The sequence below is a fragment of the Rhodnius prolixus genome, unplaced genomic scaffold (genome assembly GCF_049639745.1).
Source record: "Rhodnius prolixus isolate KJV_2025 unplaced genomic scaffold, Rpr scaffold_1, whole genome shotgun sequence".
Classification (NCBI taxonomy): domain Eukaryota; kingdom Metazoa; phylum Arthropoda; class Insecta; order Hemiptera; family Reduviidae; genus Rhodnius; species Rhodnius prolixus.
In genome coordinates this window covers 43,552,966-43,625,054 of record NW_027411581.1, presented here as the reverse complement: position 1 = coordinate 43,625,054, position 72,089 = coordinate 43,552,966, and the positions used below count along the sequence as shown (strand labels likewise).

At 33.7% G+C, this 72,089-nt stretch overlaps 2 non-coding genes across 2 annotated transcripts; both read right to left on the bottom strand.

Moving 5' to 3' along the window:
* Positions 1-24,860: 24,860 nt before the first annotated feature.
* On the bottom strand, positions 24,861-24,942 carry TRNAS-AGA (transfer RNA serine (anticodon AGA)). The gene has a single exon. It is a non-coding gene; the product is annotated as a tRNA-Ser (tRNA).
* Positions 24,943-43,094: 18,152 nt separating this feature from the next.
* Positions 43,095-43,166, bottom strand: TRNAA-UGC (transfer RNA alanine (anticodon UGC)). The gene has a single exon. It is a non-coding gene; the product is annotated as a tRNA-Ala (tRNA).
* Between the last annotated feature and the right edge of the window lie 28,923 nt (positions 43,167-72,089).

The following is a 72,089-nucleotide window of genomic DNA, read 5'->3' as shown; positions in this document are numbered from 1 at the left end:
AACTGATCAAAACTTTCCAGTTACCCGTATCACCAAAAAAACGAGGTATTAAACTAGGTCTATGTTTCACGACGACAGTGAATCACAGAAAATCGTTTTCTTGAGTTCTACCTGCGCACGTAGTATCAGGTTTCAAATCGTGCGTGCACTCTGCGGTCCCCAATTATGTTCTGATGGGGTAAAGCGCACATATCTCCGGCAACCTTGCGGCAGCGTTTCACCATTTTGCGGAATTTTTTTGCCAGCTCTAGACGTTACAACTAAGGTAGATCTTTTCCTATACACTCATTGCGTTAAACGAAGGAAATATTAAAATTGTCCGGTAGGAGAGTTGTATAAGGGTTGATCGTCAAAAACTGCACGAAAAGGAGTAACGTTAAAAAACACCTAACTTTGACAATTTTTTTCTCTTTTTCTATAAAAGATAAAATTCCCAAATTTTCTTTAAAATATAGGGCAAATCCTCCTTTATGACATTAATTTTTTTGCAACGGCATAGATTAAATATATTTCGGGAAATACTTTGCTGAAAATGAGCAAAATCGGCATTTTCAGAAAATGTTCTTGTTCTTCTTCTTGTTACCTTTTACAACGTAGCGCCTAAACGCGTGATGTGCCTTTTGGGGGTCTCGACGCTGTACATTAAATGGGAGAGGAGTTAGCCCCATGTATGTAAGGCCCCCTCCAAAATTATTATTACTAATAACTCTGTAAATCTTTGCCCGATTTTGATAAATTTTGCCAGGGTGAAAGGATTAGGGCTCCCTTACGAATCATTAAAGAGACGTTCTTTCTTACAGGTGTTAAAGGGAAGTTTTGCAATCATTTAAAGTTATCGTTTCGTGACTCGTATTTTCTTCAATGAAGTGTTATTTGGTTCAAAAAGTGGTTTCCATTTTTGCGATATTATGTTCACTCATTTACTAATATTCTCCGCAAACCTTTTTCTAAAACCCGATTTTGTGAGCCGGATCTCAAAAACAAGAACTATCCTTAACTTGCAAGTGAAAGCAAATACAAAATAATTATAGTTTCTATTTAGCAGCAAGGCTTCTCTTTTAGGTAGGTGGTCAGTGCCCTGAGAACTCTCCTTTCTGGTAAAACATTACAGATGAGAAATAATATTTATTTATTTCATTTTATTTTATTTATTTATTTCTAAGTGTTGCATAGTTGGTTACCAGGAGTGAGTTGCCGGATGAGAGTGTGTAGCTTTTAAGGAGAAAGGTTTCCTGGGTTACCAACGTTGTGCAAGTGGAAACTCGAGGGGTTCAAGCACACTGGTCCATGTAGTTCACCTTGAACGTTGGCCACTTTACCAATTATCTCACTCACTTAGATTGGCACTACATAAAAACAAATCTACAGCAAAAATTTTTTATTCTAAAATTGAATGAACATTAATTTTTACAGAAATTTATAAAATTATTTCTCATTTTTCTTTTTCATTGTTCAATTGGTTGGCGGAAAGTTATTGTTTCGACGTTTCGAAGGTGTGCTTCAACAGGATAGTTATCACTTTATTTTAATTTAGAAATAAAGCAATAAATCTATCTTAGAAAAGAATAAAACAATCCCAGCGGCTTCATTTCAACTGCGTTTTTTCGAAGTCGCTTCCCGTACCTGCATGAAATGTTGCTGAAATGTAGCGAAATGATTATGGTTGCGAATTTTTTCGCGCCAAAAAATTTCATTAAATAAATTGCGGTAAGAGTAGGTCATGTGAGTGGTTCACATGAGACCTAAATTGTTATTTAGCTAGAAATTTTATGAATTTAGTAAAGGAAGTATTATTTCGCATTATTGTTCCTATTAAAAGAGAAATATTGAAAATATATCGCCTAGATTGTGGGTGTGTGACCGGTAGTTTCCTGTTTTGAAATTGGCAGCCCCAATTTTGTAGAGCCCCCAGGTACTTTACTGTAATTTACTTTTTTTTCGATTAAGAAACCTATTTAAGAATTGCTTGCTCGTTAAAATAGTAATTACTCTACAGAGATCTGTATCAACAGAGAGCGATGATTAATACATGTGTGACCTTAATATCTTATCAATGATTAAATGTTTAATTACTTTTTTATAATCTATTTATAGTGAACTGATTTACGTACTCCTTCTAACACGATTCGCAATTATTCATCAAATTTTTCTTATTATTGGTTGAAATAAGAGCCGTACTGTCTAACTACAAGTCTTATGACGTTTTTTTTTCCATCATTAACCACTGTTTTTATCTTAATTGATTCTTATTATCATTATATAGATTTCAAGACAGTAAATAACTCTAATGGCAATTTTGAGTAATGCCAGACCACCTCTTTCTTCTAGAAGTGCTCTTAATCAAATTTTTTTTATAGAAAATTTATTGTATAAACTGCACATAAAACTATTACTCGGAGTTTTTTCTTTTTTACTTTATTAATTTTCACAAGTGCAGTATAATTCTGCAACAAGTGAAACTGATACAACATGATAATGGAATAGATACATGAATATATGAGGGGAGAATTCACCCATCGGTGAAACTCCTAAAGTGTTACAGTTCGCTATTGTACATTGGCACCTACTTCATGTAGAAGATCGCGTGGCCACCTGCGCTTCAACCGCCTGGGAGGATTTCCTGGTAGAGTAATAAGTTGGGACACTAGTGGATTAGGATGTGAGGTAATTGAAGCATGGAATTCAACGTAACGGGATCTTACAGTTTCTGAAACATAGGGAACAAGGAAATCTCGGTGCAAGGTAGAGTTAGGATACAAAGTAAGGAGCATTAGCGATTCGACGGAGAGTTTTTGACTGGAAGGATTGCATTCTATAGATATTGGAAGCTTTGGCTGAGCCCCAAAGTTCCATTCCGTAAGTCCAGGCAGGTTTCAGTATCATTGTGTAGATAAGTCGTTTATTCTGTAGTGAGAGTTTAGATCGCTCGTCGAGAAGTCTAGAGAGAAGTTTGTATGTTCAGTTCTTTCCGTTTGTCTAGTATGTGGATTCCAGGTTAGGCGTTTGTCCATGAAGAGTCCTAGGTACTGAACACAATCTGTTGTAGGAAGAGGAGTGAGGTTTTGGTAAACGGGTGGAAGGATAGTTCGCCTTAGGGAGAATGTAATGTAATTACACTTGCTTTCATTGATTTTAATTCTCCATTTCTTTAGCCAAGGCTTAAGAGATTCTATATGGGATTAAAGGGAGCGATAGGCAAGGACCGTAGTTACTCGAAGTTAAAACAAAATTGTAGGGGCATTTTTGAGAAAATTTTAAAAACTAAATAGTAAAAGTCAGTAAATCAGGATTAAAAATAATCAAATTAAAATCTCCTCAATAGAATGAATAAAAAACTAAATTATCCCCGATATTAATTAGCACCTAAAACATCTATTTCACCATGGGTTTAATCAAAATGAATGATACGTTCTTATATTCGTTTTGATTAAACAACCACATTCGATATCAAATTAAGGCTGCAGTGCATCAAACCTTTAAGTTTAGGAATTCAAAAAGAAAAATCGATTTTTTTGTTGTTCCATTATTGTATATCGTTCAAATATATTTAAATTAAAAAAAAACATGTTTTCTATCGCATGTTTAGACAGGAAAGTTCCTTAGCTTGAGACTCAAAATGAAATAAAAATTAAACAAAATACCTCCGAGAACATTTGGTTTTGTTGGTTTGTAACGGTCGTTTGGAACATGATGTTCAAAATGTTCAAGGTGAACCTGCCAACAGGTTTTATTTTCAGCCAGAGTAAAAGTAATTATTAAACTGAACAAATAAGACAAGAGAAAGAATAGAATTGGCAGTTTGAAAGTTTCTCATCTGCATCAAGTAAATGTATAATTTTACATTGTACGTACGAGGGTCGTTTGAAAAGTCCGTGCAAAAATAAAAACTACTTAATTTTTTGGGGTAAACCTTTTTTATTTTTCAACATAGTCTCCTTTTAGGCTTATACACTTCGACCAACGCTGCTCTAGTTTGTTGATCCCTTCCGAATAATAGGATTTGTCCAAGTCTGAAAAATAGCCATTCGTTTCTGCAATCACCTCCTCGTTTGAATAAAATCTTTTTCCCGCCAGCCATTTCTTCATATTGAGGAACAAATAGTAGTCCGAGGGAGCCAAGTCTGGAGAATAGGGGGGATGTGAAACGAGTTGGAACCCTATTTCCATTAATTTTGCGACCACAACTGCTGAGGTGTGAGCAGGTGCGTTGTCGTGATGGAAAAGGACTTTTTTGTGGGCCAATCGTGGGCGTTTTTCTTGCAGCTCGGTTTTTAAACGGTCCAATAACGATGAATAATATGCACCTGTAATAGTTTTACCCTTTTCCAGATAGTCGATGAGGATTATTCCTTGCGAATCCCAAAAGACAGTCGCCATAATCTTTCCGGCCGAAGGAACGGTCTTCGCCTTTTTGGCGCAGATTCCCCCTTGGTAACCCATTGTTTAGATTGTTCTTTGGTCTCAGGAGTGTAGTGATGTATCCATGTTTCATCCACAGTGACGAAACGACGCTTAAAGTCCTGCGGATTCTTCTGGAACAGCTGCAAACCGTCCTTGCAACACTTCACACGATTTCGTTTTTGGTCAAGCGTGAACAATCGCGGCACCCATCTTGCGGATAGCTTTGTCATGTCCAAATGTTGATGCAAAATATGTACCCGTTCATTCGAGATGCCCACAGCACTAGCAATCTTACGCACCTTCACTCTTCTGTCATCCATCACCATATCATGGATTTTATCAATGATTTTTTGGAGGAGGGAGAGATTTTTTCTCAACAGGGCGTCCAGAACGTTCAGCGTCACTTGTGCCCATATGGCCACTCCGAAAATTTTGAAACCACTTATAAACTGTTCTAATCGAAGGTGCAGAGTCACCATAATGTTTATCAAGCTTCTCTTTAGTCTCCTGAGGCGTTTTGCCTTTCATAAAGTAGTGTTTAATCAACATACGAAATTCTTTTTCGCCCATTTTTTGAAAATCACTCGACTTCCTCGATTCAAACGAATGCCAAACACAAAGAAATAGACCGATCTGGCTGAAACTTGGTGTGTGTTCTTCCAAGAGATGCTACTAACTAAACATAACCTCGATACGCGCCAGCGGTGCTATCTCTCTGACTTTGCACGGACTTTTCAAACGACCCTCGTACTTTTACAATTGCTGGAACTTTGTCAAAATGTCTACCAGCATTGCGTGCGTAGATAAATCTCGTTTTCTAATCAATAAATTTTTGAATTAATACAATTTAATCTAATTGTATAATAATAATATTAAAGTTAGAAATTTATTTTGAATTTATTAATTTATTTAGGATCATACCAGCGAGGATTCGGTCCCTTTGAAACACTCGACTAGTTTTTATTTATTTTATTGTTTTTTTATTTTTTATTTTTTTAAATAGGACTTGTAAATGTATAAATACTTGAGTGCATTCGAGTGACCTTCGATAAGGTCGTAGTTTAACACTGGGAAGGAATTTAATTACCAGCATATGTTTCAAGCAATGCCATATTAATTTTATAATATCCCTGAATAAAATTTATTCTTTTGTGGGATAATATTAGAACTTAAACGTTTTGTTGATAAAATGAAAAGATAAAAAAAAAATATTCTATTATCTGTTTGAGAAACTAGGCTGATTTATATTACCCACATACACAATTTGTGCTTAGTTTAAATAATTGAAGGTTAACATAATATTGTGCAATCCGACAAAGTGGCATCAGTTAACAAAGTTTTTAAATTTGCTTACTAATAAAAATGTAAAATAAATATAATAATAAATGTAAAACCAAATATATAAAAAGCAAACTGTTATAAATGATAACTTGATAGAGTGAACGAACAGTGCTGCGGCATACAGTTTTCTTGTAGCAATTCAATGTATATACAAGGGTTTGCAAAGTTGATATTGAACACAATTTAAATAATAGTGAAATATATTGTAATTTCAGCACATTTTAGTGATTCGGTCTAAATAAAGTCAAAGGGAAATCTTAAGAGATTAGGCCCAAAATACTCCGACGAAAGAAAATTGTTATTCTGGAACATTTGGAGTTATCGCGTTTAGAATCGTTCGGAATTCCAGAGAACTAACTTCCCGAAATGGTAAACTCTCTAATGAATTCTCTTGCTTTAATTCACCTAAGTTCTTATCAGTTCTAAACTTTAGTCTGCAATATTGACAACAAATTAAGGTGGTACTGGAAGAAACAAATATATTTGAGAGTAATAATGATTAAAGATAAGGTTAAAGCTCAACACGATTAATTTATCGCTAGCATCTGGTCCAATGGAGTGTTGTTATAATGTAGTTGAAAGTAAGAGAGAAGCTACAAGAGAAAACTAATGTTTTTTTGGGAAAGCTAGCAGTTCTTGCGAATACATTTGAAAAAAAACTGCGAGAAAGAAAAAAAAAAAAAACTGAGCCGGAAAATAGAAAGCACTTAGAAAGCCTACATCCTAATTTAAGTTTTAAAGAAAATGGGTTTGAGCAAAATTATTCTATTTTGGACTAAAAATGAACGTAACAATCTTAAAAAAGGGCATCAGTTTTAACCCTATAGTGCATCGTGTTGCATATCTGCAACATAATCTTTAGCTTTGTGCCGGAGAACTCTCTTGGATTTCATTTGAATTAAAATATGATGAATATATGCCACAACATGTCTAGTGTCAGTTTATATAAGGTTTATGTCGGTTCTAGAAGGTAATAAGCTGTTATAAAGCTTGAAAGTGAAAAAAAGTAAACACGACCGTAGACTGTGGTAAGAACGCGCGGAAATTACAGTTATTGTGCCTATTTTATTGAAAATTAACATTTTTAAAAATTTTTCTGTGCTTGGGAAGGTTAGTATTTATCTATTATTACTTTATAAATTTGACAACAATTTTTGCTTAGGCCAAAAATTGAAAATAATTTGTGTTGCACATGTGCAACATCATGTTATGTTCTAATATGTCCTCTAACTTTATACACAGATGTCAGACTATACCAATTCACTGGACGATACTTTGAGGAGAAAAAAATCTGCATCAGCGAGACCACCACCTGACGTCAGAAAAGATGGATTAGATCATTGGCCCTTATGAGGTGTAAATTAATTGGTTGCACGGGTTATTCTTATGTAAAGTGCAAGAAATGTAATTTAAATTTTTGTTTCAACAAAGACAATAACTGTTTTTATAATTATCATAACCAATAAAATTTTTGTTCCATAAATTTTTACATTTGATAATCCCATCCTCATTTTACAACAAAATCCATTTTTTAACATGATGTTGCATATATGATACATAACATAAATTTCACTTTTTTGAAAATTACAAGCGACTAATGTTTTTTTAAATATTTTTCCGTTGTTTTATATCAAAATAGAATATTGAAAAAATTAAATTTGAAAGAAATAAAAAAAATCATGCATTAGAGGGTTAATGAAAATCACAATAATGATAAACAATAATAATATTGAATTAATGGGAAACTCAGCAGTCAGGTGATTTTTGTTTGCTAAGAGGATGAAGTATCAGTTCAGTTTTTAAAAGATGATGCAATTTGTAATAGCTCGGCAGTCAGAGGAAACTGTGTGCCAGAAAATGTTCCAAACGCACAGACTACGAATGTTTTTTGTCTTTTTACTATCTAAGTTTCAATATTTAAATATACTTTTTTAAAAATTATTTATTTTCAACATTTTCTAATAAATTCTACATTTTTTTAAAATAAATATATCTAGTTTTTATTTATCCAAATGATGAACAATAATAATAGAGATATTTATTGGCATCAAAAATAGCATTTACATAAATAAATTTTAGTTCAGATAATCTCTACTCCTTAGTCCTTAGACTGTGAGAAGGAAGGGTCTCGCTATACAATACATTTTACTGTCCATAACATAGAACAATTTATTTTGATTATATTTTATGTCCTTAACAACTGGGTAAGATTTCAAGATTTGACAACAAAATTTGATGATAAAATGATTTGAATCAGTTAGGACGTTACATTTTTGACATTTTATTTATTTATTATTTTTCAATTATTTCCACAGAAAAAGTAATGATACGTAATAATAAATTATCGTTAATAATTTGAATATAATTTATTTATATAATTTTTTAATGTACTACGAATTTATTATCTTTAAATTTTCAAAATATATTTGGTTATACTCGTATTTATAACTTTAAAAGAAGTTGAAGTATTTGAAAACGTCTAAATGTTCCATTACCACAAAATTTCAATTAACCAGTCAACAACTTTGCTTTGCTTCTTTTACTGCTGTAAAGAACCAAAGATAAATTATTTTTGTCATTAGGGATAGTCACAACCTTTAGTTCATATCCCCGATACCCAAAAGTCATAATTTCCGGTGTAGCCAATCTCATTCTTTGAGTCCTCTAGCAGCTCAGCTGTACTCTCTATCCAGCGCTTCCTAGGGCTGCCTCGTTTTCTTCTTACCTTTGGGAGGTAGTTGTAACTCTTTTTGGTCAGCTATCTTCGTCCAGTCTCATTAGATGGCCGTACCATTTTAGGCGTATAGATTCTATAGTATTATAGCACTATAGGCCTACTTTATCTTTAATCACACAATTAGGAATACACTGCCTACTAGATATAAACCACAACTTCTCCTCCAGAAGTTCATCTTTAGGGCTAGCAATTTGTTTTCCAAACTTTTGGTCACTGTCCTAATTTCTGACGCACAAAAACATGGTAATCTTCTTCTTCTTAGTTTAGATTCTTATTTCTCTACTCTAGAGAGTGGAATTCAAGGTAATAATCATAAATAAAGAAAGATAAATAAAAAAAAGATTTCTCATTAAAATTTTTGAACTTGAATTGTTTCGCTGAAATTCTCCTATCAGTTTTCAAAGCATTTTTAATTACCACTTAATAAAGTAAAGAAATGACTCTTTCTTAATCTCTTTTGCTTCTTGTTTCGCTATCATCTAGGTGTTTTAAGGAGAGGTTGTTAGCTCTAATTCTATTAGTACATATTTCAATACAAATTTCTCTCATTAGTGCGGTAAATGTCCAACTATAGGAATCGAACCCAGGGCCTCAACAACTGAATAAAATAGAACCCACATACATAAGATGCACATACCTTAATTGATACACTTCAAGATAAAAAACAAATAATACTAATAAATAATAAAAAATAATCTAATTGACGGTATTAATTTATTGTGGTACTACACTGTCTGGTGAGAAGAACCCTCTTGAACATTAGATTGAATTTTCAAGGACCTTTACATTTCAGATCAAATTTTTGTGAAGCATGCTCTTAGATATAGCAATTAGATTTAGCAGTTACAGTTAGATATAGCAGTTACAAGTGTAACTAAGTAGATATAGCAATTCCCATAAAACTTTACTATCAATGCACCTTATAAAACAACAACTTTTATATTATTCATTTAATTTTTTGTTTTTCGCTGCAAACAAAATGTATGATATTTTACTAAATTGCCATCACTAATGATTGAATTTTTTTTCACAAGTTCTCTTAATTGGTAATTTTTATTTCCATCTCATATTGCATACTAAATAATTTAGTATTACATTAAATTTAATAGATAGTTAAATTCAGTAATATTAAATACAATTTTAAATTCAAAATTATAAATAATCTAACACCGCCATTTATGCCAGCAATTATTAGAGCAATCAATATTTATAAATATATGTAGCTCTACAAGATGTATTCATATAAAAATAAATTGAAAATAATTATTTTACTAAATACAGCTAATTCAATTTTTACATTTCTAAAGCTCAAGTAAATTTAATATTTTAAATATAATAACTCCACACTAGACTTGAAAGAACATAACTAAACAGACGCTATCGACTACTTAAAAGACTTTTAGACGAAAGATCAAAACTCTCTCTGGACAACAAAAGACTAATTTATGCTTCTATTTTGAAACCCATCTGGAATAGAGCTGTGTGGTTCAACCAAACGCTCCAATCTCCAAAGGATTCAATCTCTTCAGTCTAAAATACTTCGAACTATCGTAAACGCTCCATTTTATGTCTCCAACCTGACTTCATTCCTTTTGCCACCCAAGTTGCTAAAACACGAAACAGAAAACTTCACTTCAGCCTGCAATCTCATATAAATCCTCTAGCTAAAAATCTTTTTTCAAGAACTCTTCCTGATAACACGACAAGACGACCTAAAAGATAGTGGCCTCGTGATCTCCTCTCAAGTGAAGAGAGCTGCTAACAGCCTAATGCTTTGGAGTGTATTTCGAGCTTTCGACCTAGAGACTAGGTCATCTTCAGGGCTAATTGACAATGTAATATTTTACATCATTAAAGGGTTGGTTCTGTCTTGTTTGTTCATGGACTTCATAAGTTACTAATTAAGGTCCATGAGCAGCCGCGCCAGAAGATACATCAACTTCATAATAATGTAAAAATATTAAATTGTCAATAATCCCTGAAGATGGACCTAGTCCCTAAGTCGAAAGCTAGGCAAAAAAAAATCATGACTGAAACTGGCAATTTTTTCATCCTATTGAAACTATAAATCAGCCACCAAAAATAATGAACTTAATTCTAATGTCCGGTTGTTCGCTCGCTACGGTCATGTGGACCTGGACTCGTGAATATCAATTTTATTCACTTGTACGCAAGATAAATATTTTTTATTTCCTTTATTTCTGTTTTCTTGTATTAATTAAATAAATAAATAGAGAGTGATACTGTAGCACACGTGGCTGGAGAAACACCAGTTTGTTAGGCGGTGTTCAGTTACCAACCAGATGAACTAAAACCTACTGACTCAGCTGGTCTCGAGTTATGACTAATATAAAGCTAGATAAGAGAAAAAGTTTTAGAGAGAGATAGAAAACGCCAGTGTTACATTAGCGCAATAATGGCAGTTACAATGTAATAAGGCAATACTTAGCGGACTTTGCGGCCAGCCTAGAGGGAGGGATACAATGGCGGGACTGTTGTCTTGACGAGAGTAGAATATAGAATTGAGTTTGTAGTTTGTTGGTGTACAAGATGTACGGCTTGCAGTACATTCACACAATCGGCATTCAATGCCGTACCAAACCAACAGCAACGTTCTATGTTACGCATGGTAAATAGGAATATCAGCCAGTATATTATAGAATCAAAGACCTTCAGATCCCACGCTACCTTCTATTGACCGATTCCATTATCACGAACAGCGTATGAGCTCCGAATTAATTAAATTTGTTATATTTATTTATTTTCACTAAATTCCCATCTGATTCTAATTCATTTTAAACAATATCATAATAATAGAATAATTGTTGGACGTTTATAAAAAGGTATGAGTAGAGTTTTGTATTCTTACAAGCTGGCTGCTTAACTATTGTGGACATTGGCTTGACTCAAGGCATCTCTTCTAATAATCATAATTCTGCTTTACCAAGTCTTTTCTGTGTCAAATTATCCTTATCGAAGCAACTGATATGTGACCATCCATATAAATATAAATTAAAACTGTCCGGCAGGACAGTTGTATAAGGGTTGATCGTCAAAAAGTGCACGAAAAAGCGTTACATTGAAAAACACCCAACTTTGATTTTTTTTTTCCTCTTTTTCTAAAAAAGATAAAATTCCCAAATTTTCTTTAAAAAATAGAGCAAATCCTCCTTTATAACTGTAATTTTTTTTCAAGAACATAAATTAAATAGATTTCGAGAAATATGTTGCTGAAAATGAACAAAAAACGCCATTTTCAAAAATTGGTCTTGTTCTTGTTCTTGTTAAGATTTACGTCAATGAATTGACATTCAATTCAAAATCTTTGCCTCTTTGCCTTTTAGGGAGAAGTACTGTAATCGCAGTTTATTTTTCTTACTCCTCTTACAAGGAAGTACTGAAATCGCCGTTCAATTTTGCTATTTACGTAAAATACCTTCCAATTTTAATCGAAACGTTTACAGAAGAAAACTGTTTTTGTGGATTCTTTGGAGACTGCAATTCTAAGCATTCTTTTACAAGATCTCTCCAATGGTAATTACGGTTCCAACTTAACACCTTATCAGGTTAAAATGAAAATTCCAAATTTTAAGAAAATCTGTAAAGCTGATATGTAAATTTGCAGGATAGACAAAAGGAAAATATATCCAAAAGGTACAAAAATCTCTTTAACAAAAACTTACAGTTTAAAAAGTTAAGTATAAGGGTTGATTAAACGCCAAAAGGTACACAAATCAGCAAGTACCCAACATTTCATTAATACTTCATTGATATCATTTAAGTCATTTTCTGCATTTAATGTTCATTGATATTTTTTAGAATTTATTAGATTCACAGACCCTAATGCTGGCTATTTTCATCTACAAAACATTTGTTTAAGTTGGGTACTTGCTGATTTGTGTGCCTATTAGCGTTTAATCAACCCTTATACTTTACTTTTTAAACTGTAAGTTTTTGTTTAGAAGATATAATTGAACAGTTTCTCTGCCAACTCAGTCCTTCATGCCTCACTGTCAAATTTATCACTCTGACTCATATCTATCAGTAAAGGCTATACCAAATATTAACACCTACTATCTTGTTTTGGCACAGCATATAGAGTACAATGACCATCTGGACCGAATCGCTTACCTAGAAAAATGCTCTATGTCACTCCCGAAAATCTGCGTTATAAAGAGAAGCCGCTTTGTTGGAAGCTGATAGCGTGGAGGCGAACTTTCAGGATTATGGAATGACGCTCTTTGGCCAGCGATCAGGAAGCTGAATGTAGGAAACCCAGGTCTTTCCAGGACTTTAGAGAGAGAGAGAGAGAGAGAGAGAAAGTTTTATTTATCCTAGGATGTATCCTTTAAGGATGACAGGAAAAATACATTTAATAAAAGAAATTAAAAATATTAAGCTTTTTTAAAAAACTGATAAATTTTTAAAAATATGAATCCCAAAATTTATTATGTAAGTTACAAATAATTATTGAGTTAATAATTTAAATAATAATAAATATAACTAAATTTAATAATTGGCGTCATGTTGAGTAACTGCATTAAATAACTATACAATTCAGTTTTAATTGTTGCTATTGTATTGTAGTTTTATTGATTAAAGATGGAGGTAAATAGTTCTAGAATAAAGAGGATTGAATTAGGAACGAAGGAATTGTAAGTAATTGTTTTGTATGGAGTATTATGGAATTGAGTGTTGTCTTTTCTGGTGATTCAAAGATCAAACTGGTCCTTACTGCTGAACAAATCAAGAAAATATAGCGGGCGTTGATTCCTGAAGAGCAGTACAAGAAGTTTCTAAGGAAATACTTCCTACTGTACTTTACATTCAGCCAACCAAGGAATATGAAGTGAAGGAAGTGAGAATATGTTCATCCCTTCTTAAATTCAAAATAAAACGGCCAAAGGAATTTAGAGATCTTTGCCATTTTAAAATCAGTTCTGCCGCTCAGTTGATTTCTTCGAATTTGGACTATTACTTTCATATTGATTACGTATTCATTTTATTCATGATGAAGCCAAAAAATTACACATAAATGACCCTTTTTTTAGAAGAGTTTAAGCCAACTCTTCGCCCAGAACTGCCCTAAATAAGCTTTTTTTTGAGAAAATATTACAAAACAAAAAACAAAATTTGAACTCTTGTTATCTTGGGTATAACTAACTAACTAACTAACTAACTAACAGAGCTTTAAATCTCTTCACTTCAAGCACAAATCCATGGATTTCCTTTTGAATAATCTTAGTAAATCTAGGCTGCCATGTTTACAATGAGCCTGCCAAATTTAAAAGAAATCGTTTTCGAGATATGGCACTTTTGATAGCATGATATCATGAACAAGTTTTTGATCGGGTCACTTGGTGGCACCGGATAAAAATATTAAATTCCACTAACACACACACACACTTTCAAAAATTAATTAGGATTTTTTCCATTTCGAGTTTTGCTCACTGCGCAGGTGACACATTTACCACTTACTCAGGTCAGTCACAGACCAATTTCTAAAAGTCATCTTTTCGGACTGTTAGTGACCTCAAATGGTATATTTCCATTGTCAACTCAAAATGCTGTGTAAAAATAGGTCCTGTAAATAAAGGGGCAAAATTTTTGGAATTCCAATTGCTGAATGGTAAAATTAATTAATTTCTCTGGTGATATTTTGAGTCTAACAATGTCTGCATTATAATTATAATTTACACTCTGTCTACTACTTGTCCTTCAAATCAGGCGAATGTTATGCCGGCACCCCAGTCAGACTGAAGATAAAACTCTGGGCGCCGTCCCGTACTCGCTTTATCTAGACAGGATTTCGTTATAGTACTATTCTAGAATGCTCTATTTCCTCATATTCCTATTTAACTAATTGAGAAAAAATAATTTCAGAATATGATACAACATTCAATAAGAAACAAATTATACTTTTAATTTTAATTTTTGAACAATTTGGCGAACTGAAAAATATTTTATAAATTTATATTTTAAAATATACTTTATATATATTATTATTCTTATTTGAGGTCATTGGCGCCCGAAGCTTTTTTCAGCGTGCTGCCAGCATGTGGACAGTGTCCCTTCGTTACTGACATTACTGTCTATTATCGGACAATGAGAGTAAAAAGCTCCTAGGAAGTGAAAATCTATTAGCGGTGCAACTGGATTGGAACCCGGGATCTCGGTGTAGGAATCCAGAATACTAATCACTGGGTTAATCCCTTTCTTGACAAAAATCCATTTTTTTTTAAAATTTTTTTAATCGAAATAACAATAAAAAATATATCGCAAGTTGGTTATACAGTTTTATGTATTATTAATGCATGAGCGTTTTTCAATACCATCAATATGGCCCCCATGCATTAAGTAACTGCAATGCGTGTTGAAAAACCAAAGTTCCATTTCTACCAATAGTGTTGATTACTGCAAGAAATGGATATAATTAAAAGCATTTCTATTGGCGTCCAAGGTTTAGATTGTTGTTCGATTGTAATGTCTTGTGTATTGAAGAGAGTATGGATCTAATCCAGAGCGGCCTAAAGCGTTTATTAAGGCTTCTTAAGCGAAACGTGTTTGCTATAAATGTAAGCGGCTAGTGATGATTTGCTAGAGTTTGCCAGACTGTTCATGGACTGAGTGTGACTGAACAGACAAGACTGAAGACGCACCAACCCTGTAATGTAAAATATTACTTTGTAAACTAAGATGACCTAGTCCCTAGGTCGAAAGCTCGGCAGTATAAATGTATCACGTCTGAAAACTAGCATTTATTTTTTCATCCTATTGAAACTATGAATCAGTCACCAAAAATAATGAACAGCGATAGTTATTAAGTTGTCCAGTAAATGTAACTTGATGGGCGCTAATTGTCCTAAGGTCAATCTTCAAGGTTAATAATTTCTGGCACTAAAATTTTGCGACTCTCCTTATCTATTTTGCAAACTATAATAACTGTAATGTTTCACAGCATATGTTTGTCTTGATGTAATAAGCTAACTATTGAATAAAAAGATGGTGATGAATCTATATCTCTTTCTTTCTCTGAAAAAATAATTATCTCACTTCAAGGTCAAACGGCTCCAGTTTGCTGCAAACACTATACTATTACAACCTTCGTAGAATCCGTTTTTGGAGCTCAGTAAAAGTTTCAAAATAACTCCTTTTCGCTGTCTCATTTTTAATTTTTTTTTTTTTTGCGTTTATTTGTGCTACAATCAGCGCGTTAGCGCTATAAGTAACAAAGATAACAGTGAACATAGTTACCCAGCGGTAAGCTACAGAACATTATATGGTTAGTCATTCTCTTCACTTGAGAGGAGATCACGAGGCCACTGTCTTTTAAGACGTGTCTTGTCGGGTTGTCAGGAAGAGTTCTAGAAAAAAAGATTTTGAGCTAGAGGATTTATAGGAGATTGCAGGCTGAAGTGGAGTTTTCTATATCGTGTTTTAGCAACTTGTTTGACAAAAGGAATGTTAAGGTCAGTGTGTATAGTCCAGGTTGAAGACATAAAATGGAGCGTTTACGATAGTTCGAAGTATTTTAGATTGTAGCGATTGAATCCTTTGGAGTTTGAAGCGTTTGGTTGAACCCCACAGCTCTATTCCATACGCCCAGATAGGTTTCAAAATAGAAGTATAAATCAGTCTTTTGCTGTCCAGAGAGAGTTTTGATCTATCGTCTAAGAGTCTTTTAAGTAGTCGATAGCGTCTGTTTAGTTCTGTTCTTTTAAGTCTAGTGTGTGGGGGTCTCATTTTTAATTTTTTTTTTATTGAATTCGTAAAATAGAAAAGAAATTCACTTTCATAGTAATATCAGACTTTACAACTAGAGTTCAAAACACTTCTACAAGAACTACTCGTAATGTCACTTTAGAATCACATAAATATTTAAGTAGGAGATATTCAGCCCCTAAAGACATTTCGAAGTAGTTTATCTATAATACTAATTTTGAGACCGTTTAAATCCGATAAAGTTGTTTTGATTGTAGATTTGGATGTTTTGTAGTCAACTGAATTCAGTCATTTTCACTTTTAGATTAATTTAGAACTAATTACATACTTCTTAGGGTGGATACTTAAAGTAGTGTAGTTGCTTTGCCTATAACAACACTGTGGCAAAATATCTAATTGTGGTTCCCTTGAGGCGATTGTGTTTCTTGTGATTGAAACAAGTCATTGTCTATAAAATGTAATCATTTGCTTTGCATGAGTCAGCTTCTGCGTGCGCTAATCCCTATTAGTTGGAACTCCTGCTGAAAGTGTAGTTAAGATGAGATACCCACAGAATTCTCCAGGATTAAGAAAAAGAAAGATCTAGACCAATTCTGCCTACTTTTTTTCCTCTAATCCACGTTTGAGTACTTCCTGCATTATTTCAGTTTTGAGTTTCAAAGGAAATGCACATTTTGAACAGATTCCGGAAAGATATTTCTCTATTTGACTCTCCCACTGATTCTAAGGAATGTAGATTTCTGACTAGAACACACTACTTTTAAAATATAATTTTATTAGCCGTTCGTAATAAGCTCATAGCTGGGACAAAGATAATTCTATGTTAATAGGAGATTTAGAATAATAATGCATGATGCAATATGAGTCGGTCAGTGACGTGTGAGGAGGCAAATCTACCAACAGGCACCCGTGGTGGGGCAGGCGACGTACGAAGCCCAGTGAACCCGTACAGGTTTGGACAGGCTCGCCAGGAGACTAGATCCCTTCCGCGCCACTCTATCACCCCCACCCCAAGACAAGGCAGTATTGCAGGCTGTACAGACACACCCTCTAGCCCCTCTACCACTCTTGGCTGTAGTAGTGACTAACCGAACGGTACAAACAACAACAACACTCACTAGAGCAGAACTAGGTCAAACAAGTTAAAAAGTAGTCTCTTGACGATTAGTCAAGAGACTATTTAAGAGTTCCTCTCTGCAAGCCCAGCCAGGGAATCTTCACAACATTTCTGTCGGTGTGTGCAGAGTTTCATTAGCACAAACTCTTCGAACGACCAGTTACACTTAAATCTTTATCTTATCCAATTCTACGATTGATTGAAGTTTTTACCCTCTTGCTTGGATTATTCATCTCATTATTCTAATACAACTTCTCTAATAATAAAAGAAGTTTAGTAATCGTAATTGTCATTTTTTATTTTTAAATCAGAAAAGAAAATCAACGCCAAATTTGAAAAACTAGCTAACCGAATTCGCCATTTTAATTTTAATTAACTTTAACATTTATAGCGATTTTTTTCGAAAATGGTATCGTTGAAGTGAAACTCTATATATAGCATTGAAGTTAACAAATGTTTGGTAGAAATGACATTTTCAAAAAATTGATCCAATTAAACTGCGGTAAGAGCAAATAAATAGTTATTTATTTAACAAGTGTGGAAAGTAGTACTTTTCCTCACGCGAGGCAGGGTTTGCACGCACGAGCGAGCGAAGCGATGCGAGTGCAAGTGCAAATTGCCGAGTGTGAGGAAAATACTTTACACTAGAGTTAAATATATTTTTTCTGCAACCATTTATTAACTAAAAAAATTAAAAATTTCATTTTTACAGTCTACAAAAAGTAATTTATTTATTATAAACATTTATTGATATATTACAATTAGTTACATTACTTATTACATTTTCTGCTGTTTCTTTTATTAATGGAGGAGTGTTTTCTAAACAGGAATCACTAGAATCCATTTTAAACTTCTATAAGGTAACACTATAACCTTTTTAACTGTTATAATTAAAAATATCTAATTATTTATTAAAGTATTATTTTTATTTCTATATTCCTTTCAATTTTTATTTTATTTTTTAATATTCGTTTTTTAATTATTTAGTTACGTTAAATAAGCTTATTAAAGTTTTACAGAAAATATTTATGTTAATAACAAAACTTCTTATATCAAGGAAGCACAATAAAGTTTTTCCACACACAAGTGCGGAAAGTGACACTAATGGGAATTTCCCCCCACTAGTGTGGGAAGTTGGGCATTACACAGCTGATTTTAATTGAGTAATGAGAACTTCCCTACATGGTTGCAGAAAAAATAATTTTTTTGTTTGTTTGAATCGCTTTTCAAACTGTTTACAATGAACTAGATAATTGAGCTATACTATTAGAAAGTGACCGAATTCTATTTGAATATGAAAATTCCAATCACCTTCCTTAAGCGCTTAAATAAACCTTTTTCTGCAACCATGTAGGGAAGTTCTCATTACTCAATTAAAATTAGCTGTGTAATGCCCAACTTCCCACACTAGTGGGGAAAAATTCCCATTAGGGTCACTTTCCTCACTAGTGAGTGGAAAACTTTATTGTGCTTCCTTGATATAAGAAGTTTTGTTATTAACATAAATATTTTCTGTAAAACTTTAATAAGCTTATTTAAGGTAACTAAATAATTAAAAAACGAATATTAAAAAATAAAATAAAAATTGAAAGGAATATAGAAATAAAAATAATACTTTAATAAATAATTAGATATTGAGGGAAGGGATTAGCTATGAGGTTAGCATACTGGACTCCCACGCGGAGGTCCCGGGTTCGAATCCAGCAGCTGACCCTTAGATTTTCTCTTCCTAGGAGCTTCTTACAGCTCACTGTCCGGTGATGGACAGTGTTGTCTGTAACGAGAGAACACTGTCCGGAGGCCGGCAGTGCACTGGAAAAAGCTCCGGGCGCTAATGACCTCAGCTGTTGATGCGCCAAAAAAAAAAAAAAAAAAAAAAAAAAAAAAAAAAAAAAAAAAAATAATTAGATATTTTTGATTATAACAGTTAAAAAGGTTATAGTGTTACCTTATAGAAATTTAAAATGGATTCTAGTGATTCCTGTTTAGAAAACACTCCATCAATAAAAGAAACAGCAGAAAATGTAATAAGTAATGTAAATACGTAAGTAATGTAAATAATTGTAATATAACAATAAATGTTTATAATAAATAAATTACTTTTTGTAGACTGTAAAAATGAAATTTTTAATTTTATTAGTTAATAAATGGTTGCAGAAAAAATATAATATTTAACTCGAGTGTAAAGTATTTTCCTCACACTCGGCAATTTGCACTTGCACTCGCCTCGCGTGCAAACCCAGCCTCGCGTGAGGAAAAGTACTACTTTCCACACTTGTTAAATAAATAACTATTTTTATTCTTCCAGTATATTCAAAAATTAATTTATATCTGAAATCAATAATTGTATGTATATTTATTGCTTTTAGAAATATATCATAGCAAAGAGTTAGACTACTCATTTTACACAAAAAAAATCTCACATTAAAGATAAGAAAAAAAAAAAAATAATAATAATAAGACAATAACATAACTATGACCTAATTTGTAAGAAAATCTCTTAATGATTTAAATACATATAACTTGCTAAAACTCGTTTCTTAAAATTTCATTCCTTTACAGCAGCTCATCCTAACCCTCTCATAGAACACCTATCTTCCTCCACATTACCAGGTAATCCTCTAAGGAGACTGAAGAGATGATGGCCCCGCGATCTACTCACATCATAAGAGCAGTGCACAAGAACACGCCAATGGAGTGACACCACTGGGTACCTTCTCCTATCTTCATTCACGACATTATTATACGATATTTTATCACATTTGCTTGTTGCAACAATCGTTGCAGTTACAAATTTCAATAAAATATTTTTAAAGAAAGGTACTATAAATAAATATCATCAATCTTTTGAAAAGCACCAATAGTAAGTAAACAACTAATTCTTTCCTCAGAACTGTTGGGATTAAAATATTTCAATGAATATAATTTCCTATAACAATGAAAACTGAGGCACTTCATTAAAAAATGAGTAACAGAATCAGGTTGTCGCAATTTACAACACATACAAAATTTATTTACATCAAATATATATTTCACCTTATTTAAACAAATTCTTGTCGAGAATTTGGAACTGGCTTACCTGATTTGAGCTATAACTTTGATCTTGTTAAAATGAATAATAATTGTTAAATGACAATCAATAATTGGTAAATAATACAAGAATCACTTGAGAAGGACACAACATCCGGGTGCCAATGACCTCAGATGTTACAGCACCTTAGAAATAAATAAATTAAGTCGCAAGTTCTTTTCCGTAAATTCAGGGAAGAAAGCAAACTATGGATTACGTGTCGGAAAGTACAATTCAAGTAGTTTTCACAATTGTTCTCCGGATTGGTTACAAACTTGCAGGTTACAAAGTTAGGAATCTCTTTTGATTGAGTTTCTGTTTTCCAGCGAACGTTTAGCATCAATATCTGACGCCAAACTCTAAATACAACTTTCTCTTTGCCCAATTAACACATTCCAAATTGATTCGGTCATCCGTGGCATTTATTACGTGAATTTGTCATGTTTTATTTATAGTTCTAAAGATGAAAATTATTGTACGTCAATTGGTTATCTTTTCCACTGTATTAATCTTAAAAATAGGATTTACGAAACAGAGAGACGATAACTTCCATACTGAGTTCTCATTTACTCTCTTTAAACACTCTCTCTCGTCATAAGCAATTTAATACTTAGCAAAGGCACACACGTTATTTCTAGGAAGCTCAAGCAGCACTCAAGTTATCCTTATCTCATGGAAGCCACGAAGAAGATAGTTTTTTTTCCACCAATTATAGGTAAATTGAGGCATTAGAAGCCAACAGTAGGTGTGAATACCAATATGTTGTTTTATTCTAAACAATAATGGCTAATGTGCAAACAAAACCACCAACTCAGTAAATAAAACTCTTAAAAGATATATATATATATTTGATAAATACAAAAAAATGTCCATCGGAATTGAAATAAAATCCAGATAATAATAAAAAAAAATGATTTGAACTTTAGTATTAAATGGATTTCTTTCATCTAACAAAAGAGAGAGAAAAAATGGAATCTTCTCAATTACAAAATGGTTGATATCAAAAAAATGGGACTGCTATCTAAGGGCAGTTTGTCTGAAATTTAGTCATCTGAGAAACATCTTTTCGGCCTACTTTTATAGCCACAGCTAACTATAGTTGAAGCTGTACGTCATGTATTTGTCTAAATTACTCTCCGTTATTTCAAGTGTGGCACTTGAGCAGAGTTCGCTTATGAATTCCCACCACAAGTAGCCATCCATATTGAAGACCTCTGAATCCAAAAAGTGGTCTTTGGAAATCAGCTATTGGGTATGTGTTTGTTGAAAAGAGCATAAACTACTTGAAATTTCAAATTTGGGGCATCTTGGACTTTAGGGGAGTTTAAAGGGAGTGATGCGACTTAAATTTCCTTTGTAAGATCATTTAGGGATAATATAGTGTCATTACCTTTCTAATGTAATAATATGGGCAATTTAATATTAACTTAAGTCAAAAGAAATTTTTATTACATAATTTGCAGTAACATAAACTCATGTAAGTGTCAGCCAGATTTTCATGTTTTAATTTAAAATTAGGTCAGAAATGAGGGCAATCTATTTTCATGGCTTTAATATATCTAATTACACACGTGTTTCTTTCTTAACTTTGACATTTTGTTAATAATTATGTTTGTGACACAGTTTTCTAGTTATCGTTTGCGAACGGCTAGTTAGTTATCTAATTGACCAAATCATCCAGAACTATTACACTATAGTTACTCTTTCACTATTTCGATTTTTACTTTCACTAACTCAAAGTAAAGTAAAGTAATTGCCTATTTTTTCAGGCGGGCTTTACGTCCAACTACCAAATTAGGTATCGTGGACGGAGGCGACTAGCAAACATACTTTACTGTAAATTTCTTTTATTAACCATTAAATAAAATCCAAGGCCTAGACCGGGAATCGAACACAGTACCACGATACATATTAGCTTTGCAGGCCTCGCCTCTAACCGCTCGGCTACTGTGGCGCCTATGAGTAATTCACAAACAGATATCATGATCTAAAAAACAACTTATTCGGAATTAGATTCGGTTAAAGAAATGATTACTTCAATGATATATTTATTTTAATTGTTGCAGCTACCAACTAATCCTGAGACTGCTCTCCTATGCTGATGATACTGCCATCTTATCTACTAACTTTGCAGGTCTCGCCTCTAACCGCTCGGCTACCGTGGCGCCTCACTCAAACCTAATTCAAAGATTCTCCAGAACTCCTAAAAAAAAAAGTTGGTTTACGCCGTAGCAATAAATGTTTCATTTTAAACAAAAAGTAGAGCAGTTTTTTGCTCCACCTCAGAAAATCAGGGTTTTTCTAAAGTTCGCCCTGCAGCTGTACAATCGGTTTGCTTAAAACTCGGCATTCTGTCAATGCTTTAAATGAATTTTTAGTTTTGAATCAGTCTATTATTGAACAGTTTTTGGAACTTTACAAGAGTTATGTCTGATTTTGCATTCCTAGCTAATCGAAAAATCAATTTTCCCGTAACTTGATTCAAATAAAAGTAATAGGCTAATATCATATGTGTAAAATTTTTAAAGGAAACATAGTTTAACCAGTTTTAAAAGTCGACCCTGGAGTGAGCGCCCCCCTTTGACAGATTTTGACCATTACCTTGTCATCAGGCGCACCATTGGGGCTTACTAAATCTACATAGGTACTAAAATGCAACTAAATGTTAGTACCTGAGAATGGCACATTCTAATGCAATAGTAGAATCCCCAGATTTAATCTTTATGCCTAAAGTATTGTAATAAAAAAATTCAGCTTTGCGAACCAACAAAATCGAGTATTGTCCTCAAAAGAAATTAAATTTAGGCCTATATCTCAAAAATAAAAATAAAATATCATGAATTTAAGTGTTTTGAACGATCTAATACCTCCAAATTTACTAGATATCATTGAGCTATAATAATAACCTAGAAAGGACTACAATAATTATGCGTACCACGGAAATTGCTATACTTTTTCTTTTTTTATTGTTACAGGAAACACAATCGGAAATACCTCAGGCAGAATCATAGTTTTTCTGAGTTCAGGGTACAAAGAATGTGATGCAAGTTGCGATATAAATGATATAACTAAGTTTCCTCTCAGGATAACGATATTGAATTCTTTCTTTTATGTGCGCTGTACATTTCTATATTTGTAGTAGCACGCTTGTTCGATTTTATGGGTCATCGCAGGGATGTTTTGAAAAACTAAGTGATGTGTTTTGAGACTAAGTTTTGAGATGCAAAGTAGTGGTAAATAAAACTAATTTAAAGTGATAGTTGGGTACGGTAGTCAGACATAGACCTTAACGTTAGATAATGAAAAGCTGTTGAACGTTTGGGAAAGGAAGATCCTCAGAAAATCCTATTAAGAGAAGGAACCTGATGGCACATGAGGAACAGAAGCAGCTTTATGGGTAGCAGGACATGGTGGGTGTAATAGAATGCAGGAAGCTGAGATGGCTGTGTCTCTTACAAAGAATAGAAGAACGCAGAATACTCAAGAAGCTTTTCACTGGCCATCCGGGAGACAGAAGGAAAAGAGGAAGACCCCGTTTAAGTTGGCTGGATGACGTAGAAGGGGATCTGAGGATATTGGGTAAGAGAAGAGAGAGACAGGTGACCCAGAACCGAAAGCAGTGGAAGTCATTGCACTTCAAGGGCTGTAGTGCCTACCAAGAAGAAGAAAAAGAAGAAGCAGGCATGTTTTTTGCATCCCTTACTGGTTTCGACTTTCTTCCACATCAGAGACGAATTAATCAGTTTGATGTAGAGAATTCGACTGCAATCATGTTTCCGTTTCGCACTCCACATGCTGTCTCAAAGCATACAACAAATATGCGCGTAGGACGCATAAAATAAATTATATATATAAGTATATTATATACAGGGTGACCAGAGTTATATGCTCCACCCACTTTTTTTTAAACGGTGGGAAATCTCGAGATGTTGGGGTTTAAAAAAATGGGTCAATCACTGAAAATAAACTAGACTAAAAGTGATTAAATAAGTACTCTTTATTTTTTCGGAATTTCCCGCCGTTTAAAAAAAAAGTGGGTGGAGCATATAACTCTGGTCACCCTGTATAGTATTGTAACTTTAAATTAACAGCAAAACAATCTGAATATAATGTGTCTTGTAAAGAACTTATAACATATATATATGTTCCTATTAAAAAAATCATTTTATACTGCAGTATCGAATGAGTACTTAATTCTTGTCAATTTATAAGTTATTCAGTTTTATTATAATAATTTTGTAATTAAGTTAATCTGGGAACCGCTGATCTAAAAGATATTTACAGATGCTTAAAGTCTAAACTAATGTTTAAAAAGGTAAATGGGAAAGTTTTGTTACTCATATTATAATTAAATTAAGCGAAAAGTTGTTAGTAATAAAAAAAAAAGAAGATACAATTAAAAGGGTAAATAAAGCTCGCAGTTATTAGTTTTTCAACACAAACTATTTTCCGTATGCAGTAAAAAAACTTGACGCAGTCGGTAGGACTCGAACCTACGCTCCCAGAGGGAATCTGATTTCTAGTCAGACGCCTTAACCACTCGGCCACGACTGCTTGTTGAAAATTTAGTGCTCGTTTTATATACATACACATTCTTTCATTGCTTTAAAAACGTTCTTTAGTAATAAATCCATTTAATATTATGGTTTTAGGTATTTATTTTTTACTTCTAACTTTAATACTTTTAAGGCAGATCATTGTTTTTGAAAGTCCAACTAAAATTTGTGCAAATCGATCTTCACTTAATTCGTAGTGCTTCTAAACTAGTGATGATGTTAATAACGACAAAAAAATAGAATATAAATGTTTAAATTTTTTAAAAATGGATCAATTTAAACATTTTGCTTGTGGAAGATTTTGGACTCAGGGAATATCAAAACACCGGTGCAAACTTAACATAGAAAATAGAACACGATTCTAATACAGACTCCTACCTAGGATTTTAGTGGGAGAATACAAAATTTATGAAACGATTTTTTTTCTTTTTTTAGAGAAAAATAAAATGAGAAATTAAAATTGCGCTTACCAAGATATTATTATCTTTGTTTTTAAATACAATAGAAAGTGTGTGACATGTTATTTGATTTAGTTTTGTAACATTTTACAGGTCAATTTTTCTTAGTTTGATTGTATATTTCTTATCTAATTAAAAAGTGGCAATGTAAACAATTAATGCCCACTAAGGCTATCTATCTGTTCTTCACTGTTTTATCTTCCTATTTGTTTGCAACAAATAAAATAAAACAAATATTTATATTATTAAAAATAATTAACTACGCATTATTAAGCGAACATTATCACATTTCTTAATAACATTTCTCTGTTGTCAAATGCACAAAGATTAATAATAAAATAGTCCAATGATCTTTTTCTCCTTCTCCACAACTAAGAAAAGTTATTGAAATTTTATAGAATTTCATTTTGCCTATTTTTGTTTTGCCTTCTGAGTGCGGAAAGGTGATATTTACTAATCTGTCGAGTCGGTGTATGGAGGAATGTATTCTTCGATAACCAACATTTGCGGAACGTTCAAATTTGATATTTCGCTTAGGCAAGATAACTGATGACGCCACAATAAGAGTTTGGTCAATTTGCTGAGTATTTTTTATCCCAGTTTTTTATCGAAGCATTTTCTTAAAAAAATGACCCTGAGAATCGTCTTTAATATTAGGATACTAATTTTGTTTTTTTCCTAAATAAAATTAAGACGCGTCATCTCAGGTCATAGCTTTACTGCCTTGGCAATATTTTTAATAGAAAGGGGATGAAAAAATACAAAAAAAATGACTAGTGCTGCACGAGACCGAGACGAGGCGAGACTTTATGCAGTCTCGGTCTCGGTCGCTCAAATCTCAGTCTCGGTCTCGGTTTTTTGAATTTTTGTTTAAGTATTATAAATGGTGTGCTATTAATAATCTTTTCAAAAAATGTTATTATTTTCTAATAATTATTTAATTTATATCAATATTGGTATTACAAATTTACAGTAAAGTATGTTTGCTAGTCGCCTCCGTCCGCGACACCTAATTGGTAGTTGGACGTAAAGCCCGCCTGAAATAATAGGCGATTACTTTACTTTACTTACTTTACTTATGTAATTCGAAGTCAAATACATGTAGTAATATTGAACATATATAATAAAATCGTATCTTTTAATAATTAATTCAATACCCGTAATGATTATTCATTAATAAAGAACACAATTTTATAATTTTGTAGCTAAAAATTAATATTTGAAATACCGAAACGAGACCGAGACCGAGACGAGACTTGAGCAACCGAGACCGAGACATTAAATATATCTCGTCGAGAAATATTGCCAAGGCAGTAAAGCTATGACCTGAGATGACGCGTCTTAATTTTGTTTAGGAAAAAAACAAAATTAGTATCCTAAGAGACCGAGACCGAGACCGAGATTTGTCTCGATTCTCGTGCAGCACTAAAAGTGACCTATCCACGAGCTCTTCTTTCTCTTTGATAACAACTTAAAAAATTGAAATAGGATTAATAAATACCATAAGGGAAGGGATTAGCTATGAGGTTAGCATACTGGACTCCCACGCGGAGGTCCCGGGTTCGAATCCAGCAGCTGACCCTTAGATTTTCTCTTCCTAGGAGCTTCTTACAGCTCACTGTCCGGTGATGGACAGTGTTGTCTGTAACGAGTGAACACTGTCCGGAGGCCGGCAGTGCACTGGAAAAAGCTCCGGGCGCTAATAACCTCAGCTGTTAATGCGCCAAAAAAAAAAAAAAAAAAAAAAAAAAAAATAAATAAATAAATACCATATTTTGAAATGGCCTAGCACCTTTAATTTTTAAGATATCGAATTGCGGTTTCCGGTTTCTTTCTTAACTTTTTATACTCTTTAAAAAGGTGTATATGAAAATGGTGATCAACTGCAAACCCTCACTTTTGGTCGCGCGTCAGCCGCGTATGCCGGCAGGAATCTAAAATTAAGTTACATATTCTGAAACTAGAAGTGACGGGCAACACATTTTTCCTCTACCATTTTTAGCTCAAATCAACCGTTTAAGCATGAAATGCATTTGAGCCGTCTTAAAATGAACACCCTGAATATATCTTTTTTAATTTAGCATTTTTATTTGACTGAACCAGTATATTTTGAATAAAATAATCTCGAAATGATATTCTATGAAGAGTGACCACAAAAGTTGTTCCTCACTTTGCTTAATAATTTCAAATCGATAGAAATGTTTTTGACATCAATAAAAAAGGAAAATTTTATTTCCAAGTGAAGATTTTAGGTTCGAATCCAGCAGCTGGCCCCTTTTATAAATGCACCTTCCTATTCCTAGGACTTACAGCTCACTCTTCATTGATGGACAGGGCTGTCTATAACGAGGGAACATTGTCTGGAGGCCGACAGTGCACTGGAAAAAAAAACACGGATGACAGTGTCTTTAGTTGTTGACGCGCCTTCAATAAAATACAAAAATAACAGTACGATGGTAGCAAATTTCTTATCTAGTAGAAAATGGCTCGCAGTAACGTTGGACATCGCTGCGTGAGGGCCATTATTTTCAGAGTGAGGATTGCGTAGCTTTGGTAAATAAGAATTTAATGGTAAGCAAAGTACCTGGAGAAGTACTGTTACAGAAAGCCGCGCTAGACCAGTCTTCATTTGGAAATTATTTAACCAATGGCCGGGAAATTAAAGTCAATAAAAAGTGATTAGGTGATTAAAAAGAATTAATCAATTATTTATCATTACTATGTTTTGTTTTATTTTTCTTAAGTTTCACTGCATTTATTGTTAGGTTCTTTTTTGGAGAGTCGATCGTTTTGTTTTTTTGTTAGAGCAATATAATTCACTTGTTATAAAGAACATTAATACTAGGGTTACATGGAAGAGAAAGTACATCCAGACTGAAAAGGGACTAGGAGGAGGGGATATGTTATTATGAGTGAGGAGTGAGTCAGGTCCTGAGGTGACTCACTGGTCCAGCCGACAGTGCGCACAGGTGTTTACCAACAAACTCCCCGGCCATCCTAGAGTTGCTCCACTCACAAAATCTGGCCCGATAGCTACACAAACGCACACATCACTAATAATCACGGGTTTCACTTGGTTTCTTCTTCAAAGTCTGCGATGACAGTTACAGATACAATCACAGACTCTTTCTTACCAAAAAGCCAACACCGTTTTCTTTCATTTAAAAGTGGCTTTCTTTCACCATTCCCCAAAACAATTCTTATTTCTGGCCTGTATCACATGACTGCTCGCCTCAATCGGTGTTGCTGTGACTAGAGCGCAAAGTGACCTTTTTTTCTTGAGAGTGTGGAATATTGCCAAGAATATTCCACGAATATATTGAATATTGACATGAGCCGAAGTCGAGTGTTATATCTGCAAGACTAAGAATAAAACGAAAGAGTACTACATGATGTAAAAACCTAACCTGTTATAAATTAAAGAACGGTTACTGTGATAAACAATAGCAACTAGAAATATATAATCTACTGAAAATAATAATTACAAAACCCCTTGGGCTTAATGTTTTAAAAAACAATTAAGCACTAATTATTACTTCTTCTTTTTGCTCGGCGCTACATCTCTGAAAGGACCAGGGCCTCCTCAATCAAGGCTCTCCACTGAGCTCTATCAGCAGCCTATAATCGCCATCTTCGCACACCCATTTTTCTTAATTAATTATTCATAATTATTAATTAAAAATAAGCACTAATTATTAAAGCATGAGAATTGCTGAATTTGTAATGTAACCTACAAACTCCTCCGACAGATAGTTGACGCTCCTTTCTACGTGACTAACCTCACTCTTCACACCGACCTCAACATTCCCTTCATAGACCAACTCGCCAAGACTAAATATCAAAAATTCCATATTACTCTCTCGACTAGCTCTAATCCTCTTGTACTGTCTCTCGCTTCCTCTGACATCCCTAACAATACTCCTCCGCGACTGAATCTCCAGTTGCCCCGCGACTTCCTTGTGGTCTGAAGGCCTAAATCTCTCCTCTCTCCTACTCATATTCTCCTCTTCGCATTCCTCTCTCTCCTATAGAGAGTGCTACCGCTGGGTAGCTTCTCTCCTCCTGCTCTTCCCGCACCAGTTCATCTCATTCACCTCCTATTTACTTATTGTATATATTTATACAGATTGAAAATAAATAAATAAATAAATAAATCAAATTACTGTAATTCTCCCTTCAAATTTGGAAATAAAATCCGCCTTTTATTCTCAAAAATATTATACAGATGGTAAAAGGGTACAATGTACATTGTATATTGACATTTTAAATAAATTCTTAGAAGCCCTTTAAAAAAACTGAAAAAGCTACAAATAACCCTCTAAGAATTATTAATTATTTGCATTTTTTCGATTTTAATGGACATAATTTACATACAGGGACCTCAGAGCGTCTATTTACGGTCAAATTAGAAATTTAAAAATCTCTAGAATCTTATTTTCTTTATTAGTGAGTACAACGCCCAACCACCGATCAGGTGTCTTGGACGGTGGATGCTGCCAAATAATGTTTCCCTTCATTTCTCATATTACCCATCAAATAAAAATCAAAGACCTAGACTGAGAATCGAACCCTGCACACTCAATAAACATTTTTCGGGTTCGCCTTTTACATTTCTGCGACTATGGCGGTTAAACGTTGTTGAATTAAAATTTAGATAATTAAGGGTCACATTATAAATGACAATGAATGTGAAGTACCATTTGTGAAAATTGCAAATGCTTTTGTTTAAATGCAATAACTAGTTTTGTGTTATATGAAATTTTATAATTCTTTTAATTAAACGGCAACTTAAATAAATAGCAAGTCACACTAAGTCATACCGATAATATTATCAGTTATTAGCTTTTTAATAATTACGCAATATTTCTGTGAGTGATAATGATAAGTTAAAATAAAAATTAAATTAAACGGGACACGCAAAAAACAAAAACAAAACGAAGCTGTACGAAGTGAATAGACGTGCATAATAAATTAAAAGATAGATAGATATATATTAAGTTATCTAAAAGTAAATGGCCCTGAATAACAAGTGTGAATCACTGGTAAGCTCACCTGATACTTTCCTATTGGTTAAAACCATTTTGAAAAGTCTTCTTATTGGATACAAGATGAACGCTGTGACGTATCTTCCCCACTAGCAGATTCCTTCTCCTTATACGTATTTCCGGTCGAGAAATATAGCTTTTTTTCTTTTCTTTCTTTTTAATTTCTCCTCCACGCAGTGGTAATTTAAAAAGCGGCAAAAACTGTATTGAATACAAATGATCATATTAACAATTTGCAACGGATAATAATATCTTTAAAAGCTGTCTGCTGTAATTATATTCTAAACAAGAAATTAGTAATTGCTAATGTTTCGAACTGAAGTTTTTATAAGAAAATTTAAATGGCAGCATTTATGATTTATGTGTACTTATGCAAAAGATGGATGTTACCGTTGTATTTTTTCTACCTGATTCTCTCTAATTTACATAAAGGAACATGTAACAATTATAATCCACTAATTATTACTATTAAATATAATTTACAAACATTTATTGCTAACTGTAGTGATCACGACACCATTTTATTGATTTCATTTAGAAGAAGGATTTGAAAATGCAATCCCAAACACAAATCGAATCGACAATAATGAAGGCACTTGCTACACAATACCATCATGACTATCGATTGTGGCACTGTAAGTCTAGACCAATTGAAACTGCTTCCTCAATAATTAGATTGGGATATTTAAACGCACAATCTAGTGCTGAAGCAGCCTTCAAACATTATAGAAGAATCAGCGAGTTTTTAAGAGTCTTTCCCTACTTAATTGAACTCTACAACTAAGTACATTTATCTTCTTTTTCTGACAGGGCTTATCACCCAACTAACAATTAGTTGTCGTGGACGGGGGCGGAAGCACATACTTTACTTCTAACATTTTTTTTTTCTTCCAAATACGCGAAATTCGAACTGGAGATCTCCCACTTACAAAACCATGCTTCATAACCCTTAAACTATCCCCAGCCCTTTCAATCTCTTCTATAAGTCTCATTGCGCTCAACGCACAGATGTTAATAAACCTTTTATTTCCCAAATCTAACACAGGAAACACCACTTCAATCTGCAGCCACACGCAAATGTCGTTATCTCCATCCTCGTGATAAGAATGACTTGTGGTTCAGCGTTATGGAGTGTTACGTAACTTATATATTCGTCTATGTGTAATATATTATTATTAAACTTGTTGCGTTTACTCGCAGTTCGTAGGGCAAATAAAGAAGAATAAAATAGACTTTAGAAGAAATAAAGTGAAATAAGAAAGAAGTTTGTAACAGCTATATTTTCTAAAGATAGTCTGGCAAGAAATTATATTTCGACAGCTAGTTTGCATAACACTCCCTGTAGTTTGTAAGAACGATCTTCCCTAATCCTGCGTTAATAAACACTATTGGCTAAGTATTTAGGTACTAACCCTCGTCGATTAATCTAAAAGAATCCTCTCATTCTGCAAAGAATTAGTGCAAGTTCTGTCATTTCTACACCTTCATCTCGCCACTCTTGATGTCGCAATATCCGCTTATTTTAAATACATTAAATAGCACACTTTACCAAAACTAATCTTGCTGTTTATCTCTGGTGTGTAAATACCAACACCTCAGAGTTACATCGAAATTATAGAATAATTAGCAAAAAAAAAAAATATTTAGAGTTCATAAATTTCTTTTTTACAGCTTAATTTCTTAATAACTTGGCGTTTCTCTTCATGAAAAATATTCTAACTATTTTCTCTTCTGGATTTTAATGAAAATCTCTCTGGATTTTAATGAAAAATCCACTTTTCATGTAGCAACAAATAGAAAACAAAGTAAGTACTTTATGAGTTTTACTGTTTTAGAATTTAGTGTACCACTCACAATAATTTTTTTAAAAAAAGGTAATTTGCTGGTTCGCTGAGTACAATATACAATATTTCCTAAAATAGTTCAATTCCGGAATTTTGACACCATTTCCTCCTTTCTTGTCTATGACGTAACTCCCTTTTGGCGCTACAGACCTCAAAATGTTTGATCTTTATTAGAGAGAGATTATTTATGTGATTTAAATCATCTGTGATTCCATAATCCGTAAGTTTGTAATCACTGTATATGTGAGCCGTTTCCGATAAAATCTTTAAATTTAAAAAATCTATTCATTAAACCATTCTGCCGATATTCGCCAAATTTGGAAATTTAGTTTCACATTAGATTCTTATTAATATTATACAGGTGGCAATCCAGTACAATGACAGTAATGGCACGTTATTTACAAGGCTAATCACCCATCTCTTCCAGAAGTGTTCCTTAATGGAATCAACTTGGAAGTATTTTACATATCAAAGTTGTGGATCTATATAATTAGTTGTAATAGTTTTAATATAAGCATTGGAGCCATTTTTGAGATAATTTTAAAAATCTGAAATATTAACTCATTATGACAGAGCACTGAATGAAGCTCCGGGCGCCATTGACCTCAGATGTTGACGCTCCTTAAACAAAATTAATTATGATAAAAAATTAACTCATTAAAGTGGCACTTCCAATTAGCTGTATTTCTGTAGAAGGTGATAACCGAATCTCATCTTGACATCGATTCAAATTATACAATTTGAAATTCAGCCATTTTCTTCTTTTGAATTATAATTCTCACACAGAGAAATGTGTAATTATCCCTTTTTCTAACTAGAGAGCCTCAAAGTGATATCTTTTGATGATAACTAGATCTCACAAAGTTTGCAATACCTTCCCTTTCTAGCAGATTAGGTGAAAGTAAAAGAAAAATGGAACCTTCGAAGTGAAGCTCGCGATCACAATCCGCAAGTGTGGCATAAATAATTAGGTATTAACCTATAATAAATTAATCTAACTAAATACCAAAAACAGAACTTAGTAATGTAGCTTAAATAGTCACAATTATGAATATTCATGTGACTGCCATTTCTTAATATAATAACAAATTCAGTCCGGAATATATCACTTTGCTGGTCTTACTTCAAAGTAACATCTGCTTGTTTACCTACTCATCTGCAACATTATTTTGAATATTAATTTGCAAAATTATAATTCATAATTACCTTAAAAACAGGACACCTTTTTTTCCACCCAGTACTATCATTTCTCTTTTTTAATCTATCTGATACAATATTATTATTTTTGCATTTTTTAATAATTTCTATTAAATGTTTTTAGAAATGGCCATTATCAATTTAATTTTAATTTTTCCCCCCATTTCTGCCACCTGTTTGTGTAGTCTAGATAAGGTTCGCACCCCTGTGAGCATTAATGCAATAATTGTATAAAAAAGTAGAATTTTAAAATTGCATTAATTAATTAAAATAAGCACTTTCTTCTTTTTCCGGTTTCTTGTCTTTCTTGATAATTATTAATCGATTCCGCACGAGTCTTGTGCATTTAAATTTTAAAACTAGCTCAGGAATCCGGGTTTGACAGGTGTTTCTGTGAATAAAATTATAATAGAGCATTTGGAACTGAATTAAGACTATTTTAGAGCAATAAAATGAGTAAAAGAAATTACACATTCTATGCAACATAATTAACTCAATAATTATTCAAAATGGATAATTTGGGTGTTTTTTTTTTTAAACAAAAATAACTATTGTTTAAATGCTTAATATTCTCGATGGGATAAAGAACCAGCCAACTTATTCAGGAGTTTGCGCTAATAACCCGTTCAGTCTAACGTCAAGAAAAACATTTATAAACTTCAATGGCTGGCTGGGGTCGAACAGTATGAAATTTCTTATATGTTCGGACGTTTCGGACATCTCTAATGGCTTCTTTAGTTGGTTTGTGAAGGTATGGAAGATGGAAGGTGGATGATAGATAAACATTTACTGTTAGATATTCACTACAATATAAACAGTATTGTAACAAACAGTGAGTACAACAACACCATGGCATGATTGCAAGATAAAAAGTTCCCAATTGAGGTGGTCCCTTGTAATTTGAATTTACTTTGACGGAAGAGATTTAGCGGAGCTGAAAAAATTTCGGGGCCAGCAGCATTTCAATCTTCTGGAGAATGTTGTGAGTGGACAGTCTTAGTATAAGTGGATAGGTACGGCAGAAGTAGAGGAATTTGCTATAGGGGAGTAAAAAAGTGCATTAGTTCGTTAAGAAGGGATAGATATAAAACTTTGCAGATAAACATAGTATTTTGCGTAGAAGTTTTTGACTGGAATGATTGTATATGAAAGAGAATAGAGTGCTTTTTTGAATCCCAAACCATGTAATCGTAAGTCCATAGTCATAGAAAGTTTGTTGAGTCTTTTGCTTCAGGTTGAAAGTTTAGAACGTCGGTCAAGCAGTCTAGAGAGAAGGTTGTATCTTCTAGTTGTATCTTTGCTAAGATAGCAAACTCAATCAACAGCAGGATTTGTACTCCTATGCAGAAAAATTGATGAAGAGAACGGTGGAAGAAGTGCCTGCCTGATGGCGACTTTTATGCACTTTCATTTAGAGGGGTGGCCTTAGCACTTCCATTTTTGGAGGCAGTTTGTAAAGAAATATGGATTTAGAAAGTGCGAAATACCATGACAATGGTCTGGATTGGGTATAGCAATATTTCTGTCCGGGCTTGAATATGTTTAGGAGAGATGCATGGACACTTTCTTGAAGAACTGCGACTGGAAACATACTTGCAGCCCCAGTACTTTTGGGGCTTGCAGAGGTAGTTGTTGAGTGCACTAATTGGGCAACTATTTTCACACCCACGGGTCATCATCATCTTCATTCTTCATATTCTATGTTCTACAGTTCATTACTTCCTCATGGGCACATTCAAAAAGTTGTACAGGTGATAAAGGCACTTTGGATAAACAAATTTGCAGAGAGATTGCTTAATCAGACTCTAAAATAAGCTCCTTTACCAAAGATTATGTATCCTAAAAATCAATTGAACGCACATTTATATATCATAATTAAAAGTTTTATTGCTCCCTAGACAAAAAAAAAAAAAAAAAAAAAAACAGTAAAAAAACTTGACCGTGAAAGATCTAGAGGTATGACTGCATAATATGCAGTTATTAGAGCTGGAACAAAGTTCATAGTAAAGCTTGTCTAACCCTAACATCCTTTAAATTCCCCCGAACATAAAAAATAAATCATTAAATAGATAAAATAACACACAAAATAAATTGTAGTTAGTACAAAAATAATGACGTGATCAAACATATTGCGTAACACAAGTACAGAGAACATTGCTTTGGAAAAGTAGGACGACCTGATTTTGAAGTGAATAGAACAGGACATTGTGTCAGGGGAATTCCATCAATTTAAGGAATCACTTTACTTTTTTCTAACCATTTTTAGAAATGTAAAGACAGGATCAGGAAAAACGTCAATTGTTTAAAAAATCCTTCTAACGGTATTCCATTGACGTCTGTCAGTAGGACACCTTTACTTTCTAAACGTCTGTAACTTATTTAGTCTTAAGTAAAAGGCAGTGAAATGGTAGATTTTGTTGTCGTATATTATGCATTAAGGTGATCAATTCTCTCGTAACCAATTGTCGTCGTTATGCCTGCGTTTCATGCTCCTCTCATTTACAATGTAACTGAGGTAATTTAATTGAAATTTGTTGTTGAAAAGACTATTGTTCTAATTGATTAGGCTTGCAAAGTCCAGCAATAACAACAAACATGAATTGTTTTACGTGCACTTTGTCTAGTAAAGTGCTAGGTGATAATCAGTTTTTCTTGTCATAAGTAGAATTACTGCCTTATTTTCGGGAAACCTACTTTGTTAAGTTCTTCCTCTAAAGTTTGCCATGACACCAAAAGAACTTACAGTACCACCACCTAGAGTCCAGAGTTAACCAGACGCTTAAACGTTCTTCGCACAGTGCCTTATGGTTATAACGAGGACAGATTTTGTACCAATGAAGTTTAAATATTATTGAACTTCGGATTTAGCGTTTTCGCGAGAAAAAAAAATATCAACGAATACTGGTTTTAGGCCGATTTAATAACAGATTTTATTTGTAATTTACTGATTCTTCGTTTCTAGTAATGAATGAATTTTAAAGGAATTAAGTTGGTTTAATAATAAAGTTTATTGCTTTTAAATGTGTACAACTTATAAGCGAAGAGTTGTGTTTTAATACCTATAAAAAAATAATACTAAGTATACAAAACTAAATATAATCGATAAATCATAAATCAGTTAGTTTTTAGTAAGTTAGTATTCAATCGATTGGATTCTCTTCTTCTTAATAAGGATACAAAATCTTCTCTCTTTTTTTAAATGGTCCTGAGCTATGTTCAATTCAAATTAAAAAAGAAGTTTTGCTGTTTTTATTTTTATTAATTATTTTGCCAGACGAAAGTTTCCATTTAAGTTGGTAAAACTGAAGAGGTGGTTTTCAGCAAATTGGCACAAACGATTTTTATCTAAATCGATAAAGAAATGTCAAGTTCATTAGAAATGAGCCTCAAAAGAAAAACCAAAGCTGGTGATTGTGAAATTGTAAAGAACGATAATTGCAAATAATTTTAAAATAAAGTTTTCTACCAACAAGCAAACATTCGTAACAATTTTTAAAATTGATTTCATAGTTCGTTACAGGTTCATTATAATTTGTTTTGATTTACTTAGATGATAAATCCTATAATTTATTTTCAACTCATACAAAAATATTTTTAAAGAAAGCAAAGAAAAGTTTAAAATTAAAACTGTCCGGTAGGACAGTTGTATAAGGGTTGATCGTCAAAAAGTGCACGAAAAAGCGTAACGTTAAAAAACACCCAACTTTGACAATTTTTTTCTCTTTTTCTATAAAAGATAAAATTCCCAAATTTTCTTTAAAATATAGAGCAAACCCTCCTTTATAACTGTAATTTTTTTGCAACCACCCAGACCTAATAGATTTCGAGAAAAAAGTTGCCGAAAATGAGCAAAAACGGCATTTTCAGAAATTGTTGTTGTTCTTGTTCTTCTTCTTCTTCTTCTTGTTGTTGTTGTTGTTGTTACCTTTTTTGTAAACTACGTAGCGCCTAAACGCGTGTACCGATTTTCATGAATGAGGTTTCATTCGATTCGGAATTTTATGTAGATGTGCCTTTTGGGGGTCTCGACGCTGTACACCGAATGGGAGAGGAGTTAGCCCCCTTTATGTAAGGCCCCCTTCAAAATTATTATTACTAATTACTCTGTAAATCTTAGCCCGATTTTGATAAAATTTGGTAGGATGATGGGGTTAGGGCTCCCCTATGTAACATTAAAGCGACGATCTGCTCTTACACTAGTTAAGGGGAAGTATAGTAATCGTTTCAAATTATCGACACGTGAACTGATTTTCATGAATGAAGTGTCATTCGAATCGAAATTTTGTACAGATTTGCACTTTAAAAGTCTCGTCGCTATGCCTCATATGGAGGGGAGTTTGCCCCACCCAAGTAAGGCCGTTTCTAAAACTATTATTACCAATATTTCTATAACGCTTTGTCCGATTTTGATAAAATTTAGCACGAAGAAGTGATTAAAGCTCCTCTACATGGCTGTGAAGTGCCATCATGCTCTTACACCTACTAAGAGGAAGTACTGCAATCGTTAAAATTATCAATGGGTGAACCTATTTACATTAATGAATTGTCGTTCGATTCAAAATCTTTGCCTCTTTGCCTTTTAGGGAGAAGTACTGTAATCGCCCGTTTATTTTTCTTACTCCTCTTAAAAGGAAGGTCTGAAATCGCAGTTTAAATTTGCTTTTTACGTACAAATACCTTCCTATTTTATATAAAAAGGCTTTCTCAAAAAAATTGTTGTTGAGGATGGTTTGGGGACCGCAACTATAATCATTCTTTAAAAAGATCTCTCCAGTGGTAGTTACGGTTCCTACTTAACACCTTATCAGGTTATAATGATAGAATTGCTTATTCCAAATTTAAAAAAAACAGTAAAGCAGATATGTAACTTAGCAAAATAGACAAAAATGAAAATCTATCCAAAAGGTACAAAAATCTCCTTAACAAAAACTTACAGTTTAAAAAGTTAAGTATAAGGGTTGATTAAACGCCAAAAGGTACACAAATCAGCATGTACCCAACATTTCATTCAAGCTTAGTTGATATAATTTAAGTAATTTTGCTGCATTAACTTTTCCTTCACATTTTTTAGAATTTATTAGATGTCACAGACCCTTATGCTGGCCATTTTCATCTACAAAATATTTGTTCAAGTAGCACTGTAGATTGACTTTAATATCTATTAATCTATAATAATCAAACTATTAATTACAGGTTAAAAAGAAAACGTTATAAAAAATAAAAAAAAATACGAGGCTACAAAATTTAAAAACTTTTTTAAAAAAATGCTTACACCAACATACATCAATGATTTCGATTATTTTATTTTTAATAAAAATCGTCGGTTTAAGTTCATTCTTCGATTAAAGTAATTGTTATTTTATGTAGTAGTCAAACGTTTATAATAATAGGTAATAATTATCTGGCTCTATCGCAAATAATATAGTTTTCTTCAATCACACTCTCAATGTAGCTGTTCTTCTCACAATGTTATATATATGTTATGTAATATAAAATAAATAAGTATTGCATACTTTTAGGACAGCTAATTATTCCAGTATTTTACTATAAGTAAAATTAAATTACAATTGAGAAATGAATAATTGTTGTTGAATAATCTACTTGTTATTAACTGTGTGTTATTTGTGCTCACGAATATTTCGGTAAGACGAATTCAAGTCTGAAATATTGTTTTAAATCCTCCGTGATTCAAATTTAAACAGTAGCCGACTCTAACTTTGTCTTTTTCTACTTTAACATGCATGTATAAGATGTGACAACTTCAGAATAAAGGGCATATTAAAGATAAATCAGAAGAATAATTTGGAATAGAGTTAAAATAAAGTACCTATTTAAAAACGAAGATATAATATACACTTTATCATAATTATAACCAAATAATATTATGAACGAACTGGCCAGCATAAGGGTCTGTGACATCTAATAAATTCTAAAAAATGTGAAGGAAAAGTTAATGCAGCAAAATTACTTAAATTATATCAACTAAGCTTGAATGAAATGTTGGGTACATGCTGATTTGTGTACCTTTTGGCGTTTAATCAATCCTTATACTTAACTTTTTAAACTGTAAGTTTTTGTTAAGGAGATATAAAAGTAGATTAATAACCTCTTAAAATTCTAAAAATAGTAATTTCACAGGGTAGGGATTAGCTGAGTGGTTAGCGAATACTGGATTCCAACTCGGAGGTCACGGGTTCGAATCCAGGCTGCTGACCCTTAGATTTTTCTCTTCCTAGGAGCTTCTTACAGTTCAATATCCGGTGATGGACAGTGTTGTTTGTAAAATAAGAGGACTCTTTTGAGTGGCCAGCTGTGCACTGAAAAAGCTCCGGGCGCCAATAACCTTAGATATTGACGCTCACGCAATAAAAGAAAAAAATAAAACAACAAAAAAAGCTCCCGTAACAATAAAGTTTACTGAATATTCACATTAAGTTATTGTAGGGTATTGGCCTAGACTAAATGGTTGATGTTCGGTAGAAAAGTGCCCACAGGTAGGTACAGCCCTGCAGTACATCCGTCGGGTTACTCAGTGGATGAGTCATAATAGATGACGTTCACTGACCCACTTACAAACTTTCTCATACGCTCTTCCCGTATTATAGTTACTAATTATTGTGGTTGTACACTTTCATAACAGCGCATGCGTGTCTTCACTTCATGGCTTATTACAGCTAACAGATTCACTTCTTTTTTTTTACCCTCTGGCAAACAGTTCTGCTGCAATAGTTAGTAGTGCAGTCTCGACTATTTTGACAACTGTCAACATTTGAACAGTAAAATTTGATTATTTAAGTGAAAACTTTGGCCTCAGTCGAAAAGAAAATGCAAAGCATCGATGTCATTTTTCCAGTAATTTCTTCTTTGATGTTTTATTCAAAGATATGTACATTTTATGAAAGATTCTATGGCATGTTTTGTTAAAACTGAACTTAGGCTAAAAAGTACATGTTCTTATAATTTCACAATAATTTTCTTTAAAAAAGCAAGTAAAGGTAATCGCCTCTTTTCTTCAGCGGTACTTTACGTCTAAATAACAAATTAATTAACGTAGGCAAGAGTCTATGGACATATTTTATTAATAACATTTTTCAAACCATTGAAAAATATAATTACTGCTACTTTTGAACTTCCCAAATTAAATATGAATATATAGGTTTCGTGACCGTAAATTGTTAAATTTGGAATTCTAGGATAGCGAGGTATCGGTCAAATAAAAAACAACTCGTCTCTTTGCCAACGTTTCGACAATATATTTGAGACGAGTTGTTTTTTATTTGACCGACACCTCGCTAACCTAGAATTCCAAGTTTCCCAAATTAAGTTGGTAAAACTGTAGAGATCATTTTCTTCAAATTGGCACAAACGATTTTTATCTAAATCGATAAAGAAATGTCAATTTCATTAGAATGAGCCTTAAAAACTAACGCTGGTGATTATGAAATTGTAAAGAATGATAATTGCAAATAATTTTAAGATAATGTTTTCTACCATTAAGCAAAACTTTCATAACAATTTTAAAATTGATTTTATAGTTCATTATAGGCTGCCGTTAATTTGTTTTTATTTACTTAGCTGATAAATCAAATTAGTTCTCGTATTAAACTAACAAGTTAGCAAAAAAATTATTAGAATGTCTAAATTGTAAAAAGTAAATGAGAAAAATATGATTGTATAGTATAAACAAATATTTTGTAGATGAAAATGGCCAGCTCAAGGGTCTGTGACATCTAATAAATTCTAAAAAATATTAATTAAAATTTAATGAAGTAAAATTACTTAATTGATAAAAAATTTGAAAAACACATCGTCATTTTTGTTCATTTTTAAATAGCTAAACTTACGAACTGAAATATGATGTTTGTTGTAGGTGAACCTTTTGGGAGTCCCGATGCTGTACACTGTAAGGGAGAGAACTTAGCCCCATAGATGTAAGGCTCCCTCTCACATTATTATTACTATTGTAATTGAATTCACTTCTTGTAATACTAAATTTTCGCCAGTTTAGAGGAGAGTTTCAAGTTTACAGCTTTTATTTAAACATCGCAAACTATTAGTAGAATAGAATAGAATAGAAAATAAATTTATTATTCTGGGACGATTCTCCCCTAAGAATAAATACAGGTACAATTTAGAGGCCTTAATAGTTTGGCCTGTGATTAAACAGAAAATATACGTAAATATTTACAAAAAGTGAAAATAAAAATAACATAAATTAAGGAAATAAATTAAAATAATTAAAATTTCGGAGGAAGCTGGATAGAAAGGAGATAACTGAATAGACGGGATTTAAAGATAGAAAGGGTAGAACCATGGCGGGCAGATGATGGCAAGGAGTTCCAGAGAGAGGTAGCGCGTATTAGGAAGGATTTGTCGAAGGCTGAAGTACGGTGTGAGGGAATATAGAGATCAGATGAGCGAGATCTAGTATTACGGGAATGGATCGAGGATTTAAACTTAAAGAGTTGAAAAATATAGGATGGCCTTTGAGACTGGATGACTTGAAAAAGGAAAGAAGCCAAAAAATACTGGCGGCGATAGACAGGAAAAAGCCACTTCAACTCATCGTAGCAGTGCGAAATGCGGGAGTCTCTGGAAATGCTGAAAATAAATTTTATAAAGTAGTTCATGAGGAGCTTGAGCTTAGCTTCAATATCACCAGAAAGACCGCCATACACTAAACAACCATAGTCGAAATGGGGGAATATAAGAGAGGAAACTAGGAGTTGCCGAGTCTTAATTGGAAAAAGGTGGCGGGAACTATTAAACTGCTTTAGGATGTGGATGGAGCGGCGAGAGATTTGGGAAACATGGTTTTTCCAGGATAGGTTTTGGTCAAAAGTGATACTAAGGTTTTTCATAGAGGAACAATATTTTATTGAGATATTACAGACGAAAAGATTAGGAAGTGGAGCCAATGATTTAAGAAGTGGGTTGGAGCCAATAACAATAGCTTTGGTCTTTTAATAGTAGCTTTACTATTTCTGAAAAGTACAAGTATGACAAGTAATACAACTAAATTAGAATATATGAGCTAAGTATTTTGTTATTTACGTAGTGAAAAAGTTACAATATCTTGGAAACACCATCTATCTCTAAGATTTCTACACAAAAACCAGATGAGCAGGTACAAGGGTTAGAATCGTCTGACCCTTTAAACACAATATCTTCTTTTTTTTTACCTCTATTTCACTAGGTGAGCTCATGCCTATTGTATATTTTAAAATAAACATTGAAAGCAATAGCCTAAAACTGTTCTTAAAAGGAGACAATATAAGCATAAATATTACAGTTAACAGTTTTTCTTGCATGATGGTGCATGTTCGCCATTTCCTTGGCAACCCTCTCGAACTAGATTTAACCCAACTTTATACCTAAAGAAAAAAAATTCAAATAGAATTAACTTCTTGTAGTCGGCAAGGGATCCTCCCATTTTAGGCTATCTTCATTAAAAAAGTAAAGCGCTGAATCCAGCATCAAGAATTTCAACTTCGCCTACTGTAGTAATTATTCAAAAAAAAATTCCACCACTTAGAATAATAATAGAAATTAAAATTGCATTGAGAAAAAAAAAAACTGATTTAAAAAGGAGAGAAAAAAAAATTGTGGAGATGCCGGGGATCGAACCCGGGGCCTTTCACATGCAAAGCGAACGCTCTACCACTGAGCTACATCCCCTAGATGAGTAGAACGGCGTCAAGGACGCATGGTGAATGGCTCAGCTAAATTATTTCGTATCTGTTTAATTGAACATAAACAAAAGTTTGATTATTTAATAAAATTGAGTGTAAAATAAACATAATAAAACTAAATATATTAAAAAACAGAACATCTATTGAATTAAATTTTAAAAATTTGAGTTCACACTGGAATTATTCGTTACAGGATCCCAAAAGAAGTAATTTTGCAAATATTTGTCTGTCTGTTGTGTGCGGCAAGGAAAGTAACGCGTTAGCAGCAACATTTACTCCGGAAATACCCGATTTCGTTAGAAAATAGTTTTTTTTTTTGTAAGAAAATAACCTGCTTGAGTGGTTATATCAAGCATAATATTATCTAGATATATTTAAAAAAGGCCTCGTGTTCCGTTAGTAGCCAACACTGCATGACTAACAGTACATTTAAAGCTCTTTTAACTGTTCTTTAGAAGAAGCTCTTTTGTAGCCCTTTTAACTACTATTTCTTTTGCACCTTTTATGTAGAAATTGATATACCCTTACTAAGCTCCAGGTTTTGTTTGTTTGTTTTTTAAAAATTAAAACTAATAAAATAATAAAATCGAAATGGTGTGACACTCACATCCAAATTTCTCTTACTATGATCTAAAAACCACTTTTTCTGAATTAGATTCAGATAAAGAAATTATTACTTCTAATAATATATTTGTTTTAATTGTTGCAGCTACCAATTAATCCTGATACTACTCTCCTATGCTGAAGATGCTGCCATCTTATCTACTAACAATCATCCATTCATAGAAAACTTCTGTCCCACCACATCTCCATAGAAAATTTGTTCAAAAAATGAGCTATAAAACTAAAAGATACAAAATTTTAAAACATTACCTTCACTTTTCGACGCATCACCGTTCCTCCTGTCTTTTACAATTTAATTCCTTTCCATGGAAAAGTAGTTCGCTACCTTGGGCTTTACCTCGACAGAAGACCTACATGGAACCCTCATACTCGACTTAAGAGAACAGAACCTCAATAGACGCTTCCGACAATTGAAAAGCTACTCGACAACAGATCAGAACTCACTCTCACCAACAAAAGACTTATTTATGTAAGTATATTAAAGCCCATCTGGGCTTATGGCATCGAACTTTGGGGTTCAACCAAACGATCAAACCTCCAAAGGCTCCAAGCCTTGCAATCTAATAAAATACTTCGCTCTATAGTTAAGGTCCTTTCTACGTCACCAATTAAACCATTCACATAGACTTTAACGTTAATATCGTCCCACAAGTTGCTAAAATTTCATTTTAACATCAAAAGACTCCAATCTCCTCACAATCCACTGGTTTCTTCCAGAACATTTCCAGACAAGACTTCTAGACGTCTTAAAAGGCGGTAGCCTCGCGATCACCTCTCTGATGACCAGAGTCAGTAGAAAGTAAAATGTTGTTGGAGTGGTACCACTGGGTAACTTCTCCACTCTGAGTAATGGACACCTTTTACTATTCCCCTTGTTGCTTATAACGCAATAAATGCGTTCATTCTAACAAAATAAACGATTAAAACAAAATCGTTACAGGAGTATCTCCTCTTTAACTTAAAGGTTATGCTTATTTTATTTTCTTTTTGTTTCTGCCTTTTCTTTATATCTGCTCTTTGAAAGATACCTGTTATAAATCAAACTTTTCCAAATGATACACCTTTGAGTAAGAGGGTAAGTCTCGCAGCCCTGAATTGCTTCGTATAATTCCTACATTCTCTCCTACTTCTGGTTCTAGCTGAATAGTACGTTCTCATTTCCAATCATATCGCCCCTTATCACGTCTTGAGTACGATTAATATTGCTCTCTAATGCTACGTATCCGTTCTAACAAATGGACATATCTTGTCGCTAAGGTGCATTATTATATCATCAGTGGTCTACCGTAAAAGTGGCTTCTTTTCTTTATCAAAATCCGAAGCAACGCATTTAGACCGATCGGTTATTGGACCCATTTTACCCGTCACAGCAAAGAGACAATCATGCTTTACAGCATTTGTAGTGTGGACCTCAAGCGACATTCTCCTATTTCCGTTGTGAGAGAATCTTGTTTGATTTTTTTAATTAAACTAATTCACCAATGATTCTTTCTCGTACTTTAACTAGCTAAGAGAAAGATTGCAATAGTTTCAAAATGCCGAAATAGAGTTTTTAGTTACCTTAAGTCTAGAAAAAAAGTGATTTTTACCAATTGCTTTGAACTTTGACAGTGTGTGGGTCTGCCAGTAGAGTGAGTTCAACATAATCTGAAAACCAAAAAATAGCAAAATTAAGTACAAATTTGGTATCCAGTTTAGGTCATCAAACTCGACGATAATCTTTTGGGTAAAATTAGCCAAAGAAAAGTCACTTTACTATAGATATTTTTTATATATTCTTTCAAAAGAGGCGTCAACGGATTTCTTTAAAGCTGGTGTACTTATCTCGCCCACTAGTGTTAGTGACATTTTCCAGGGAAATTCGTTTAAGGTCACCCAGTGAGAGGAAACAGGTTAGGCTTTTCTTTAAAGCACCATTTCAGAGAGTTCATTTATCAACTACCAATTCTTAATAATGATTTTTTTTTTATATGGTTAGTCACTCTCTTCACTTGAGAGGAGATCACGTGACCACTGTCTCTTAAAACGTCTTGTCGGGTTATCAGGAAGAGTTCTAGAAGAAAGATTTTGAGCTAGAGGATTTATATGAGATTGCAGGCTGAAGTGGAGTTTTCTGTATCTTGTTTTAGCGACTTGTGTGACAAAAGGAATGTTAAGGTCAGTGTGTATAGTCAAGTTGGAGACATAAAAAGGAGCGTGTACAATAGTTCGAAGTATTTTAGATTGTAGCGATTGAATCCTTTGGAGATTGGAGCGTTTGGTTGAACCCCACAGCTCTATTAAATAGTGATTAATTTTGTAAAAGAAATTTCAAAATTAGCTGACCAGAAGTGATATTTCACAAATAGATATTTGTAGTTTTTTAACGATTTCTTTCTGTGGAGATTATGGTCATCATAAGTCAAAAATTGTAAAATTTAATACCTACTTTAGGTATCACATTGCATCCGAAAAAAAACTTTTAGACAAAATCCTAATTGGAAGTATCCTTGAAGTCCTGGAACCCAATAAAGTCTCAATACTTTCTCCTGACAATTAATATAGTCTTCTTCTACATTCTGGTTAACCAAATAAAGCAGCCTGACTGGCTATCCGAGGTAATTCTTATCTCATTAACCTGTTGTTCTCTAGTTACTTCCAGCAAACTACGAGGCGTGTTTTATTTATATTTAGCACCGTTTTGAAATTCGGCTACTTCAAATGCTTTGGTCTGCATTTAGCGCACGCCTACATTTGTCAGGAAGAAACCAAACGTTACTACGGAATAATTGGACTGTGTTTACATTTATTCGTTAGTATTTAAAATGCCTCCGCCGAATGACAGTGATATACGCGCATTCTAGAATCGTCATGTCCTCTGTTTAAAAAAAAAACAGTCGTCAGACACCCCAATAGTTGATCTTCACTTCCCTGTTATCCAAACATCAGCTTCTGTGAGGCTCGGAGCTTTCCAGTCTTGAACACTCCATAAAGAAAATCAAGTTTCCTGGCTCTACCTGTTAAATGCTCAAATTTCAGGTTTAAAGTTCTTTCCTATTAGTTCTTAAAGAAGTTCCTCCTTGACACATTAAATCCAAGTAATAATAAAAAACCGTATCTACTTCGGTGATTCCTTTTGGTAATCTCTGTAAAGCTTGCCTCCAAAACTTTTTACCAACTCACCTTGGCCATTCAGTTCTATTAAGAAAACTCTAAAAGTCAGCAATAATATAGATTTTACCAGAAGTAATAAACTAATTAAGATTAAAAGGTTAAGTTCAAGACGAGGAGAAATAAATAAATAAAAAGCTAGTAGATAGATCGTAAATTAAAATTATGACCCTTCTAGAGAGGGCAAGGAATGGTAGAATCAGTGATTGGATCCGCAGTAAAGTTACACTGCAGATATATACAAGAAAGGGTCATAAAGTAGCTGAGCGGCTTCTAACAGCACGTGTCCTCAGCTTGCTTTGGTTCGACCATTGAACTGTAAGGTTAGTTTAACAGGGTTTATTGTACCAAGATGCGGGTCTAAATAGGACCTTACTATGCTCGGTGCACTGAACTTCCTTCCCATGAATCCAAAGGTGCTCTAAGGAGCTTTTCTCTTTTTAACAGTTTTTTCTAAAAGATATGTATATATTTTTTTTTGTATTTTGTTAAAACCCATTGGCAAAGTTTTAGATTAAAAATGCATAATCACCGAGTCACATCTAATTTTAGTACAAAGTTATTCTTCAAAAATTAGGAGCTTCTCTGAAAGATTTTACTGAAATAAATCACTTATCAAATATGGTTCAGTTTTCGACCAATGGTAATAGATTATCCTTAAGAATTTTAACATTTATGACGACATAGTTGATCTTACAACTTTACAAATTTATATTACCCTGAAGAAGGCAATAAATTTGTCAAAACGTCGGTACTAGAACTAAAAATTTGTCCTCAAAATTGTATTAACCGCTCCTCAAAATTCCTAAGGATAATTTCTATCAAATTTAATCTATCCAAAAAACTTGTAGTTTCCAAAATATATTAAATTTGGAGGAAAAAAAAGATGGTAAAATGGCGGTTTTAAAAAGAATTTCGCTCACTAGAATTCTACAGGTTCTAACTTGTGCATTTTTTTTTAAACTAAGAGTTTTTACTTCCTTGTACCTAAATAAGAAGAAGCATTATGATCGTGTTAAACAATGGATTTCAAGTTTCCATCGGCAGTATACATTTTGGGTCCCTTGAGTTTAACATTTTACGGCTTTTACAAATTCTGTAGGAATGTGTTTGTGGAGTAAAAGTAAAGTAAAGTAATTGCCTATTTTTTCAGGCGGGGCTTAACGTCCAACTACCAATTAGGTGTCGTGGACGGAGGCGACTAGCAAACATACTTTACTGTAAATTTCTTTTAATAACCATTAAATAAAATTCAAGACCTAAGTACGGGGAATCTAATCCACTAACCAACAATACATCTTAGCTTTACAGGTCTCGCCTCTAACCGCTCGGCTACCGTGGGGCCTTGTTCGTGGAGTTTGTGGTCTACATAACCTGAAAAGAAAATGAGTAAGAACTGGATAAAATCAGCGGTAGAGTCACTTCACTGAACCTAGTTTCCTACTTTATTTTTTTTTTGTAAATTTTCCATTAAAAATTTGTGTTTGGTGTTGGAGCCTTTCGTAGTTGAAGATCACATTTTTCGTTTAGTTGGTTACTAGTCGTAATGTTTGTTGTGATTTCTGATAAAGGCTATTTAGTGGTTAGAATGTAGGTGTTGTCAAATCTTTTAAAGCTATTTTGGCGAAAGTGTCCGCAATTCTGATACTACTGTATCACAGTGATTTTTTTGTTTTTTCACTTATTGGAATTATAAATTAAATCTACGACTGATTTGGTATTGAAGCTGGATGGTTCGTATTTGTTCTATGATTGGTAAGTGGCAATTTGCATTCTCTAGGAAGACTATTCTACTCTCAGTTTTTATGCATGAAGTCTAGTTTTCACACGGATTCTTACTGCAAATTTATTAATACATCTGCGTCATTCAATGCCATTTTCGTCATAATTTAGAACATTAAAATATATTATTTAGAATTTATTTAAATACATGCACTATACTGTACGGAACACTCCTTGTTGTTAGAGGTGGTCTAAAGACTTGTCCCAAATCCTAGTTGAGGTAATTCTCAATCTTACCCCTCCCCGAGGGAAAGGGTCGAGAATGGGCTACACTTTAAAGTCCTTAAATTTCTTATTACAAATTAAATAAAATCTAAGGCCTAGAGCGGCAATCGAGGCGAGTACCATCACAGTATAACTCATCTCTGCGGAGCTCGCCTCTAACCGCTCGGCTCCTTGGGCACCTCAGTTGGTAGCATAGCTTGCTTCTATTCACTGATTATGGATAATCAAGCACTGCTGAAATTGGTTACTGCTGGCACAAGCCTCCATCGTTCCGTGCATGTAACGGACGCCTGACGGATTGGCAAAATGAACATTGCCGAAACGGTGAATGAAGAAGATAAATATTGATGACAATCTTGAGAAAAGTTGAGGATACCGCTGCACTCTAGTCTACATTTTGCCCATCCAATCAGCTAATTCAGTCGAGGCAACCGGTACTTATTCTAGTTTCGTGGCAAATGTTTTGAAGTAAATAAACCTAGTCCGTTGTGATTGTCCGATCATATCCCTGACAATATATTAAAGCAGAGAATGTGTAACCTGATCAGCAAGTGTGTTGCACATATATGAGTCATTTATGGTTAAAAATAAATAGCAAAAAAAAAAAAAAAAAAAAAAAGAAAGTGGCTAGGACGAGCGACAGAAAGAAGGCGAGTCAGATGACATCACTGCTCACAGCGGAACTGGAAGTGCTCCACAGCGTCAAACTCGGGTACATGCTCGGCCTTGCTCGCCTGGGCAACAGACTGACGCACTTTCTCCATAATGACGCGATCTTATGACATTACACACTTTTTTATATTTGTATTTCTTGTTCTAAAATTATTTCATTTCTTAACTCAATTAATCAATTTTGACGTCATTAAAACAAGAGTTACTTAAACTAATTATAAATAACTTGCCATCATTTTCTTAACATCTCTTCCAGCTGTAAGAGGGAATTCCGTTCAGTGGAATGGTGGCTCCGTTATTTAAATACTACAGAAAAATCGCGTGAAAATTTTGTTAAATGATTATTACATTTATATTGGGATAATAAAATAAACAGGATGAACCAGAAAGTATTGTCCATAGGCCTAATGTGTGTCCATCTAAAAGAGTTTTCAATGAATTAAACAACTTGATAACTAACACTGTTAGTGCTCGTGAACACGTTTTCTTGCAAAACAAACGTAATTTCTCATACGAAGATAAAAGGAATCCTGGAAAATGATATACCGATTGAAAGCCCATTAAACAAGGAAACCATTATAAAAAGTGCCAGCACCTAGGTCGGATAATGATCAAGTAAGGGCCTAATGAGTTTTCTTAAAAATTTCGATTACTTTTATTTTTACAGCATTCGGAGGAAGATTGAGGCTGTTTGGAGAATAACTTATGCTTTGAAATGATGTCAATTTTTAGAAAATTTATCTGTCTTTCTAACCGTGTCATCAGAATCGGATTTGGACTAAAACTTTCTGAGTAATTACATTTTTATTGCAAAAAGTAATGATTTTAGGAAAAAAAGTAAAGTGACGTCACTCAAGAACAGTGGGAAATATTAAGTTGGCCAATACGTCATTGAACTCCACTTTAGATGTACTACACACAGTAGGCCTTTGGACATTACTTAGTGGATCACCCAGGGTAGCCGAGCGGGTAGAGGCGAGACCTGCGAAACTAATGTGTATTGTGGTACTGGGTTCGATTCCCGGTCTTAGGCCTTGGATTTTATTTAATGGTTAATAAAAGAAATTTATGTTTGCTAGTCGCCTCCGTCCACGACACCTAATTGGTAGTTGGACGTTAAGCCCTGCCTGAAAAAATAGGCAATTACTTTACTTACTTACTAGTGGTTCACCCTGTATATACATAATACATAAATTGCTATTTAATATTCTCGAATAAATTGTAAAACTTTATAATTCACCGAAATCGTACCGAAATGCTTTTAGAATTACCAAATGCTACTGTTGCATAATGACAGATGAATATGATGCTAGAATAGATAAAAATGAGTTTAATCTAAAGATCTCTCTCTAAAATAAAACAGGTTCTCTCAAGTTTATAACTTCGCAAATTTAACTGCCTCGATATTTCCTCGTCTGAAATTGATTATTATTATTTTAAGTTGGCTAAAAATATTAATTTCAGGCTGGCTTTACGTCCAACTACCAAATTAGACAAGGCAACTAGCAAACATTCTTTACTATTAATTTTTGTCAAATAAATAAATAAAAAGAATAGGACCTGTTGCCGCAATAATAAAAATATCAGCAGATGTAACGATTACTATAATTAAAACTGTCCGGTAGGACAGTTGTATAAGGGTTGATCGTCAAAAACTGCACGAAAAAGCGTAACGTTGAAAAACACCCAACTTTGACAATTTTTTTCTCTTTTTCTATAAAAGATAAAATTCCCAAATTTTCTTTAAATTATAGGGCAAACCCACCTTTATGACTGTAATTTTTTTGCAACCACCCAGACCTAATAGATTTCGAGAAAAAAGTTGCCGAAAATGAGCAAAAACGGCATTTTCAGAAATTGTTGTTGTTCTTGTTCTTCTTGTTGTTGTTGTTACCTTTTTTGTAAACTACGTAGCGCCTAAACGCGTGAACCGATTGTCATGAATGAGGTGTCATTCGATTCGGAATGTTATGTAGATGTGCCTTTTGGGGGTCTCGACGCTGTACACCGAATGGGAGAGGTGTTAGCCCCCTTTATGTAAGGCCCCCTTCAAAATTATTATTACTAATTACTCTGTAAATCTTAGCCCGATTTTGATAAAATTTGGTAGGATGATGGGGTTAGGGCTTCCCTACGTAACATTAAAGCGACGATCTGCTCTTACACTAGTTAAGGGGAAGTATAGCAATCGTTTCAAATTATCGACAAGTGAACCGATTTTCATGAATGAAGTGTCATTCGAATCGAAATTTTGTACAGATTTGCACTTTAAAAGTCTCGACGCTATGCCTCATATGGAGGGGAGTTTGCCCCACCCAAGTAAGGCCGTTTCTAAAACTATTATTACCAATATTTCTATAACGCTTTGTCCGATTTTGATAAAATTTAGCACGAAGAAGTGATTAAAGCTACTGTGAAGTGCCATCATGCTCTTACACCTACTAAGAGGAAGTACTGCAATCGTTAAAATTATCAATGGGTGAACCGATTTACATTAAGTAATGAATTATCGTTCGATTCAAAATCTTTGCCTCTTTGCCTTTTAGGGAGAAGTACTGTAATCGCAGTTTATTTTTCTTGCTCCTCTTAAAAGGAAGGTCTGAAATCGCAGTTTAAATTTGCTTTTTACGTACAAATACCTTCCTATTTTATATAAAAAGGCTTTCTCAAAAAAATTGTTATTGAGGATGGTTTGGGGACCGCAACTATAATCATTCTTTAAAAAGATCTCTCCAGTGGTAGTTACGGTTCCTACTTAACACCTTATCAGGTTATAATGATAGAATTGCTTATTCCAAATTTAAAAAAAACAGTAAAGCAGATATGTAACTTAGCAAAATAGACAAAAATGAAAATCTATCCAAAAGGTACAAAAATCTCCTTAACAAAAACTTATAGTTTAAAATGTTAAGTATAAGGGTTGATTAAACGCCAAAAGGTACACAAATCAGCAAGTACCCAACATTTCATTCAAGCTTAGTTGATATAATTTAAGTAATTTTGCTGCATTAACTTTTCCTTCACATTTTTTAGAATTTATTAGATGTCACAGACCCTTATGCTGGCCATTTTCATCTACAAAATATTTGTTCAAGTAGCACTGTAGATTGACTTTAATATCTATTAATCTATAATAATCAAACTATTAATTACAGGTTAAAAAGAAAACGTTATAAAAAATTAAAAAAATTACGAGGCTACAAAATTCAAAAACTTTTTTAAAAAAATGCTTACACCAACATACATCAATGATTTCGATTATTTTATTTTTAATAAAAATCGTCTGTTTAAGTTCATTCTTCGATTAAAGTAATTGTTATTTTATGTAGTAGTCAAACGTTTATAATAATAGGTAATAATTATCTGGCTTTATCGCAAATAATATAGTTTTCTTCAATCACACTCTCAATGTAGCTGTTCTTCTCACAATGTTAAATATATGTTATGTAATATAAAATAAATGAGATAAGCATACGTTTAGGACATCTAATTATTCCAGTATTTTACTATAAGTAAAATTAGGGGGTCTAAATTAAATTACAATTGAGAAATGAATCATTATTGTTGAATAATCTACTTGTTATTAACTGTGTGTTATTTGTGCTCACGAATATTTCGGTAAAACGAATTCAACACTGAAATATTCTTTTAAATCCGTGATTTAAATTTAAACAGTAGCCGACTCTAACTTTGTCTTTTTCTACTTTTGCATATATATGTGACATCTCAGAATAAAAAGCAAATTAAAGCTAAATCCGAAGAATAATTCGGAATAGAGTTAAAATAAAGTACCTATTTAAAAACGGATATAATATACATTTTATCATAATTATAACAAAATAATATTATGAATGAACTGGCCAGCATAAGGGTCTGTGACATCTAATAAATTCTAAAAAATGTGAAGGAAAAGTTAATGCAGCAAAATTACTTAAATTATATCAACTAAGCTTGAATGAAATGTTGGGTACTTGCTGATTTGTGTACCTTTTGGCGTTTAATCAACCCTTATACTTAACATTTTAAACTGTAAGTTTTTGTTAAGGATATTGTGTAGTATTATTGACATACCTAATTTCGGAAGTTATAATTTATAATATTTTCCATTTAATATCAGTTATCGTTTACCACTTTTCAGTTCACACACTTAATTACTACTTTGCCATCCAATTTAGAGTTCGTCCAGCTCAGAATATCGTGTCAATATCAAATAATAATATAGCAACTGATATTTTGGCCAATTATTGTAATTAAAGCTCAAAAAAGCTATGCCAGATGGGTGAAGATCTTCATCATCAATTATAAGTTGCCAAATTTTAGTTCCCACCAGAAATAATTATATCTATCCTGCATGTTAATTGTTTGCAATCACATCTACAGTTTTTTCAAAATCTTGTCTACTTGTGTCAAATTAAGAATAAAACCATTGTCGCTTTATGTAACAAGTCCATTATTAATTATGGCGTTTCACTCAATGAATAAACCGCAATTTAGTAAAAAAATTAAATGCGAAGCATTTTTTGTTTACATAAATTTGATGAACAAATTTCACGACAAATTTTAGAAATATTTCGTAATAAATAACCTTAAATGGCGGCAGTTATTATTTCTGTTGCTGTAAGTTCACTTTCTGTTTTTCACATTTATTTTTGAATAATAAAAGAAGTTAGAATTACTATCTATTTTTTTGAATTTCGTACTTTAAAGTAAAGTATTGCCTACTTTTTCAGACAGGCTTTACGACCAACTCCCAATTAGGTGACGTGGACGGAGGCGACTAGAGAAGGGAATCGAAGTGAGTGCAATCACAATATAACTAATCTTTGCGATGCTCGTCTCTTACCTCTCGGCTATCGTGGCGCCTAATAAAATTATTCTCTTCTATTTCAAATAAAATTTGTCTTATCTACATTCTGTAAAGTGTTTTCACTTTACTTTTATTTTTAACAAGTTCAAAGAAAAGTCGTTGGAGCAGTATTACAAGGGGCACTATTTATATTTTGAGCCTAATAATAAAAAAACAGTAATTTATCATTGAAAATGACTTTATTGTTTTTCAAAATATCGTATTCTCCTTTATGATCTATACACTTCTGCATGCGTTCGAACCACTTATCAAAACATTTTTTCATTCCGCTTGAGACACCTCCAAAACATGGTTTTTGAATGCATCAACGGCTTCTTCTGCCGACGAAAATCGTTGTCCACGTAATTTATTCTTGACGTTTGGAAACAAAAAGAAGTCATTTGGTGCCAAATCAGGACTGAACGGCGGATGACCCATTAATTCGATTTTTTGAGTGCTCAAATAGTCGGTTGTTAGACGAGATGTGTGACAGCTGGCATTGTCTTGATGAAGAATGATCCGACGGCGCTTGTTTGTCTTCCTTATTTCATAGAGCAAAATGTTTAAAGGGGAATACAAAAACAAGTGTAAAATGTTACTTCCGGTTGAGGAATTTTAGCCACTAACTTTTAGTCATGTTTCGCAGGGGTACCAAAATGAAATGAAACTTTTTTCCCACTTAAATTCGAAGTTTCTTCAAAATCTTATTCTAACTTTTGTACATATCTCGCGTGATAAACTATAGCTCCCCTGTTGTAGTACACATTGCTGATTAGAAACCACCATTTCGTACTCAACACCCATATTTTCGGTTAAAACTCAAAATTGAAAATTAGCACGATTATAATAACGTCTTTTACAAGTAGAGTAAGAGAAGGTGGTAGAAACCGTTGCTAACTTACTGGATGATGTTTTCTTTTGCATGATTTGATTAGCTAAATTGTTATCCAATCTAACAACAAATTGTTAATCAACTATTGTGTGATTCTGCCTAGGTTAGAGACAATTGTTTGGTAGAATGGGCGCCATAGTCCAACCCCACGCCGAAATAATTGGCGGTTCTCAGAAAGGAGGGACTTGGAAGGGAGTGGGGGAAATCATTGAGCACTCAGAGCGGGCCGCTGCTACAAATGCACCGCCGCACATCACTTAGTCTTGCTTACCTAATTGATTTAACATCCTAGCCTAGTGTGGCCCGTGTTGTCTGGCTCACAACGCTACAACTTGGACAACAATCACTGGCCATTCATTACATTGTTGGGCCATTCAGCTAGCAGTCTGTAGGAGCTAGGCCACTTAACTGCTAAAGTACTAGCATTTCCATTTTCAATTAAACAATATTGAACACCTCAGTGGTGACGACAGAAGGGCATGGCTGGCACGTACCCAATATTTGCAAGTCAATGGGCGCAGGGGTTTTGGGGCGCCGCGGGATTGTTTGATGCGAAAGGACAACGGACACTCCATGTGTTAGGGTGACCCACCATAGTCTATTGACTAACAGACCTCTTTGTAACCCCCACGATCCATCCCTCCTTAACCTATGGCCACTCTAACCAACAAATCTATTCAAATATAGATTAACAAAAAATAAAATATAATAATCAAATTCTGCAAATTTTGAGAGCAGGGGTTAAATCACTGGATTTCAACGCGGAGACCCCGGGTTCGAATCCAGGTGATGTATGCAAATTTTATGCAAAAAACAATTTTTTTTTTAATGAAAATATAAACAGCACAAATTAATTGCACTATTGTGCATGTCTATAGTTATATTTTTCATCTTTGAAGTGATCACATTTAACCGTCACTTTATAGAAACTCAAAAATTCCAAAATAAAAATTAAAATATCTTAATTTTTGAATGAGTCATAAGCTCATTTATTGTCTGCACATAAAATATTTATTAAATAAATTTTAAATTTACAATTGTTCGGTTTCAAAATTAAATTCATTGTCCTTGCCATTTATTTATTGATACCAATGCCAATCTCGAAATCCTGTAATTTCAGTTTTAAAATAGAAAAATGACATAAAAGTGACGTGTGAGCTATATTAGTGAGTATTTAAATAAAATCGACATCATTTTTAAGAGGAGGAATATCACCATCAAGAAGTTCATTCCGCAAGGAATTCCATTAACAACCTGCAACTTGAACCTGCAAACAATGCCAAATATGTATTATACTATACATATAGAAATTTAATTTTTGAAAATAAAAAATGGTTAAAGACTCTAATTTGGTAATATTAACAAAGTATAACAATAGTCCTGTTTTAATAATCTGGTTTTCCTAAACCAACTGTGCCAACTCTCGCTTCTTGAATTCGCAAATTGAACGTGTAACAACTACTTGAATTCAACTTTACTATCAAACATTACTTTACAATTCAACTGTACAATGAGCAAACACCTATTCTTTCTATTAGTCATTATTTTATTGATTTTTCTGAAACTGCAAGCAATCTTCTGAGAGTGTCTTCAAGAATGACATGAAAGGGTTCATTGGTCAACGGTGACTCTACCAAATATATTCACTGGTCGAGGACTTCGATGGCCAGACGTCGATTGGTACGGTCTGAAACGGTTAAAGCAGAGCCGTGATATCAATTATTAAAAGCAAAATACCGTCATGATTATCATGTGGGTCTTTTACATTTCTTTTAATCACAATATGTATCTTAGTTCCTCGGCCATTAACTTCATTCAAACTAAATGCAGTGAAAACTTTTTTTTCTTGGTTTAGGGAATCTCCAAACATCTACTGATTTTAATTAAAAAAAAAAAAAAAAAAAAAGAAAGAAAAATGGCAGCCAGTGTCAAACTGCATTGTTGCTGAAAGCCCTATGCACTCTGAAGCGAACTAAAGCCGGTTTTTGCTGCACGCGTGCTGTTATTACGGTACAATTAGTACAATAATTTTACGGTTATGTACAAAGTACGAGATAAGTGGTAAATAGCAGTTTAACCTCAGTATTGCGAGTAACAGCAGGTGCTTCTTAAAACAGCCAGCGACCTAACCATGTGCCTGACTTACTATCCCAACAGTTGTATCTTGTCTAGGAGATATGAAGGAAGTGCAATGTCCTTCCTATATTGCAAACTAAAGGAACTACAGGTGCACATTTGCAACTTTAGGTTATCGAACTCTTTATTCTCGTCTTCCTATATTTTTCTTCATTTTTTTTTTTTTTTTTTGTAATCTAGCGCCATAAAATATTTGTAATTCTCTAAAAGTGCCTGGAGTACAATGTACAATACAATGTAAATGACACGTAATGGATACTGAATAATTAAAACAAATTTGCATTTATTAATAAATATTTAATAAATTTTATAATTGGGAGACTTAATACTTTAAATGAGCGCTTCATCAATTCTAATTTAATAATAATAAAAAAGAGACAAATTGAATAACTAATTTTTTGAGCACTACCATAAGAATAGCATGATCTCCGAAGAACCAAATACTCGGAACAAAATCATATTCCGTCCCGATTCCACCATCGCATCGGAGATTCTCAGGGAATATCTGACTACCAGAAGTGTGGCAATAATCAAGGATTTTTTTTTAAATTTTGAAAATCGCTCCAAAAACTTTCTTTGAACTTAAATTGTCTATGAACCTAAATACTTCTGTTCAAAATATTCGCCTAAAAATATATATATATATTTAAATAATAAATTTAGTTAAAATTGAATAATCGTGATTGTCTAACTACTATTAACTTTGTCTTCAAACTGACAGCTAACGATGAGCTGAATTATTAATATTATCAAATCTTACCACCCAAAAATTACGAACTCACAAGAAAAGAGTCTTAGATTTTTTAGATTTCAAAGGGCAGGACGGGACCTATGCCCCACGGCACCGCAACCACAAGAGGCTTGTTGTGTCTTTCCTCTAAGTCTAGTAGATGAAACCTCCCCCTCTAAGAAGGTTGAGAGCTTTCCCTACCAGTTCCTTCTGCGCTATAATCTCCTTTGGTCTCAAGGTACCAAAGATATCTGTAGCGCAGTCTCTCGATTGCAAAGCAATCAAATAACAGGTGAGAGGCCGTTACTTCCTCTTTCTGACACAATCAGCACAACGGTTCCGAGCTAATAAGCCCTATCTTGTGCAGGTGCCGTGCCCTGAACCTGCCGTGCCCTGTGAATAGGCCTGCTGAAATCAGAGTAATCTGATTTCTGCCCAAGCACAGAGTCTCTTTGGTTCTTTTTTTACACAGCAAGGGCCTTGACACTCTTGCCGAGTTTGACCCCAGGAAGCATCACCCAGTTCTTTTCATGTTCTCTCTCCAGATCCAATCTCTGAGTGCCTCACGAACTGCACCCTGGGTGATCCCTAGGACAAGCTCCAGGCCAATGAAAGGAGTGTTGGCTCCATTCCTGGCCAGAAGATCAGCTGTCTCATTCCCCTTAATCCCCACATGACCCGGCAGAAAAGAGTCTTAATCGCTAGGTTTATACATACAGAGGCGCCTTTGTCTTCAGCACTCTCGATCGTTAGGTCGCCAGGGAACAAGATCCTCGTCAAATTGTTTAATCAAATAGACTATTTATTTTATTTTTTACAATTATCTTAGTTTTTTTTAAATTTTTTTCTAATTTTTTAAATCGATAATTTAAATTTGAACGCTAGGGCGGTCATGCATCATCTTCTGCTTACATATAAAAAGTGATTCGTTGATTTTATCCGTTGTAGCAAGCAAGCCCTTGGTATTTTCAATATTTAGTAACATAGTTTCATATTTTAAATTTGTATAATAATTAAATAATTAATTTATCAAAAATTAAATTAAATTGACGTATTTTAACAATTATATTTGTAAGATTTAAAGAATTTTAGTGGTTCCGTGAAAGGGCAAAATGGGATGAAGTGCATTTTAAAATTGTGTAGTGAGATATCAGGTGAGAGTAAGATCGTCAGATAGTATCAGCATCACAGCTGTGGACCATTAGCCAATACAATAGCATTTAGGCTTTCACCCCTCTACAAATTGCCTACTAGACTATTTATTACCAACTAGTCACAAACTATTTTTTTTTTAACTTGTTAAATCACTGCAAAGTTAATGGTCCGTTAAACGGAAGTGACTGCATGTTGGTAAAGAGTTGGGTACAAATGAACAGAATGTATGAGATATTAAATAAAAAAAAGTGTGTAAATAAACAAGCGATCAACTCAAATGGAAACTCAAATTAACCACTTAACAAAAAGGAAAGAAAAATAACAGAATTGAGTTGATTGTGTTTCTATCATTCTCCCCCCAGTCTTCATTGCAAGAAATTCACACGACAATAAATACTATGTTTTGTACGTTACCCTTCTTGTATTCATGGGGGGTGATAAATCGGTCAAGAGGTTGAAGGGCTGTTGGTGTGATAAGGTGACAACCATTATTGTAGCATTTCACGCGCCATTAGCTGCAAGACAAGAGAAAACCGCAAAGGAGAAAAAAAGGGTTTTTATACATCATTTATTGTATACGTTAAACAAAATTCAATGCGTACGCATTTCCTCATCGTCATATATATGTCAATGGTGGTTAGTTGGGCTCTAAGTAAGCGTACAAGAGTGGCGGCAAGTTGCGGTAATTCAAGTGGTAGAACTATCAAGATGGTGTAGGTTTTGGAATGCCCACATAGCCTTGAAAATGGCTGAAAAATTAACAATCTGCTGAGAAAACTCACAAAACTTTCTGCAGTGGCAAATTTTCTTTCTCATAATACGCAAAATTTTAGCTACAAATTTAAATTTATTATTAACGCTATTTAAATATGCTGAATGCTGTCCATGTTTTTGTTGTTGATTACTGATCATTCATCAAGCATGTAGATATTTATTGATCATTTCTGCCTGAAATGTAGCAAAAAGTCAGTGTGTGCAATAAAGTAACAAATAATGCACCATGTTTGCGGACTTAAGTAATATGTGCCAGCAATCGACCTATTTACAACTTTAAAAGCGAGGCCCAGTTAACAATATTGCAGACTGAAATTAGAAATAATATTTTTTCTTTTCTACATTGTTTTGAAAGCGTTTATTTCCGGAGAACACCCTAAATAGAAAATGGTACTCAATTGCATTACCTTCCTCTTTCGAAGAGTAAGAGAAAAGTAGTGTTTAGTAACTAATATGAGCGTCTCTTGATGATCAGAATCTGCTGTGATGGTTGGTTTCCAAATGAATGGTTTTAGATTATAATTAAACCTCTTAATTAAAACTGTCAGAAGGAATTAGATGTCACAGACCCTCCTACTGACCATTTAATTCATAATAATTTTTTTTTATAATTATGATACAATTTACAATCAATCTTCATAAATAAATATGAAGATTCCAAGTTATATTCTGATTGATCTCTATTATGCCCTTTATTCGCATACAAAATCGCATACAGAGTTTAGAGTTTAACTTTGAATCAGAATTTAAAATAAAATTAGAATCTTCAATTCGTCTTTAATGTCCTAACTTCCTGGCAAACGTTTTCAAAATCGGGCCAAGATTTACAGAGTAATTAATAGCTTTAGAAGGGGTCTTAACATACGTGGGGCAAACGTAACTCCTTAACTGTGTTCATCGCCGAGAACGACTTCAGCAAAAGCTTCTACTTAAAATATAACTTTCTATATCTAATTACCTATTATAACTAGAACATTTCAATTTATACCAGTTACAAAGCTAACTTTTCTCTACAAGTGGGTGAAAGAATTCATTAAAATCTGTATAATACGAAGAGAGATATTGAGCTTTGTAATTTGTGGACTTTAAAAACCACCGAAATTTAACCTTCTATATCTCATGATCACTAAAACATTGCAATTTATACCAGTTATAGAGTTAACTATTCTCTACAATTGGGTAAAAAATTCATTAAAATATGAACAATACGCAGAGAGATATAGAGGTTTTTGAAATTTGTTTGACTTTAAAAACCGTAAAAGTAGAACTCATTAAAATCTGAACAATACGGAAGGTAATACAAATATGTATATTAATGATAAAAAATGGAGGTAATAAAAAATATTAATCATAAGTTAATACAGTAAAATTACTCAAATGATATCAATGAAGTATTAATGAAATGTTAGGTACTTGCTGATTTGTATACCTTTTAGCGTTTAATCAACCCTTATACTTAACTTTTTAAACTGTAAGTAGTATATTAATCTCACCTTATTCTTTTACCCAGAGGGACTTAAAATCCGCCTGTAAAAGAAAGACATCCATTGATATTGATTACGATATTTGGAACAAATTAAAATGTATGTTCCGGACCGTGTTTATTGAAAATGCCAATACAAATTATTATGAATGTTATAAAATTATAAATTGGTTTTTTGCCTGAATAGTCCAGCAGTTTAAGTCATTTGAGAGTGGTTTTCGTTAACTTTTCAGTATCAAACTTATTATTTCATTCAATATGGCCACTCATTATTTACTGAAAATTTTTCTTGTACTGTACTTGGAAGTAATTAGCGATAATTATCGACTAATGATTCCTGTTTAGGCAAAAAGAAGCATTTAACTCAGAAACAGTGACACATTATTGACTAGTAGCGCCACTTGTTTTTACAACATATTTCCCAAGAAATATTGATCGCTCGCGATGATTAATATATGTATTCGTTTTCTTAAAACCCACAGAAAAGTTTTGATCTCGTTTCTGGTAGGAGCATCATAAACTTCATCAAAAACTTCAGGAATTCTTGAGAATTCCGAGAACATGACCCTAATTGTTAACATTCTTTGCTTCAGATTTTAGATAAAACTCAATTGAACGTAAGCATTAATGAATATTCAACTGTAAAAATAAAAATTGCTAGATTCTTACGTTCCAATTCAGACAAGCTCATTTCAGTAACGATCAAGTAGACCCAGTTTGTTTTCTTAATGGCTGCATAATGGTTGGAGGGCTTTGTCTTTCTGGATGAAAAGGTGATAATTGCGAGGGGTAATTTTGGGTATCTATTGACATTATTCTCATGACCATCAATCTCTTATTCAGGGCAATTTCAATCGTTTTTCTTGAGTCAAGGTTCATGTTGATTTTTAGGTAATGGAATTAGCAAATCAATTGCCAAAGATGCTTTGTCTCTTTATTCTCAAATAACGTGCTTCTCCTTCAAGTTTCTTTTGCCTGCCATTAAAACATGGGCAATTGTAGCTTGGACGAATGGGAGTAGCGATTCGCTGACAGCAGCTCTAGCGAAGCACTAAAATTCCAATAATCCAACAGTGCATTGAGTAGACAACCGATGCCAAAGCCCTTTAGATAGCGTCGCGCCTAAAATAAAAAAAAAATTATATAAAAATAAATGAAGTAATTTTGTACCACGATGTTTGTCTTTCTGCTCACAATCTTCTGTTATTTATAATTTATATTATCCAATAACTATCCTACTGATTGGAGAAATTGTGTTTTAGTATAGGTTACCAATTGCAGTTGAGAAAGTAAATTTGGTAGCGTAATGTAGCAACATTGTTTTTTTGAACGTCACAGTCGGTATAACTAGTATAACAACGGAGTTTCGGTATAAATTTAACAAGCCCACTGAATTTAAAAGACAAACAATTCCTTTCGAAATGTTATTCACAATTCTTCTTATTATAGGACTGCCACTCATTGAACAGCACTTACTTGTTGAAACGAGATTAAATTAAAGGTGTACAAGTGCGATGAACATAAGCGCTTACGGGAGAATAACACCAGAAACATAAAACCTAAGTTTTGCTTGATATGTTGCGGATGAGTGAGCTGGATTAAGACAAGGTTTCCGGGCATATCACTTGCAAGCCACCTGTCACAGTAGATCATCCCATTGAGCTTGAACACTGGCTAATCGCAAATCCATAAAAAAAGAAATTCCCACGCACTAGGTCAAGTATAAATTCCTAATTATTAAGGGCATTTCCTTAAGTTAACAAAATAATGTATTTTAATCTGTAAACTTAAGATACCCGGTAGTTTAAGCTAATTTTATTTAAAAATTTTATTCCCATGAAGACAAACAAAAGGTTACTTTAGTTGTATGAAACGGAGGGTCAGTTTTATATTTCCTCCCCGGTATCTATCAATGTCTCTAAAGTGGAACTAATGTGTTAATAATGATAGTTATATTGACTGTCAGTGGTCAGCCATAACCGGGGGTGGCCAGCGTCGGTTTGCGCTGATGTTTCGCCGGATTATGAGAGCACTATTGCAGAAAATTAGTACCTTCCAGCGAGGGATGAGCGATATAAAACTAAATTACATGCAAACTAAACAAATATTACGTGTGAATTGTTTATACGGTATTTTTGTAAATTTAATGCGGATGTCTGTCATTTTTTTTCTTGTGACCAATCAATATCATTCTGCTCTAGAATATAAAAATATCATGTTCTCTAAATATTGGTTTCGCTTCAAAAATGCGTGCTTTCATTTATGGATAGTTCAGTTTGCTCCCTTGATAAGAAGAATCCTCTATTGTCAGTATACACTATACCATAGACATCGGCGCTCAGTTTTCAAGGATAATCGCGTGATTTTTAATTTTTTATTTTATTTTAATGGTTTCTCTCGACTTCGATCTGTCTCCTAGTTCTCCTCTTTGATGGTATGTGTTAGCAGAGCGATTTAGAGCAGAAAATCGTTCTATGCTCGATAAGTGTGGCCGAATACGTTAATCTAACTTTTATACAGTAATATTCAAAATACTGACGCAAATGGCCATAGATGTCGTTGCGCAAAAACAAAATTGCTACTGCAACTGCAAGTAGTTATCAGCATATTCCTGCAATTTGGGGAATCGCCACTTTAAATACGCATTCAGCTACTTTTGATTTGTTAAAAAAAAAAAATGTTAATAATCTTATGTGAGTCACCACCCCGTTATGATACCTAATTTCATATTGGACATCAAGCCCGCCTGAACAAATTTGGAAGTTTATTTTGAATAATATTTTGCTATTGAAATTAAAAAAATTACATTCGTATACTCGCATGTATACTTCTGTTTTTCATTGTTCTGTTACCACTGTTACTTATAGCGCCAACGCGCTGATTGCAGCAAAAATAAACGCCAAAAGTTTATTAAATGAAATAAATAATTTCTTTCACTAGTGTGATAAAGTAATTACAATAATTCAATTTACTATTCAATCCTATAAGTAAAAAGAATTCCATGATAGTAGAGTAAATTTATGGAATTGGATTGGAAAAGAAACAAAAATGCATTTGTAGTGATTGTAGTTGAGATGTTGGTGTTGAGTAGGAATACAAATAGAAGTGTAACTTGCTGGAGTAAAGGAAGGAGGCATTAGTGTTCCGCTTGTTTTCAAGTATTTCCTTGGGTATCTTATAATGAAAAGGAGGGAGTGAGTCGGGTTTATCACTTCTATTTAGTGCTTGGTTGGGTTCTCCTTCTGTTTCAACACACTGCAGCCGGCTGCAGGAGCAGCCGACGAAGTGGGGGAGTTGCGATTGATACCTTCGCCTTTCTTAATAAGAGAAAGAGATATCTGCATCCTTCACCAACACATGCTCATCACAGCTGAACCAAACTTACTATTGGTAGAATCTCGGGGTTGAATTGTTGTTGGGGGGCCAAGTGTGGAGAACAATTTAACATATAGCCGCCTCCTTCGGGCTCATTTCACACTCATTTGAAATTCAATCGTTTACTGTGATCATACTGGGACATGGGAAGAGGTGCTCCTGGGTATTGTGAGCGAAGGGAAGAATATAATTCAACAAGAAGGAAACAAAATGAAAAAAGGAAAGATATTTTCAAGAAGTTTAATGTAATTTGCTTACAAATGATCTAATTTAGTTATTTACCTTTTCTCCAAATAAATTTCCTAAGCAATAACACACTGCTCCAATTCTCTTATTAATTAATCCAGTGCCAGCGGATAAAATAATTTTGCGGATACACTACTTCCAATAAATTAGCTTCATGCTAGTTTCCAAAATATAGAATCTCAAAGTTTTCTGCAGGAAATAGTTAGCTATGTCTAAGTTGGCACTTTATAAATTCTTGCTTCTTTATAAGTTGGCAATTATGCACTATATTTCCGGTCCAAAAATTAGCAAGAGATTTCTTTACGCAATATAATTTCACTAATCTTTTTGCCAGCGATTCTGATCTGTGCCACAAGTCTTACATTAAAGTAAAATTGCAACTATGTTGTATCAATGTTGCAATTATGCCTGACATGTCTAAAATAAATATCAAAGAATATTTAAAAATTGATACTGATAAATTGATTTTAGTAACATTCTAACGGAACAGATTTAGTAACATTTTTTAATGAAGAAACAGATTGAAAGTATTCATTTAACAATAAGTATTTACAACAGAGGTTCCCAATCTTTTTCGGTTTGCGGTTCCCTAAATAATCGGGTTTTTTCCGCGGCGCCCTTAATACATAAGATTTTTTTTTAAATTTTTGACTTTCTTGAAACATTGGAAAACTTTCCTTTTCAAAAGCGATTTAACAGAGAAAAATTAAAAACAGATACTTACTATTTTCCTTGGGATAATATAAAATATCCAATTCCAACTGTTTCGGTAATATCCATATCGAGACGGGACCACCATGTGGATTGGAAAGAAAACAATGAAAGACTCGAAAGTTGTTAAATTCTTGGAATTTTGTCAGCATACACGATTGTTGGCGCAAAAATTCGAGAATTGGAAATTCCAAGAAAATTGCCGAATTGTTTAATTGAATATTGAATTGAATTGAATTGAATATTTCGCGGCGCCCTTATGACGGCACCGCAGCGCTCCGGGAGCCGAGGCACATACTTTGGGAATCACTGATCTACAAAATATTATTCATTAAATTAATTTTTTATTGGTTGCATCGATTATGAATGATCAATTTATTTCCTAAATGACCAAAATTTTATTTTGCTTTCTCCCTCAATTGCTTCTTCCAGTTAGAATAATCGAGTAGTTCGATTGGGTCAAGCGCTTTCATTACTTATCGTCTTATCTTTAAAGGAACCGTAACAACATGCGAAATTGAAGAGCTTAGTGCCAAAAGGAGTTATCTACAGTTTTTTAAAATTTTTAGTAGGGACAAAAAACTAAATACGCTTTAAGATGTATTCCTTATGTTGTGTCTGCTGTAAGGATTAGTTAATATATTGTGATGGGGTCATTTGGGGCTCAATTTCAACTTTCTAGGGCATTTTTTATTCTTGCTATAGCTTATAAGCAAAAGTTATTTTGCAGCTAACTCATAAACTTTTTTGCACCAAAATCATAATTTTCAGTAAAACTTGAGTACATATTAAGTACTTTAGTCAACAGATTTCTTGTTTTTGACCTTTTTAGTGACATTTTGTGTCTTGTCGAAGCGAATGTTAGATATATTATTATGCCTGTCAAAAAGAAAAATAATAATATCTACCTAATATAAACATTAAATAAACCTAATATAAAAATTTTGTTTGATTGATGGCGTCATCTTTTCTGTTTGGAGCAAAAGAAAGTTATCTGCAGTAGAAAACTCATTCCTGCTCCAAATCTAACCTAGGTTAGAGAATAAGTAATAATAAACGAGTCAGCTTAAAGACTCGTTTATGCACCAAAAGATGTAGAATTGAACATACAATAGTGGGCGCCACTAAACACATTTCCTGAAAAAAATGTAGATACTCCTTTTTGCACCAAGCTCTTTAATTGTACCACCATGTTGACTGGGTGGAATCAGTAACATAAAAATAAAAAACTATTTGGAGGTATTAAAAATAATAATAATAAAAATTCGTCAGGGAAGGGATTAGCTATGAAGTTAGCATACTGGACTCCCACGCGGAGGTCCCGGGTTCAAATCCAGCAGCTGACCCTTAGATTTTCTCTTCCTAGGAGCTTCTTACAGCTCACTGTCCGGTGATGGACAGTGTTGTCTGTAACGAGAGAACACTGTCCGGAGGCTGGCAGTGCACTGGAAAATGCTCCGGGCGCTAATAACCTCAGCTGTTGATGCGCAAAAAAAAAAAAAAAAAATTCGTCGTACATAAACAGTAAATTCGCAATTTCCCAGAGACTTGAGGCCCTGTTCACAAACCTTCGTGAATATTTAAACTAAATTAGTTTGAATTTTTCAACAAATTTAGTTTTAATGAAAATGTAAAAATTTAATTTCCAAAAACATATTATAGAAAAATATTTCTCTTTCTTAAAAACGTTAAAGATTGATGATGAACGCAGTGTTTTGAAACTTCTAAAACAAGTATGTAGAAATAAATAAGATATTAAAGATTAATTGAAGACTGAAATAATTATGATGTCATTAAAATAAGAAGTTAGTTAAATTTATGAGGAAAGAAATATTTATGCTGATGTGTACATAACAAATATCATATCTTTGGATTTATTGAAAACGCTTCTTATTGTTAAGATATGTTATCGGGAGTACACTCTTAGCAAAGCACTGGTTTTTAGACAATCTAAACTGTTTCTTACAATATATTAATCAGTTTTAAATATTGCCGCCACATACAGTAGCCGAGCGAATAAAGACCAAGACCTGCAAAGCTGAGATATACTGTGGTACTGAGTTCGATTCCTGGCTTATTTAATGTTTAACGTAAGAAATTTATAGTAAAGTACATTTTCAGTCAAGAGCACATTTATGAGAGAGCAAACTGGTTTGATGGATATTATAAGAAAGGTGAAGATGGCAAAGTGGAAATGGACAGGAAAGCTGATGAGAGTGAAAGATGGTCGTTGGACAAATCGAATTACTAACTGGTCTCTGGAATTCAGGAAAAGAAAGGTCGGCAGACAAAAAAAGAGATGGGTGGATGACATCTTAAAACATGCTGGACCATCATGGACTAGGAAGGCGAAAGATCAAGGATTGTGGAGTTCAATGGGAGAGGCCTATGCTCAGTAGTGGGCCTGGTTTCAAGAATTACTCAATATTATATTATTCTTTCTTTTTGAAAAGTTATTTTATTTGTTTTATTAATAACATGTATTATGTATATAAAAATGTACTATTCTGAAACCAAATAAATGGCTTTATTATTATTATTATTATTACATTTTCAGATTGCTTCCGTCCACGACACCTAAATTGGTAGTAGGACGGTGCTGCACGCCTGGGAAGAAAAATAGACTTTACTTAGCCTTACTTTTAATTTATTCTAAAACCAAATTATGAATGATCTTCGAATTACGTAACAGGGAAATTTCCAGCATAAAGAATGGCTACGAGATGGAGTGGATAGAACAAGCAATCTTTCTGCGAGATAACTGTTCTTTAATTAATCAGTTTAAAATACTGAGTGGGCATTGGCTAGCTCCCAATTCTATTAACCAAACTCCTAATTGGCCAAGTCGCAACTGGTTTAAAATATATGTTTATTGCTGGTTAAAACCTGCTAAACGTCAGGTAGATAGTGTTTATTACGGTGCTCTAGATGTGCAAGTCGATTATCCTACTCAGTGAGATAAACTTAAACACAAATGTAAAGAACTATTTCTTGTCTATCAAGGGTAGACCAGTTTCTCCAAGATCAGTAGTTTGATTACACCTGTAATTTATCCCCTACCTGGTATTTTCTTTTTAAACACTTAGTTCAACTTCTTTGCTTTTACAAAACTGTTATCTCATTCATCTTTCTAATACATAATGTCATCAACAATTGATGGAAGAACAAAATGATGAACAAATTAAGTATAATTAATCGAGCTAATGTTCTCTTTGCTGCATAGAAACTCAACTTTGGATTTTCGAAATAAGAAATTAATATTTATCATTACATTCGACCGATTCTCTTGTATGGAACCCCTGTTTGATCTCATACTTTTACTAACAATTACAATGAAATACAGAGAGTACAAAATAAATGCCTCAGATTTATTGGTTCATTTTCCAGATTGGCGCCTATAGTCTGTACGCGGTACTTGTCGTTCCTAGCGTCTCTAATACTACTTCTTATGAATATATATTGGTTTAGTGACCGTAAATTATTAAATTAAGGATTCAAAATTGGCGAGGAATCGGTCAAATAAAAACAACAACTCAGTTTTCTATAACTCAACCAACCCGCATAGCCACGCCCCGAAGAAGACAATATACTCGGGTGGTTTGAAAAGTTCTCGGAATGTACTAGAAAGAAGTGTCTTACCTCGGTGGAACTGCTTTTATTTTTCAACATAGTCTCCCTGTAGACTAATGCATTTGGTCCAGCGATGTTCCAATGCCTTGATCCCATCTCGAAAATGAGATTCCTCCAGGCCTGCAAAATACCTCTCCAATTCGGCTGTCAGTTCTTCCGTTGTAGGAAATCTCCGTCCACTGAGGAAAATTTTCAGCTTGGAGAAGAGATGAAAGTCTGATGGTGCCAAATCAGGTGAATAAGGTGGATGTGGCAACAATTCATAGCTCAGTTCATGAAGTTTTGCCATGGCAATAACACTTGTGTGCGGGCGGGCGTTGTCCTGATGAAAGATGACTTTTTTTTCCTTGCCAAACCAGGCCTTTTTTCGCGTATCTTTTCCTGTAGTTGGTCTAGGAGGTTTGCATAGTATTGCCCCGTAATTGTTTGGCCAGTAGGAAGATAATCTATCAGCAGAATGCCTTTTGCGTCCCAGAAAACTGAGGCCGAACGTACTGCCTTTGCTTCCTTTGGTGGTGGTGACTCAGCATGTTTCCACTGCTTTGACTGTTGTTTTGTCTCTGGGGTATTGTAGTGGACCCAAGTTTCATCTGTAGTCACAAACCGGCGCAAAAAATCTTGTTGGTTGCGCTGAAAACGGGCCAGACTTTGTTCGGACATTTCCAATCTGGTGCGTTTATGGTCCAATGTCAAACCACCCTCGTATTTGTCGAAAAGTTAGCAAAAAAGACGAGTTGTTGTTTTTATTTGACCGATTCCTCGCCAATTTTGAAACCTTAATTCTATTTCTTATCTTCTAGACAAATTTGTCACTTCTTTCATAAAAGTTCTTACTCTCATGTAGCAAACATTGTAAATTATGAGGTAAATTCTGTTTATCGCACAATAATTATCGTTTAGTACCCCCTACGATAGCGCATTCTTTCTGCAACTCTTTTATAGAAATGAGCGGATTTTGCAATAAATACTTCTGCCTTTCCCAAGAAAGCATGGGCTTTCAGCTAGAAAATAACAGCTTAAACTTTTAGCGAGCTTACAGGAAATGAAGTGGACAGAACTGAAAAGAAAAATTTGTATTAATAAGGAAATAATTGGTAATACTTGTTATAATAGATGGCTAAGGCTTCTTTAGTCTTCAGAAGTTGGCTAGGATAGCAACTGAAAGAGGAAACCTCTCCCTAAACTCATTGTCGGCAGTGATGAGCTTTGCATTGAATATATCCTAAGAACGTTGTCTTTCAGTACAATAGAACTTCCTAGATCACTCACTACACATGAAGCAAGGAAGAATATTTTTTTTTTTTTTTTTTTTTACTAAAACGAAGCGCGATGTCTTGTAAGTAGACACTATTACATGCAAATCGGTGATTTTTCCGGGTTTTAAAGTTGGTCGATTCCGTTGGTTATTTTTGGGAATTCTTGGCGTTGCGGGAGTTCATTGCTCTGTAATGCCATAAATTCTAGACTGTACCATGAATCTTTAAGGCTGGAAACATAGTGGATCGACAAGCATAGAGGCGATGATAGTTGCTTCAACTCAAAGAGGCCGACATGCAGCGAGCAAAGAGTCGCTGTGCACATAGTGACGAGTTTAGTCGCGTTCTCCTTTCGACGAGACATGATGGAGGAACTATTTCTATATGAAAATTCTTCCTTGAAAATTTGGTATTTACAGCAGCTTAGAATCAGGAGCTGAAGTTTTCATGATATAAACAAGACTAAACATGAACATGGTGAATTCCATCACTTGTACCAACAACATCGGGTGAATCCTTGCAAGTTTAATTCGTATTTTCGAAAGTCTATTTCGACATTTAATTACATACTTAAGGCGCCACGGTAGCCGAGCGGTTAGAGGCGAGACCCGCAAAGCTAATATGTATGTATTGTGGTTTCGATTCCCGGTCTTAGGCTTTGGATTTTATTTAATGGTTAATAAAAGAATTTTACAGTAAAGTATGTTAGCTAGTCGCCTCCGTCCACGACACCTAATTTGGTAGTTGGACGTAAAGCGCGCCGGAAAACTTAGGCATTGCTTTACTTTACTTAGATGGTTCTTTAATTTATCAATTAAATTATTAAAAATATTAATTAATGTTATTGATTAAAACTTATTATCTATTTACAAACATGATCTGGGCCCAATAAACTGCTTCTTTAATGGGCATCGATCGAATTTTCCAATGGAGAGTTTTATTTACGATAAATGGATTGGCTGAAATGGGTAGCTAACCTTATTCCCCCTAAGGCTCAGTATTGCTTATTAACACTACCTAAGTGCAGCATCACAGAGGGGTGAGTGACATTAGTGCATTAAACTCTCTTTACTGGCTGCTCCTCCAAACTAAAATGGATGTGGTGTTTGTGTTGAATTGGCCGGCCAGACGTGCGCCTTACTGTTTATGTAAAACGTGACGATACAGTGATATCGTAGAGTTAATAGCTGCCGACAGGCTACCACCACTTCCCAGTGTGCAG